The sequence below is a fragment of the Lycium barbarum genome, chromosome 1, assembly GCF_019175385.1.
Source record: "Lycium barbarum isolate Lr01 chromosome 1, ASM1917538v2, whole genome shotgun sequence".
NCBI classification, from domain to species: Eukaryota; Viridiplantae; Streptophyta; class Magnoliopsida; order Solanales; family Solanaceae; genus Lycium; species Lycium barbarum.
This window is the reverse complement of record NC_083337.1, coordinates 12,392,394-12,464,482: the sequence shown is the minus strand read 5'-3', so window position 1 is coordinate 12,464,482 and position 72,089 is coordinate 12,392,394. Positions and strand designations below refer to the sequence as shown.

At 33.9% G+C, this 72,089-nt stretch overlaps 4 protein-coding genes, 1 long non-coding RNA gene and 1 pseudogene across 7 annotated transcripts; 3 read left to right on the top strand and 3 right to left on the bottom strand.

The window, feature by feature from the left end:
• The first annotated feature begins 10,914 nt into the window (after positions 1-10,914).
• Positions 10,915-16,028, top strand: LOC132632027 (two-component response regulator-like APRR9). Of its 2 annotated transcripts, XM_060347820.1 has the most exons (8): positions 10,915-11,548; positions 12,585-12,643; positions 13,022-13,183; positions 13,268-13,398; positions 13,498-13,684; positions 13,769-14,147; positions 14,294-14,903; positions 15,548-16,028. In XM_060347820.1, exons 3-8 carry the CDS (start codon positions 13,057-13,059, stop codon positions 15,668-15,670), a joined length of 1,557 nt encoding a protein of 518 aa, XP_060203803.1. In that variant the 5' UTR covers positions 10,915-11,548; positions 12,585-12,643; positions 13,022-13,056; the 3' UTR covers positions 15,671-16,028. The 2 variants fall into 2 exon arrangements, with proteins under 2 accessions (XP_060203803.1, XP_060203797.1); XM_060347814.1 differs by lacking the exon at positions 12,585-12,643 and having other exon boundaries at positions 10,916-11,548.
• Positions 16,029-17,337: 1,309 nt separating this feature from the next.
• On the top strand, positions 17,338-20,057 carry LOC132632020 (NDR1/HIN1-like protein 1). The gene is made up of 4 exons (XM_060347805.1): positions 17,338-17,597; positions 17,684-17,771; positions 17,871-18,300; positions 19,619-20,057. The coding sequence occupies exons 3-4, from the start codon at positions 17,944-17,946 to the stop codon at positions 19,889-19,891; spliced, it is 630 nt and encodes a 209-aa protein (XP_060203788.1). The 5' UTR covers positions 17,338-17,597; positions 17,684-17,771; positions 17,871-17,943; the 3' UTR covers positions 19,892-20,057.
• Positions 20,058-43,045: 22,988 nt separating this feature from the next.
• LOC132632011 (protein CURVATURE THYLAKOID 1B, chloroplastic) lies at positions 43,046-46,270 on the top strand. Its single transcript, XM_060347793.1, has 6 exons — positions 43,046-43,277; positions 44,284-44,414; positions 44,686-44,772; positions 44,887-44,949; positions 45,655-45,692; positions 46,041-46,270. The coding sequence occupies exons 1-6, from the start codon at positions 43,121-43,123 to the stop codon at positions 46,096-46,098; spliced, it is 534 nt and encodes a 177-aa protein (XP_060203776.1). The 5' UTR covers positions 43,046-43,120; the 3' UTR covers positions 46,099-46,270.
• Positions 46,271-48,579: 2,309 nt separating this feature from the next.
• On the bottom strand, positions 48,580-52,257 carry LOC132632002 (cathecol O-methyltransferase 1-like). Its single transcript, XM_060347783.1, has 4 exons — positions 51,749-52,257; positions 50,628-50,938; positions 50,175-50,239; positions 48,580-49,101 (listed from the first exon to the last, which is right to left on the bottom strand). Exons 1-4 carry the CDS (start codon positions 52,165-52,167, stop codon positions 48,805-48,807), a joined length of 1,092 nt encoding a protein of 363 aa, XP_060203766.1. The 5' UTR covers positions 52,168-52,257; the 3' UTR covers positions 48,580-48,804.
• Positions 52,258-53,085: 828 nt separating this feature from the next.
• Positions 53,086-54,760, bottom strand: LOC132629157 (uncharacterized). 2 transcript variants are annotated; one of them, XR_009578150.1, is made up of 2 exons: positions 54,436-54,760; positions 53,086-54,183 (listed from the first exon to the last, which is right to left on the bottom strand). It is a non-coding gene; the product is annotated as an uncharacterized LOC132629157 (long non-coding RNA). The 2 variants fall into 2 exon arrangements; XR_009578136.1 differs by having other exon boundaries at positions 53,086-54,166.
• Positions 54,761-67,248: 12,488 nt separating this feature from the next.
• LOC132629016 (cathecol O-methyltransferase 1-like) lies at positions 67,249-69,319 on the bottom strand (annotated as a pseudogene).
• Positions 69,320-72,089: the final 2,770 nt, after the last annotated feature.

The following is a 72,089-nucleotide window of genomic DNA, read 5'->3' as shown; positions in this document are numbered from 1 at the left end:
TTGTGTTTTGTACATGCCTAATTATCTTTTATGACCTTGAGTCCTATTTTGGCCAGGCTGTATGTATCTTCATTGAAATCTTCGAATTATTTGCTAGCTTAGTATCATTTTGTTTGAAGTAGTTGTATCCAATACGATATAAAGCATGCCAAACTCTCCTGAATTCAGCAGATATTTGGTATATCATGAATCTGCCTCCTTTTTTATGTCATAAGCGTATGATGGCTGATTTGTGTATGCATGAGATATACATTAAATATACATATTATATACATAATCTATTGATCTGTTTTGAGCTTATATTTTATGTGTTTGACTTTATTCATCGATTATATACTAATTCTTTTTCTTCCGTTTTTTGCATGACCATCGCATACGAGTCCAAGGGACTCCTCATCCTCCGCATTCGATGTTGGGCTAAAAGCCCAACAAAATCCTCCTCTCGAGTCAGCCCACCCGCAGCAAAATTTAAAAGGGAATCCTGGGCCGAGGCCCATATCGCACAAAACAAAATTGCAGCCTCTTTGAAGCAGTGTTAAAATGACTGGGCCGAAGCCCGACAGCAGCTTGGTCCAGCAGTCCTAAATGGGCTGAGCCCATTTAACTTATTTGCCCCTTCTATTTTATTTTTGTGCATTTAATTTGTATTGCATGACTAACTCTTTATTTTATTTTATTTTCTTAATTTAGATGAACCTTAGATGAATTAGTAGGTTTAGTTTTAGTGATGGGTAGTTAGGAAGGCTAATAATTAATTCCATAAGTTATTCTCTTCTTTTCATATTAAAACTATTTGTAAGGTCTAATATTTATTTGGAATAATTGATTTGCAAAATGTCATGACTATATATTTTAAGTAAAAGGGATCATATCTTATTCTTACTATCTTAAAATTTCAAAACGGCACTAAATAGCAACTCTCAAGTATATTTTTAAAACTTTGTTTCCAAGATTCTTCTAATTATACATGTTTGTTAAGCCAAATGTAGTAAAATAGAGTTAGTATAAGAGAAAGAAAACTCAATCTACTTTACATCCTATTCAAAACAAGTCTAGATTTTCCATACTCACTATATTTATACAATATAATTCTATTCTAAGATTAAATTGGTTAAGTCTTATCTAAAGCTTCTATTTATATGCAAATCATTATATTTTGCAAGTTTCGTTTTTTAAAATAACGTTATTATTTAAAACTTAATAACATTTATAAGTTTATCTCAAGTGGACTACTATGTATTTCTACAAGTTAGTTTAAATAGCGTTATTATATTTTCCCTTAAAACCTTAATAGCATTTACAACCTATTTTCTTAAGATTTAATACATTATATTTAATCTAATTTTATTAACCTAAGTTTGGTCGGATAACCGTAAGTTAACGGATTCTAAAGGATGCCTACCCCTTCCCTTTAGGATAATATAGAGCCCTTACCTAGAATCACATTGGTTAAGCAGACTATTAACGGAGGTTTAGTTTTAACTTTACCTTAGTTAACATGTAGGTGTCCTAATTCACCATTAAATTAATTAGGTGGCGACTCCTTAAACAAAACATATAGGAATCTCCAATATGTTGCACTCTAATTTAACCCGATTAAAATGGGGTGTAACAAGTATCGCAACACTTTCTTTGCGGCTTTCCAATGATCCATTCCTGGATTACATTGATATCGACCACGCATCGCCACAGCAAAATTGATGTCTTGTCCTGTACATATCTGGGTATATATTAGGCTCCTAACTGTTGATGCGTAAGGGATATATTTCATTTGCTTACGTTTCAATTCATTCTTTGGACATTGATTGAGCTAAAATTAATCTCCTTTCTGAATTAGAACAGGACTTGATGAGCATTTTTCCATTCTAAATCTCTCTAACACTTTATTAATATAGGCTATTTGAGACAACCCCAACATCCTTGTGACCTATCCCAGATTATTTCTATCTCAATCACATAGGATGCCTCTCCCATATCTTTCATTTCAAAGTGGTTAGAGAGTAATTTCTTGGTGTCATGCAACAAACCAAGATCATTAGTAGCAAGCAAGATGTCATCAACATACAAGACTACCATAATAAACTTACTCCCACTGACCTTCAAATATATACACCGATCAACAGTGTTTTCCTTAAATCCAAAGGTGACTGGTGAAAATGTCTCTTTATATCAATGCCATCTTTCTGAGTGAAACCTTTGGCAACAAGTCTAGCCTTGTGACGTTCAATGTTTCCAATTGAGTCGTGTTTGGTCTTAAAGAGTCATTTACACCCAACTTTTTTACAACCTTCTAGTATTTTAACAAAGTCCCAGACTTCATTCTGTTCCATAGATTCAACTCATCTTTCATAGCACTAATCCATTTATCAGAATTATTGCTTTCAATGGCTTGTGAAAATGAAACTGGATCATTATCAATTCCCAAGTCAATTTCTGATTGGTGTAGATATACAAAAATAGCAGGTCTCTTTTATCTTTGACGTTTTTTTTAATGCTACTCCTTGTGATTCATTACTTACAGCTTCATTTGGAATAACAGGATTATTTATTTGTTGTTCTTGTTGATTGTTAAGCGGTACAACAACTTCAAGAACAACAATTTTAGAAGAAGTGTAGGGTAGATGAATTCGCACCCTAACTTCTTTGATGTGGTTCTTCACTCCTCCTAACTTCATCATTCTCAATGAACCTAGCATTTCCAGTTTCAACTATTCTCGTTGATTAGGACAGTAAAATTTATGTCCCTTTGTTTGTTTCGGATAACTAATGAAGTAACCACTGATTGTTCTTGAATTCGGTTTCTTTTCTTGTGAGTTATAAACTCTAAATTCTGCCAGGCAACCCCAAACATGCAGGTGCCTCAAACTAGGTTTCCTACCAGTCCACAGTTCAAAAGGTGTCTTTGAAAATGCTTTACTAGGAACCCTATTTAGCAAATAAACGGCAGTTCTTAAAGCATACATCCACAATGAAACAGGTAAAGATGAATTACTTAACATAATCCTAACCATATCCATTAATGTACGATTACACCTTTCTGCTACACCATTTTGTTGTGGTGTGCCAGACATTGTGTATTGCCACAGTTTTCAAGTTATTTAGCAAATGGACCAGGGTGTTGTCCAATTTCATCATATCTTCCAGAATACTCACCAACTCTATCCGACTTGATTATTTTCACCTTTCTATATAGTTGTCTTTCAACCTTATTAATAAATACCTCAACGACATTTACAACTTGAGATTTTTCATGCAACAAATAGACATACCCATAACGTGAAAAATCATCAATAAAGGTGATAAAGTATTTTTCCTTACTGAAAGATGCAACATCAAAAGGACCAAATATATCAGTGTGTATAATTTCAAAAAGCTGCGTGCTTCTTGTGGCTCCTTTCTTTGTGTGCTTGTTTGTTTTCCTTTAATTCAATCAACACAAATATTAAGGTCTTTAATTCAATCAACACAAATATTAAGGTCTGTAAAATCCAAATCTAGAAGGATTTCATTCTTAACTAATCTTTCCAGTCTTTCTTTGGATATGTGACCAAAATGTTTATGCCATAAGTAAGCAGATTGTTCATTCACCAAACTTCGTTTGGTTCCGACATTATGATGTAGAGTTAACAGTGTTTAGGCAAACAGATTATTAAGATTCAATTTGTATAAGCTATCACAAATAATACCAGTACCAATGAGACGATTATGCTTAAACAAACTAAAAAATCCATTACTGAAATGAAAAGAGTATCCAGTCTTATCCAACTTAGGTAAAGAAATTAAATTTCTCGAAAAAAAAAGGTACAAAACAAGTTTCAAATAAGACTAAGTGATGACCACTAACTAGGATCAAACGATGAATCCCGGTAGCTTCAACTGGAGCCTTCACTCTATTCCCTATGTACACATATCTTTCATTTTTGTTTATGATCTATGTTATAAGGAATCCCTGCATCGTATTAGAAACACGAACAGTGCAAGCAGAGTCAAGCCACCAAGTATTATAAGGAACTTCAGTTAAATTTGATTAGAGACTTGAAAAAGCACTTGGCTTACCTTTCTTCTCGACCATGCCTTACGTTTCTGACAATCTTTCTGAAAGTGTCCAGGTTTTCCATAGAAACGACACTTATCATTCTTGTGTTCCTTCTTACGTACTTGAGAGGAGGACTTATTAACATTATGTTGCCTTTGTTTTCCCTTATCATGTTTCTTTCTAGCTCCTTGATGACCTACAAGGCTAATTGAGTGGATTCCTTGATTCTTCAGCCTTGTTTCCTCATAAACTAGCATTCCGTGCAATTCATGCACGTTCTATTTGTCTTTCATGGTGTTGTAGTTCATTTGGAAAGGGCCATATTCAGACGATAATGAGTTAATAATGAATTGTACAAGGAAGTTTTCATCCACTTCCATTCCCTAAGTCGTAAGTCTTGCTACTATGTTTGTCATTTCAATGACATGCTCATGCATGGTACGTGAACCATCAAACTTCATGGTGGTCAAAGTACCCATTAGTGTCCCAGTAAGAGACTTATCAGTAATTTGGGAGCATTCTTCCACAATTTAAGAAGTTCTTTGGCATTTTCAGTTTTGGGAAGAGTAGTCTTAATGTTGCCTGCAATTTTCATTCGCATAAACTTTAGGCCTAATCTGTTAGACTGGTCCTAGTGCTTATAATAGGACCTTTCTTTAGCACTGCTAGTACTAGTAATAGCAGATGGCTTCTCAGTGTAAAGTGCAACATCAAGATTTAAAACCCCAAGATGGAATTTGATCTGTCCGCACCAATCTGAGAAGTTAAGTCCATTAAAAGTCGTAACAGAAGCAGAGTGCGAATGAAGAGCAAATGCTGCAAGTAGAACATGCTCGTTCAGTAATACTTTGAGTTATGAGTTTAATCATATTATCAAATTCAGAAACAATTTCTTGTAGACTTTAGTGTACTTTGATGCTCACCTTTGGGCAGAACATCAAAATACTAACTTAAAACATAATGATGCTTAAATATGAGTTTACCGTAATTCGATAATCTTTAATGTACCAATTAGTAATATTTATTATCTTTGGATAAATGAATAGAACTAATGGTACATCTGAATTATCGCCATAATATTCAGTGGTTATCAGAACAAATAATCAACCTTTGGACGATCCATAAATGTCTCTACCAAGAACTTTAATTTACCCATAAGAATTATGTCTTTCATATGCATCAAGGTTAATGGGTAATTGAATATAAGTTTAGTCGTCATTTTGGAATTGATCTGTTCATAAAGATTCGACCACTTTGGTGATTAATGAATCTCACATATATAATTTCAAATAAAATTTTAAATGAAAATTTTCGTTAGGTTCGGTCACTGTCAGCTACAACATAGGTAGAAATTCTTTTGAAACCTAGTAGACTAATTAATGAAACAGCTTCAATAGATTTTGTTATTTTCAGTTACTGCTAAAATTCTCTTGTTATCATTATTTTGATTCTTCAAATGAAAAACAAATAGTATAATTCAGTGAGTTGAACAATATTAATTGTTCCAAAAACTAAGAGGGGTTTACTGTGCATACTAAGCAATAAAAGCCACCCTTGATTTGTCTAACATACTATTTAATGAGACAACATTACACCATTTGTTTCTCAGCATATTTTGATACAGAATGATGCAAGGATTGGACAAAAATACTCGAATGCATAAACTTATTCCTAACAGTAGCACGAATTTAAACTATAATTTAATATCTTGCAAAGTGAAAGTAACAATTCCGTCTTTTCTAATATTTAGGAATAGCCATTACTATAAACAGTAATATTAATCCCTAATTATATCATTAGGGTTCATAAAATTGAAAGAAATCTTTAATCTTAATGGAAAATCATTAGTTCGAAAACCTGGCTCGGGTACTACGTGTAGGGATTTTCATAAATTCTAGATTGTACGCATAAACAATCTAACATGAAATCCTATCAATAATTTCAGGATTGTTGAACTACATGATTCTCACATGAAATAATTAACAGTAAATTTTAGTCAAGAAAAACATACCTGAATCAGCCATAATATTACTTGACTTTAGAGCGAAAGCGTTCTTCTTTCTTCTTCTTGTTTAGAAGTTATTTCTCTGTCTTTTCCTTCACTTTCAGAAAACGTCTAATGGAAACGTTATCAATAATTGGCATAGAGAGAGGACCCTTTTATAAGAGAGTTTCCCTTGAACGGTTCTTTTCACGTTCCATCAACGTGAAGTAGTGGGTAGTTTTAAAACCACTAGGTAACTTCCCATCTTTAATTAGGATTGAACATAAAAATTATTTTATTTATTAAACCAAATAAAAAGGCCATGTGGGTCATAACTTACACTGTGAACTAAATATTGTTGCTCAATTGGTCTGATACCATGTAATTACGAGAAATTTGATGGGTAAGAACTCTAAAATAAGAGGAAGAAAATGAAGGGTAGAAGGAGAATGAATCTGTAATGAATTTGATTCAAAGTGTAAATCTTTACTTTTTGTTGTATATGGGCTCCTAACTAATTACACTTACTTAATTAACTAACAAGCTTATGGAATTAATAAATTGTTAACTAATTGTAATAACTAATAGATGAAATAACACTAATGCTCCTCGGTATAAAAGTTGATATAATCTTTTATGATTTAACAAAACTCAATTTTTTAAATTACTTTTTCAATTTTCTCAGAAATACACACTTGAATATTTTTATAATATGTAAAATACAATGTGGCAAAAAGAAAGAGAATATTGCTCATTGTCAAATAGTGTAACCAAGATAAATATTACTATTTGCGTCAATGAGTTCTATCAATAACAAAATTAAACATCACTAGTAAAATGGCTATAACATCCGTAATGAAATTCAAATTACTTACGAATATTATCCATAAACAAATGTTGATTTATTTAATGTTTTCATGGATACGATAAAATGTGAATGCTAAAAATGCGACAACTTCAAACACAATGGATAGAGACACAATAGAGGGGTTGAGAAGCTTCAGAGTCTGATTTTCGGATGAAAATTTCAGTCTTATGTTTAAGAATCTAAGGGCCGGATTGGCCATAAAATTATTCACTTTTGTTTTTCACAAAATAATACTTTGTCTGAAAATTAATGTTTGTTCATGAAAATTTTAAATCCAGCTTGAAATTGTATTTCACTTGGAAAACATATTATAATCCGTTTTCCAACTCACTTTCACTTTTGAAGTTGTATTTCAACTTTGAAAAATACATTTAAGCATGAACATTGTTCCAAAATATTTATTGTAAAAATTATAACCAACACAACTTCATAAATTCCAAATAAGGGGAAAAAATCTTTAGAATCTATGGCTAAACGCCTACTTATTTTCTCTGTTAAATTAACTGGATTTTCCCCTATGTTGTTAAATTGGCGGGTTTAGGACCATCGCTGTCACTCCCTTCCTCCCTCCCAATTTATAGTTTTCTTTTTAGTCGGTAAAAAAAAAAAAAACACATTTCTATATTTAGTACTCCTTGTGTCTCAAAAAGATTGTCCTCCTTTCCTTTTTAGTCCGTCCCAAAAAGATTGTCCTCTTTTTATATTTAGAAACAATTTAACTTTATGAGATGGTTTACAGCCACACACATATCTAAGGCTTGTTTTGGACTACACATTTCAAAAGTCTTCCTTTATTTCTTAAACTTTGTGTCAAGTCAAAAGAGGACAATCTTTTTGGGACGAAGGGGGTACAATTCAATTTTAACTTTACTTTATTACCTTAATGAAATGATTTCTAACCATACAAATTTTTATGGTTTCTTTTAAAGCACAAGTTTCAAGAGTCTTCCTTTGTTTATTAAATTTTGTGCCCAGTCAAACACCCTCACTTACCATTGGAGGGAGAGAGTACATTTCTTATACATAAAAAACTATTCCTGTTAAGAAGCATACATCACAAACCAAATTAATCTAATCTCTAAACGTTAAGGACCATCTTGACCATTTCTCTTAAGGATGGAGTTAAGTGTTGAGGCAATATCTTCATAAGGGGCCACATCTGAAAGCATAAGGAGCCTTCAAGACCGCGATTTTAAAAGAGAAAATCAAAACTAGTGATGAGAAACTTGCCAACTCATCTTGGCCAATAGCAGGCCAACAATAGATCATTTAATACTCTACTATATAAATCATCATCATATTTACATTAGTTAAGATGCTATCTAATTTCCATGGCTAGAAAGCAAAGCCGTAGGATGTACTCATTTTGGAAATCTAGGCTTAATACGTAGATTTCTTGAATTCGTGAGGACATTTTATTTAGACATTTGAATTACAACTTATTTTAATTAAATACCTGTACACATGATAAAGTATTCATATTAGAAACTTTCGGTTCAAATTTTGATTTATTTTTTTTTGCGCATATTCTCAAGTCCCTTTACGTAAATAAAGTTAACAACTTAAAATGTGTCAGCTAATTTACTTATACGTATTAGCCCCACTAAGCGGTAAAACTTCAAACTTGCTCCAATTGAAGCTGATGAGTATAATTAAAGGAGAATACATATTTATAGTGGTTAACTTAACTACCTAATATATGCTTGATAATACGCGCAAAAAAAAATAAATTAAAATTTGAATCAAAAATGTATAATAGAAATACTTTATCTGTTCAAGTACTCAATTGAAACAGATCATAGTTTAAGTGTCTAAATGATTTTTTTTTGACAAGATTAAGAGGTTATGTATGTGTTTAGCCATTAGTCTAATCTCTATACATTATATAATAGATGCTTATATACATTACATATTTATTGTGGTTAACTTAACTACCTAATAGACGCTTGAGATTACGTGCAAAAAACAAAAATCAAAATTGAATCAAAAGTGTCTAATAGAAATATTTTATCATGTGTTCAGGTGCTCAATTGAAACAAATCATAGTTTGAGTGTCTAAATGAAAATTTTTGACAAGATTAAGGGGCTATGTATGTATTAAGCCATTAGTCTAATCTCTATACATTAAGGACCATTTTGATCATTTCTCTTCAAGGATGGAGCTAAGTGTTGGGGAAATATCTTCATAGGGGCCAACTTAAAAGCATATGGAGCCCTCAAGACCACGATTTTGAAAGTTGAAAATCAAAATTAGTGATGAGAAATTGCCAACTCATCTTGGCCAATAGCAGGCCAACAATAGATCACCTTTGAATACTATACTCTATAAATCATCATCATATTTACATGTGTTAAGATGCTACCTAATTTTCCATGGCTAGAAAGCAAAGCCGTAGGATGTGCTCATTTTGGAGAGATCACATATCATCCACTAATTTACTGCTTTCTCTTTAGATATTTTCTTCAATTAAACCATTAAAAATTGCACCCAACTTGTCTTTGTTATTCTTTTCACAAAGTCGTGGAGGCTACTTTGAGGTCAGTTTTGTGGGTCATCCATCTTGCGTGATTCAAGTTTAACCACTATTCACTCCGTTTAATTTACTCGAGTATATTTGACTACATATACTCCCTGCGTTTCAATTTATATGAATTTATTTAACTGAACACGATATTTAAAAAAAAAAGTTTTTTTTTAAAATTTATGATTCAAAATAAGTCTTGAAAATTTATGTGGCTGTAAATCATTCATAAAGTGAATTTGTTTTCAAATTAGGAAAGAGGTCATTCATTTTGGCACGGACTAAAAAGGAAATAGGTTCAAACAAATTGAAACAGAGGGAGTATATTTTAAAAGAAAAATAGAATTTTTTAAAATTTATAATCTTAAACAAGTTATGACATTTTTATAGCTATAACATTAAGGATAAAATAAAAGTTAAATTATTTTTACATAAAAGTAGTATTTCTTTTTAACAGACTAATAAGAAAATACTAAAGGCATTCTGGTGCACTATGCACGGAGTTCGAAGAAGGACCGGACTACAAGGGTCTAGTGTGTGTAACCTTACAATGCATTTTTGTAAGAGGTTGTTTACAACTCTAAACTGTAAACTTCGATCACATGACAACAACTTTACCAGTCACGCCATGGTCTCCTCTTCCTAATAAGAAGTATTACATAAAATTGAAAAGAGAAAATATTAAATACACATTAGGGAGTCATTCAACATGAACTTATTATCGGAGAATTATCACAAAATTTGTTAATTACAAATAATAATACAAGAATTATTACATATACTACTTCAACATTTTTGCTTCTTGATATTTTATATGGTCCCTATAATATAAGTATTTTATTTCAAATTTTATATTTATTAATAATAAAAATGTATATAGATTCATATTAGGTTATGCCTAGAGTTTAAAATACCAAAGAAAACAATACATTGTTCATGAGTAATTTTATTTGAAAATTAAATATCATACTATTAGTTATGTAGAAATTAAATTTATTAACGAAAAGTTTTTATGCTGTAAGTCAAACGTCATATTTGTAGTATACGAAATTTTATATCTAAATTCTTTTATGCACGCAATCAATCATAACAGTTATATTTTTTTAATATATGCAAATTGCAAATGTGAGATCTGTAATCTTGAATGTAAAATAAATTACTTGTTATTAAAGATAACTCTTCAACTTTTTTAGTGTACAAAGTTCCACCAGATAATGTATCAATTTCAGATAAACATGACAATAAAATAATTTAAAAAGATGTCAAATTTCAAAGTTAAAATCTTTTATTCCCTTATTCCTAGCCAAGTGATTTTTTTTATAGTGGTACCCACATAAACATGGCAATGCCCAACCAAATATCTCAATTAATAGGTCCCACCTTATGCCTGTGAAGCCTTCAACACCACGATTTTGATTTATTGAAGAAAAGAATCGAATACAAGATCAAATTTGTGGACGAAAATTAAGCCAACTCATCTACAAACCAATAACGACCCGTCTTTAGATTTTACCCAATTTCCATGGCCAGAAACCAAACCTGATTTTTAACAAATACCCCTCTTAAGATCTGTTTATTTTTTTTATTTTTTTATCAGACATTCAAATATTGTCCATTAATTTTATTGAGCCGCCTTGATATTTTCTTGAAGAAAACTCCGAAAAAGATAACCAATTAGCTTTTACATTTTACCCACTCTGTTTTGATCGGACATCTAAAGTATTCACCGTTAATTTTATTGAGCCGCCCTATATATTTTTCTTCGGGAATACTTGAAAGAAAAGAAAACCCATTAGTCCTTTTTGTATTTTAAGTGAAAACTTGTTGGCTAGAAATACCATTTCCATCTAACTGCAGATTCTCCATTAAGATCTGTTTTAAATCTGACATCCAAATATTGTCCATTAGTTTTATTGAGCCACCATAAATATTGGATATTGTGTAAGTGACAGAGTGGCCTTGCAGTTACGATCCACTGAGATTTTATTGCTCCGAGTAGTAAGAAAAAAGTGAAGCAGTGATGATGAGTGAAGGAGGAGGAGATTTGCCAAAAATGGTGCTAAGGGTATTATTGGTAGAAGCAGATGATTGTACACGTCAGATTATTGCTGCTCTGCTCCGTAAATGTAGTCATAGAGGTGAACCATCTTAACTTTTGTGTGTTTTAAAAAATACTATTTTTTTTTTGCTTTATTTGAGTTGTTGATTTGATTTGCTTTATTCTTCAAGTTTTGAGTAGATCTTAAGTATTTGAAATGAAAATTTCCCTTTTGTGCAAAATACTTGGTGTATATTTGACTAAATGAGGCAGATACTGTCATTTTTCTATTGTCAAACTGGAAGTTGATGTTCAAGAATTATGGGGGTGCGTAAGGAGCAGCTTTGGACAACGTTTGTGAAATGAAATTAAAAAAAAAAAAAAAAATGAAGAGCAAAACTTTTTGCATGCTAAGCGGAGTTCGATTTCTCAAATGGTCACTCAACTAATCGGTAGTTATTATCTAAGAAAGTCACTTTCTTTGAAGGAAATTGAAATCAAGAAGAAAAATGACTTATGAGATAATAACTACTAGTTGAGTGACCATCTGTAAAATCAACCCATGTTGATAGTTGCAGGTCTTTTGAAACTTTGCTAGTGTTATGTAGGTGGATGAGCTCTTCTTTTGAAGAAGACCCTAAATTATTTCTTCAAAAAGAACAGTTTATGTTTGCAAAAACTTCTTGAAAATAGTTGAACAAACTTAAAAAAGTTTCAAACAAACGGCGCCTTCGGTCTTAATTACATTAAGATTTTGATTGATACTAAGATTCCGGATTATGTTAAGGATGGTGATGGACACCTTCATATAATGAGGAGTTCAAAAAATATTTACATAAGTCAGCAATTGAAAAAAAGTTCTAAGTCTCAGATCGGACCTAGTACCTTAAAGTTTCGGATTGGATTATCTGATCTTCTCCGCATGTTTTTGCCGGACGAACCAGCAAAAACAAGGGCAATGATGCTGTGTCTTTCAAATTAATCAGAAACAAATAGAATTGTTTCTTAGGATTTCTTTTAGGCATTTAGCCTGCCCGTGTCTTCTATAGTTGGCGTCTGTAGAACCGTTTTCAGCATGGGCCTTTCAGTTACTGAGAATACAATCCTTTCTTTTACTTGTCTCCTCTTTTCTCCAGGTAATAATAGCATGGAGGATATAATATCACGCTCATCCTGCAACTGGAGATTTCTGGTGGTATTATAACTCCATGTATTCCTCCTAGTCTGCTTCTGCATCCACTGATGTTTCCACCCCTTAAAAGAAGGGCTTTTTCATTTTTGGCCCGTCAGCCGAAATTAATCTAGCCAAAATATACAGAACATATACCCTTATTATGTATATAATATGCATATTAGTGTATACGATATGTATATTATATGTATATTTGTACTTAGTATACATTACATATACATTTGCCAGCTATTATTTCTTAGAGCGGTACAAAAAGGTAATTATCTTATGTGTGTCAGCACACTGGCATTCTTGTGGTGTGACTGTGGACATAGCATCTGTAGATTTCGAACCCTTGGATTTGTTGGAACCGAAGATATAATAATTTCTTTGTCAAAACAGTTGCTGCAGTTGCTGATGGTTTGAAGGCATGGGAGATGCTAAAGGAAAGGCCTCATGACATAGACCTTGTATTGACTGAGGTTGACCTGCCGTCAATATCCGGATATGCACTGCTTACTTTAATTGTGGAGCATGACAAGTGCAAAAACATACCTGTTATAAGTATGTTTTCTTGATCTCATCTCTTATTTTAGTCTTTCATTTCACAGGGACTGTGAATGCTTAATATGCCTATTTATTTTGCAGTGATGTCCTCCAAAGATTCCATTAGCACAGTCTTGAAATGCATGGTTAAAGGAGCTTCCGACTTTCTTATTAAGCCTATAAGGAAAAATGAGCTGAGGAACCTGTGGCAGCATGTTTGGAGAAGAAAAACCGTATGTATAGTTCATTTCAACTCCCACATTTATGAATGGTTATCAAAATTAATCAATTGAATTAACACAAGCTGTTTTATTTCACTTGAATGATATCAGCAAAATGCTAGGAGCCGTCCTCAGAATAAAGTTGCTGAAGATCAGAAAATTGTAGAAGTGTCTGAGAATGACACAGCAAGTAATTATTCTAGACATAGAGAAGCTTCAAATATGTGCAATGATGAAAGGCATGAAGAATGTGTTGAAATGGTTGAAAGATCATTTATGCCAAAAAATAAAGCACTAGGTATGCCAAGCTATCCCCTTTTATCTTTTCTCTAATTACGGAGGTATATGCCCAAGCTTTGAACTGACAAACTATCATCTGTAGCAAACATGACCAGCTCTGGAATGGGAAATTCTTCCGGCACTGCACCTGACAGCTCAGTTGCTATTGGTTCAGAAGAAGGCACTCATTGTGTTGAACCAAGGGTTATGGCCAATGAAGTGCAGCAGGGATGTTATAGTGAAAATGCGTGTACTGTTAATGAAGTTGATTACCAGTTGAATGAAGCCGTTGACTTGATGGGGAATTTTGAAAATTACTTGGCTAATAGTGACGGACATTGTCATGACAGTAGAGAGAAATCAAATCTCGCTTCCAGGTTGGATCTTTCTTTGACAACCTTTAATCCCAGTTGCTCAAACGATGAAGCGTCCTGGGAGGAGCAGAACTTGATAAGCCATTCAAAAGCATCCGCCTTTTCCAAGTGAGTTTTGCCTTTCTCTTCTTTGACATTCTGGTGTTGAATTGTACTCTTTGCTTAGCAGATTCCTCAAATATGAAGGAACTTCACTGCTTAAATTAGTTTCCAGATGCTGTCTGAAAATTCACAAAAGGTTTTTTCTATGTCAGCTATGAAAATGCGAAGACATTGCAACCTCTTTTCTCTGAATTGACTGGCTGTTCAGCTCCATTGAAGGAAGGCTCTAGTGCCTCTACTTGGGAGTGTGATGCTACATTGACCGAGAGTCAGGAAAACGAAACAGCTCTGGTTATGCGCCAACCAGGAAACTGTAAAGCTGCAATATCAGTGTCCAATACACAATCAGATTCTCAACAAGTACAGAGCCAAACAAGTTCTTTGACTTATTCAACTTCCGAAGTACAACATTTGGAGCATGACAAGCAACCATTTGATGATAATGCGGAAGAAGCAGATAACAGAAACTTAGTAACAGTTGAAAAGGCTGTATGCGGTTCTGCTACTTGTGGATCTAGTGATTTGGGAAGTGGCGTGACAAATAAGCATAGTAGCTCTCATTGTGGAAGTGTTTCTGATGAAGCTACAGAAAGTTCCTTCGCAGTTGCAAGTCCCGAGAGAGCTCCTGCTTCCGAGACTCTGAATTACAATGACGTCCTTTGTCATGATAGGACAAAATCAGAGAGTCATAGCACCAGTCAAAGGGAAGCTGCACTCATTAAGTTCCGGTTAAAACGGAAAGATAGGTGCTTTGACAAAAAGGTATATATAACCTTAGTGCTTGTGTCATTATTCAACTTAGATATATTGCATTATTTTTAAACTAGTGCAGAGGGAACTAATCTTTTCTGGGTAGTTTGGCGGAAATCTTTGCTAGCTAAGATTTTGTCCTTAAGAGAGTTATAGCTTGTATGGCCAAAGCTTCTGGACGCCAAAAGTGTGTATTTTCTTTAAAAAATGTTTATTTTAGAAAGTTGAGGTGTTCGGCTAAACTTTTAAGAAAAAAGTAAGTCTTTTTGAGTAGTGGCGTAAGCTGTTTTTCAGAATTTGAAAAAAGTAGCTTTTCCCCATAAGCATTTTTGGGAATTTGGCCAAACACTAATTACTGCTCTAATATTGACCAAAGTGCTTTTCAAATTGATTAGCCAGACACAACTACTCTCCAAACTTCTACTTCGAAAAACAGATTGGAAAGGTATTAGCTAAAGTTTATAAGAAATATATCGTGGACATGTTATAAAGCTCCGTCCTCTATAAGAAACAACACACCTTACTATTAGCTTTTGATCTTCCATACACTTGAATGATCAAATTGTAGACATACATCAATATTGTTCAGAAGTGGCCTACATTTAGTTAAGCATCTTCTTTTTGTCTTTCAGTATACTGATATCATCTTTGCACAGGTTCGATACGAAAGCAGGAAAAGACTTGCAGAGCAGCGACCCCGAGTAAAAGGGCAATTTGTTCGTCAGCCGCAAAATGGAACTCAGCCTTTGAAGGACGACATGCAAATAGTCCATCAATGAGAAAATTAGTTACTCTCACTAACGTTTGTAGGCAAATGTAGTATAGCCATGAACGTAGATACAGGTTTGTAGTTTGTGTGTGTGTCTTGTAAGCTTGGGAATTAGGGGATTGATGATAGTTGCAACTCAAGATGTTTCAACTTTTATTTATTTCTTTGTTTATACACTTAGTAGGTGAAATTTGTCTTGCATTTGGTAGCAAGTTTGAAACGTTTGAAGGTGAAATCTGGAAGAATTAGTTGTTTGTTATTCACCATTGATTGAGCACGGAACTTGAGACTTCATTGATTTTGTGTTATGTAAATAGTCGCAGAAGAATATTGAAGGAAAATTATTCTTACTGTTGTTTTTAATACAATCTTTACTATCTCAGAAGAAACAATTAAAGGAGAATTGTTCATTATGATACTTGGATTTGCAACTTAGTAATTTCCTTATGGTATTAAATGTCATACAAGCTTCTTTTTTTCTTTTTTGGTTCATCTTTTATGAAATAAAACTATATTGAAACAAATTGATATATTCGCTCCTTAGGCTCTACTCTTTTTCCTTATTTACTCAATCCTTTTTTTTAATTATTTGATAAACTTGCACAAGTTGATATAGAGCCTGTTTGGATGGGCTTAAAAAAAGTAATTTATAAGCTGAAAATAACTTATAAGGTGCTTTTTTTAAGTTAAGCTAAACGGGCCAACTTATTTTTTTTGGCTTATTTTAAACACAAAATGACTTATAAGCTGGCCAACCAAACACTCAAAAAAGTTAAAAACAACAACTTATAAGCTAAGCCAAACGGGCTCATACTCGGTACTTGAGAAATGCATGTCAGAATCAAACTTCAAACTTCGGGCCTGAAGTTTGAAGTTTGAATGCAGTTTAAATCTGAAAGTAGAAGTCAGTAGAACCTAAATTTGATTTTGGAAGCCCAAACATCAGACCTTAGGGTCTAAAGTCAGGCATAGGTCAAAACTTCAAAGCAGGCGATCTGAAGAAGAAAGAGGGGCTTGAAATTTGCCAAGCTTTATTAAATTAAATAGTTTTTACAAATTAAATATTTTTTAAACACATACGAGCTAACTTCAAGTATACAATTAGTTCTCAAGTAATTTCTTCGAATTTTAGGTGCAACCTTATGGAGCTTGTTTCAGTAGTTACTCTCTTATAACGCTACTAGAAAAAAATAAAATTGTGATAGAATATTTATGATAGACAAGTCTGTCATAAAATTAAAACGGATTTTTGACAGAATAAACGCATCCTAACACTACTTCAAGCTCCTACTTCCAAGTAAGCTTATGGTTTGATTCGAAGCTCAATAATAAAGCGTAGTTGCGTGTTAAAGTGAGTACATGGATTTAGGCTACTAAATAGACCATTCAACTTGGCATTTGCATTTTCTAAGGTGCGATAATAGAAAGCTCTATTAGCGAATGTAATTCTCGCTCGATGAGACTAATCATGCCCTGCTGCTTGGTTTGAAATCAAACTAGCAGGCCAAAATTGGCGTCATTTCTACAGTTTTGTGTACTTGCAAGTAGGTGTCATCACATCATAAGATTCCACCGTTACACATAACACAAAATTACACTTTAGTCGGTAGCTAGCCAAGAATCTTCCTAATGAAATAGTCGTAAGCTTTAAGTTGAAAACAACAGAATTTGCATTTAAAACAACTAGCTAGCTAGTTTCTCTTTCTCTTATCACATCACTAAGCAAAGAGAGAACCTAATTCTCTTCTTTTTCTTCCATAGATTCTCTCTTTTAATTCCACTTTTTCTTTTTTTTCTTTTTTGTTCTCTCACCACCATCACTCACTTAACAATTCAAGTTCAACACTGCCTAACTCCCCTTTACTTAAGCTACTTGGTTTTAATAATTAGACTAGCCACTTTTCATACATCAAGAACTTGCTTATGTAAAATTAGAGGTGAGTCTCTTGTAAGATTTTGTTCTATTTTATTAGTGTTTTGCATTAATGGGGTCCTTTTTTGTCAATATCTAATTTATATACAGGTCAACATCCACTTTAAAGCACGAAATGCTGAAGTTTAAGATTAGCTAGAAGAAATTTCGTTCAAGAAATTGCTTATGCAAAGTTGAGGTAAGTCTCTTATAAAATCTTCTTAATTTTCTTCTTTTTCCTTCTATAACTAGTGCTTACATTAATTGGGACTTTCTTTTACATCTAACTTATATACAGGTCAACATCGATTTAAGAAGTAAGCTACTTCTAAGGCGAAATTCGGAGCAAGACCAAAGAAAATTAAGCCAAAATGAATGATCACGGCCAACAAAAGACTCCCCCTGATCCAAAGAAGTATCCATCACATAAAAATCCAGTCAAAACTTTGTGCACTTTCTTGCTAATTTTACTCATATTAGCTGGTCTTGTTGTGCTCATTGGATGGTTAATTTATAGACCCCATGAGCCCAATTTTAGTCTAGTAGGTGCTGCCATATATGAATTAAATGTCACATCCCCTCCTTATATGTCAAGCATCATGCAATTCACAGTGTTAGCAAGAAATCCAAACAGGAGAGTTCGTTTGGATTATGACCAATTTTCAGCTCTTGTTTACTACAAAGGTCAAGCAATTACACCTCCAGCTATGCTGCCACCTTTAGTTCAGGTAAATTTCACAAAATGTCACTTTTCAGCTTCTGAATTGAAAATTAGTTACTATATTCACTCTGTTTCAATTTGTTTGTCTTAGTTTCCTTTTTTGTCAGTAAGAATGTCTCTTTCCTTTTTTGACAACTCTATAATTCAAACTTTCCACACGACATCTTTAAGAGCACATAATTAAAGGGCATTTTGATACCTTCTACATATCTTTCATTTAAGACTACAAGATTCAAAAGTCATTCTTTACTTTCTTAAATTTCGTATCAAGTTAAAACCAGACAACCAAATTGAAACTGAGGAAGTAGTTTTTATACAGGTAACATTTCAAGATATATGAAAGATAAAACTCTTTGATAGTGGTTATTTTCACAGACAGGACTAAAAAGTACTCCCTCCGTTTACTTTTACTTGTCCAGTATTGCAAAAATAGATTTTCACTTTTACTTGTCACTTTTAGCATATCAATCAAGATAAGACAATTTATTTTGTCTTGTTTTACCCATAGTATTAAATACTTACTTCAAATCATTTTTGAAATCCAATAAAAATATGCACCAATTAATATGGGTACATTGGTAAATTATGCATTTCATTTATTATTTCTTAAACATCGTGAAAAGTCTAAAGTGGATAAGTAAAAGTGAACGGAGGGAGTAGCTATTTTTACTTGTATTAATAAATGAATTGGGTCATAATCCGTACAAATTTTGCTTTAATAAAAAGGGACAGGTAAATTTAGACTAAATTATGGATCATAGCACAATCGGTCCAATTGAAAATCATTTTTCTTAGTGTATTTGTTCTCTTATAGTTTTCTTGATTACCAAATTATATTAACAAAAAGTTTTTCTTGTATATATCATGCGTATATCTAACCAGCAAAACCCCAAAAAAGAAAATTATTTTTACGCATATCTCAATTTGAGCAACAAGAATGTTCAAATTGACCGGAACTTTTAGATGGGATTAACTTGATGTACGCCTAAGTTGATGTGCTAATCCATAAAGAGAATTATATGCTATATAGTAGTCATACAAAGTCCAGAACAAAAAATAATCATAATCTTTATAATTTACAAATGGAAGCTAGTATAATCACGATATAATTTGTGTATAATCATTGTATACTGTAATAATATACACTAATTATACACTTATTATATAATTGTTGTACATTGAGTATACAGTGCAATGTCTACAAACTATTAAAGCTAGGCAAATATAAAAAAGCTTAGTCTCCTGACTAGTCCAACTCAACAAGACTTGGACATAATAGGTGAGTTATATTTTTATGAGCTAAATTTCGACACCCTTAATTTCAGGAAACAAAAAGCACGGTGGTATTATCTCCAGTGATAAGAAGTGCATTGGTACCTGTGTCGGTGGAAGCAGCAAATGGATTACTGATAGATGAAGTTTATGGAGTTGTGGCTTTGAGACTGGTGTTTTTGGGGAGAATGAGATATAAAGCTGCATTTGTAAGGACTAAACACTATGGAGTTCATGTCAATTGTGACATGCTGGTGGGCTACAAGAAGGGGTTTGTGGGTCAAGTTCCTTTGCTTGGTACTCCAGATTGTCAAGTTGATTTGTGAAGTTTATTTGTACTTTGAGAATAAAGACTAAGTGTATTTAAAGATTATGAACTGAATGATTAGAAGATGAACTAGGAGACTACATGTCTCTTCAAATCTTAGATGTATCTCAATAGTTTTTCTATTCCAGCTTTTCAATTTGTAAACAGAATTACGTACAGTTATATATAGTGCTTTTTTTCCTTTTACAGATTAAAGGATGTAGTTAACTGTATTTCTTCAATATATGCGTTTTTTCGTTTGAAATGCTGGAACAATTTGTCATAGTCTATTTCTTTTCGGCATAGATAAAGATCCCATAAGTTTGACACGTTTTATTCAGATCCTTCTTAAATATACATGATCCTAATTAGTACTTGCTAAGTGATTTTCTTATTTATTTTATCGTGTTTCGTTAGAACCACAAAATTTTCCAACCAAGCAATATCGTGTCTAAGGTGGTTCCGCCTTTGATTTTTACAGTGCAAATTCAAATTAATCTGGCCAGGAAATTTTGAACACCATATATAATTATAAAAAATAGCATAGAATATACCTTATGTGAAAGCATATCTTCCTGCAAAAGAGAAGAGGGGCTACTAATTAAACAAGTTTTCAATAAAGGAAGGATCAAAATTGGTCACACTGCAGAAGAAACACATACTCATAGGCATGGAATCTCAATTACTTAAGCAGTGCTTGTTTCAATGTTAGTGTACTCTCACTTTGGTCACGGGGAGTCCATAAACTCCCTAATTTCTACTATATCAAACCACTTTATTACTTTGCATGTTTCCAAGTCTCTGTATGTTTGTTTCACCAATAAGGTGAAAAGATTTTAGGCCCTACTTTTTCTTTTCATGTTTTGAAATTGTGTATGTGATAGTTTTTGCAATAAAAGTTATGCATTCTTTTTTAATAAATTGATTTTAAGGGTGCCCTTATTGTAGTATAGCCTCAACCAAGCAGTTGAAAGAGATTTTCTAAAAATGTTTTACCTATATATATTATCTGAAGTTGGAACCTAAACTCCACAGCTCTTAAGAACTAAAACATGGCAGGAAGAGAAGAGTTTGTAGGTAAAAGTGTTACTATGCTAAATGGGAATTGCAAACTAATTGATAGGCATGGATTATACAACGGTACATATTCAGGCTTAAAGGCAAAAATAATTGAGCAATCTGATATTATTTGATCCAATGGAATTGCCTATTTCCAGAGCTCTTGAAGAGGATGGGTGGAGGGGACCAAAGCAATTTCCCTTGACGGAGAAGAATCCATTGCTCTAAAATAGAAGATGCAGACAGATTCCTTCCGGTAAAGCAAAGTGAAAGCATATAGGAATATAGAGAAACTCCCAAATAGAAAGAACAGAATAAAATGTTAGAGCTGAAATAATCACAAAATAAGATTTATTTTCTTCTCAAGTAATACAACTAGTTTCAATGTTTTATCAACACCCATTCAAGGCTCTTTTCTATCTTCTTCACCTAAATTTTTTTCCATTGGTAATTTCATGTAAATTCAACTAATTTGGCCTTTTAATTCATCATCCTTCATATTTCTGGTTCGTCTCCTTACATTTTGGTATTTGGGTTGGGGGGAGGGAGGGGGGAGGGGGGTGGGTGCGCCTCCGTCCCAATTTATTTGACATCTTTCGCTTTTCGAAAGTCAATTTTTTTAATTTTGACCGTGTGTTTGAACATAGAATCTTTAAATTTTTCGAAATAAAATTTACATAGTTGGAACCTACGTAAAAAGTACTATAGGTTACCATAACAAATAATTTAAAAGACATCTGAAAAAATTTCGGTCAAAGAACAACTTATTTAACTCTCGAAAAGTGAAAAGTATCAAATAAATTAGGACAGAGGGATTATATTTTTATCATGTGGCAAGTGTATTTATCTTGTTCTCAAATTTGCAAGATGGTTGAGTGTTTATGAATTGAGTGTATAAATTGAGGGGGTGGGGGGGGGGGGGTGAGGGGAATATTTAGAAAGAGTGCAAATTTTGGATTGAATACATGAAATTCATCTCGACTATGGGCCCGTTTGGCTTAGCTTAAAAAAAAAAACAGCTTATAAGCCAAAAAGAATAAGTTGGGCTATCCCAACTTATTTTTTTGAGCTTATTTTAAGCACAAAATGACTTATAAGCTGACCAGCCAAACATTCAAAAAAACTGAGTTGTTTTCAGCAACTTATAACCTAAGCCAAACGGGCTCTATATATCACTCGCATAAATGTTGGTGTCCATTTTTGATATTAAAAAGAAAGGCATCAAATTAAAAACACAATCAATTTAATATAAATTCAGCTCGCTCACTTTTTTTTTTTTTTTAACAAAGTGCCACTAAAACAATGGCTTATTCATAGCATAAACAAACAGAATAGTTTTACAAATGGGGGAGGAACAAAAAAAAAACTAGAAAGTCTGCTGATCAAAAGACCAACATAAGAAAAAACAGAAGAAGCAGTTAACTTGATCAACTGATCAAATTAACAGGAAGCAAAACAACAGACATGGAAGCATTAGCAGAAAATTGTGTAGTAGACTTGATGCCTTCGGTTGATGCCATGTTTGAACACCTCAAAGCTCTCACCAGGTGCAATGAAATCAAAACCAAATGAATATTCTTCAGGCTATCAAGACTTTTCTACATTGTTTCAACTTCAGCTTTTGAAATTTGAGCAATAGAGTCCTATGAATCAGTAAACTAGTTCACTGTATGGCCAACTTGTACATCAAAAGTTCCAACCTAATGGAATGAACATCATAGATGTCAATACCACCATTCAGGTCAGTTCTGTAGATAGTACAATTTGCCTTAACTATGAACACTAAGCTAAATTGACTCCACTACATCACTGCTATAACATTCAAGCAGCACTAGCTAGGAGCCTTTCTTGTTATAGTCATTGTTCTGACTCTAGGAGTATGATATTTATCCAGATTAAGTAATATTTTCCCTGCAGATGCAATATCTTGAAAAGTATTGAACTGAATAGTACCAGCAAAATAAAAAACTAAGTTAGTAAAAAAAATCTGCTAGTGTGTTCCCTTCTCTGAGCACATGTGTACTTTGCACTTCCACTCCTTCTCTCATTATATTGATTGTTTTGATCTCCATTGCCACACTCCAAGGCACCTCCCAACTACCATCCAACATATTCTTCATTGTCAATGAATCAATCTCCAAAATCACTAGTGTTAACTGCCTGCTGATGCAAAACTCTAGCCCCTCTTTAGTGGCCACAACCTCAGCAACTATATTTGTAGAATCAGGTAATCTTCTCCTTTTAGCACATATCAAATCTCCTTCATGGTTTCTGACACAAAAAGCAGCTGAACTAGGGCCTGGATTTCCTCTAGATGCACCATCCGTATTACATTTATACCATCCAAAAGTAGGTCTATTCAATTGAACCAGTTTCAATCCTATAGATGGCCTGCATTCTTCTAGGCACTGCACCAAATAAGGCCATGATACAAGTAGATTCTGTAACCATGGGTATCTATATCTAGTCAACATATGTAGAGTATTATTGATATCATGTAACACCCTATTATATGAGTAAGAGCCTCCATAGAGCACAGTATTCCTTCTCTTCCAAATAAACCAAAGAATGACAGCAGGAACAACCTGAAAAATGGCTTTAGTCTTCTCATTTCCCTTAACCTCCCACCATTTAAACAATTGTTTAACTTGAATGAAAGGTCCTTGAATTCCTATAATATTTCCACAACCTTGTAGCAAATATACATGTAAGAAATAGATGATCCATTGATTCTAGCTGCGGAGAAGGGCAACATAGACATCTAGAGACCACATAAATGCCACTTTTAGCTAGAACTTCATCAATAGGCAGTTTTGCTTTCCATAATCTCTATAAGAAAAAGGAGATCTTAAAAGGTAGTCCTTTCACCCATATATTTCTAAACTAATGTGCATCATTTTGTCCACTTCTTAACAATTCCCATGCACTACTTACTGAAAATTTTCCAGAAGTTGTCACCAACAACCATGGATGATCACATTCATCTGTGATTGTATAATCAGTGATTGTATAATTGGAGAAGTATTGCTTTACATGTTCCACTACGTAACCAGGCATCAGAGATTGCATCAAGTTAAAATTCCATCTTCCTCCTTCTAATATGTCTTTTACTTCAGCATCAGGATTATTGATGTGAACACCATCTTGCAGGTGCAGTGGCCCTAACCTACACCAATTATCATACCACAGACTTGCTGCTCCATTTCCAGGTTCCCACCACATCTGTTTCTCAATCACTTCTCTATTCTCCAACATCATCTTCCAGACTTGGGATCCTCATTTCCATTGAACTAATGAGGGAATATGTTTTTTACAGTATTTGTTCCACATGAAGTTGACCCAAACAGATCTACCTGTCCTAAATTTCCACCATAATTTAGCAAAAATGGCTTTTGAAACATGAAACATAGACCTAAAGCCCAAACCACCTTCATCCTTTGGTAAGCAAACATAAGGCCAGGATGACCAATGTCTGCTTTTACCTTTTTCCTTATTGCTCTAGAAGAACTTTGCAAAAATCTTATGAATCTCAAGAATGACACATTTGGGAGGAACAATTGCAGACAAAAATGTATAGGGATGCTCTGAAGAACACTAGCTATTAACACTGCTTTCCCACCATATGATAGTATTCTGCCCTTCCAAGCTTGCATTCTATCTTTCACTTTTTTGATAACATCAGCATAATACAACCTTCTCTTCCTAGCATGAGTAATTGTATGACCTAGGTATATGAAAGGAAATTGCCCTCTAGTCATGCCTATGCACTGTTGTACTTGATCCACCAAAGCATTTGCCACATTTCTATGCATATAAAATGCATTCTTCTGTTTATTGAGCTTTTGGCCAGATTGATTCTCATATTCATGCAAAGTATGCGTTATCATATCTAGAGATATTTTATGTGCAGCAGTAAACATGATGGTATCATCTGCATAAGCAAGATGATTCAAGTTTGCACTCCATTTTGGCATCCCAAAGCCTTTATATAGATCATTTTATCAACAAAGCATTTAAGGCTCTTGTTAGCACCTCTGCTGATAATATAAAGAGAGCTAGAGAAAGTGGATCTCCTTGCTTCACATCCCTGGCAGAATAAAAAAAAACCATGAGACTACCCATTAATCAATATAGAATACCAGTTGTTGGCCAATAATCTCCACACCATATCCACAAAACCATTGGCTAATCCCATTTTCACCAAGACTCTTATGAGAAATAACCATGATACTCTATCATAGGCTTTTGTCATGTCAAGTTTGATGATAACATTTGCTGGCTTGCCCTTTTTTCTTATATCGGTAACTATCTCCCGTGTCAATAGTACATTCTCTATGATGTTCCTTCCCTTAACAAAACCAGATTGGTTAGCAGATATAAGAGATGGCAGGACTTTCTCCAATCTATTATGTACTACCCTTGACAACACCTTGTTAATGAAATTACTCAAACTTATGGGCCTCATGTCAGAAAAGGTGATCACTTCATTCTTCTTTGGTAGCAAGACTAGATTAGTGTGGGTTATGGATTTTGGTAGTGTATAACCAGAAAAGAAAGCCTGTGTAATATTCAGCACATCAAAACTCACTATCTCCCAACATGTTTAAAAGAAACATCCCGTGAATCCATCAGGACCACTAGCACTATCACCATTCAACTCAAACACTGCCTTCTTAACCTCTACAAGAGTGGGAAGTAAACAAAGGGCAGAATTGTCTTTTGCAGAAATCAGCTCAGGAATGTGTTGAAGCAAAGAGAACTCAATATTATCACCTTCTTGAGTAAATTGGTTCTGGAAGAACCTGATAGCTTCATGGGCAATTGTTTCCTCCTCCTCAAAAACATCTCCATGCTCATTTTGAATTTTTTTAAGATGTAATCTCCTCATTCTTCTTCTTCTTCTTCTTCTTCTTCTTCTTCTTCCATTTACCAGATTATGAAAAAATATAGTATTTCATCCCCCCTCCTCAAACCAATTATAACTAGCTTTCTGTCTCTAGAATTATTCTTCAAAGTGTAAGTATCTCTTGAATTCAGCCTGAGCCTTATGAAGTACCATTCTATTTAATTTAACTCAGTTGGAGCTTCTTCAAATAGTTGTTATTTGATCTTCACTATGTCCTCTCTAATTGTCAACTGCTTAAATATGTCTCCAAAAGTCTCCTTACTCCACTGCTTTAATGCCAAATTCACATTCTTCAATTTCTGCTTAAAATCAATAAAAGGATTTTCAGTGGCCTCAGATATTGATGGATATAAACTATTCATGTAATTTTGTATATAAAAAATAAGATTTATAAATAAAACATGAATAATACTATCATATTCCCGCATATCTTCTAACAAATCTTGTAGGAAAAAGAATACAAGAGAAATAAAGAGAAGGAACAAATTGCCAAAGAAAAGAAGAGAACCACTTATGCATCTACAACTCCGTAGACACATCCGTGAGAATTTACAATCGCATCTATGGCATCTACAGACACGTCCGTCACCACAGTCGCATCTATGGCATCCACAGATACGTCTATGGAGAAAAAGTCAGGCATCCATTTCTATAAGTAGCAAGCTACTCTGAAGACAAAGGACATCCAATTTTTAGGAAGATAAAAGAATTAGTCTTGGTCCATTTCTCTTCTTTTTGTCTTTGTAGGATAACATTTTCTCTTTTTTTAGTTTTTCTTACTCCATAATGGAGTAATTTCTTTCTGTTGGGATAGTTGAGGAAGCTTGATATATTCATAATACTATCTCAGTTTTTATATGTTCTTGGCTTGAAACTTTTTATTTATATTTCAAACTGTGCTGGAATGATAATTTCAATTCATTATTATCAATGAGTAAAATAGCAGAGTGAGAGTAATTTTTAGTATTATTATTCCAAATCTTTATCTTATTTCTTCCTGTCCTAATTCTCACGGAGGGATTGACTCAAATAAGTTTATTAATTTAAATGGTCTTTATTTTATTTCTTTCAGTCCTAATTCTCACGGAAGGATTGACTCGAATAACTTTATTGATTTAAATGGTCTTTATTTTATTTCTTTCAGTCCTAATTCTCACGGAGGTATTGACTCAAATAACTTTATTGATTTAAAGGCTAACCGCAAGAGGTCTTTACTCCTGTAGCACAATTCAAGCAAGAAAATATTTCAGTTTAATCGTCACTAGTTTTAAACCAAATAATTGACATAACCTCACAGAGTGTTAATTAATTATTTATTTCTTAGTGTGAAAATATAATTGTATTAGAAATAAACAATTATTTCTTTTTACATATAACTTTTCCGGAAGTGATTTATTTTTAATTTAAGTAATTTTAATTTCAAAAACTCACCTTTCATCAATTTGATTCTCTCAAATAGTAACAAAGATAATACAAATCTGTAGCATAGGTGGTTTCAATCTCTGTGGGACGATATCTTAAAATTTACTATAATTTGACAAAGCACGAGTGGACAAATCTATACACATGGGCCTCGTCAGATATACAGTGTTGTTGTACCACATCCTTGAAAGTTTCATTTTCTACCCAAAATTTCAAGAACCTGAATGGCCTGGAAATGTGTTGAACCTACTCACCACAAGTAATCAAAAGTGGTGCATGATCTGATCCTGTTCTTGAAAGATGTTCAACCTCTAAATTACCAAACCAATTCTGCAATTCTTGATTCACTAGAAGCCTGTCCAATCTTTCAAAAATACAATCATCACCAGCCCTCCCATTCCATCAGGTAAAAGGACTACCTCTATAGCCAACTTCAAATAATTCACAAGCTTCAATGCAACAAGCAAAATCTTCATAGTCTGGTTGAATGACAGACAGTCCTCTAATCTTCTCCTCTTCATTCAAAACCACATTGAAATCCCCCCCCCCCCCAAATGAGCCACAAAAAATTCATGTTGTTTGATAACTGGTAAATATCATCCCACAATTCTAATCTCTCATGTGCATCACACTTAGCATAGACTAGAGTAACTATCATGAATCTATCCTTCTCCAATAAGTGTAGCTTAAGAGTGACTTGTGGTGCAATATCCATTGACACCTGCACATCTACAACATCACTTGTAAAATACCATAACTTACCATTACAATTTGCAGCGGCCAATGGCATATTTAATCTCCTTCTGTACTTATGTATATGCCTAGCATTTTGAAATGGTTCCAGTAATGCAATGAACATAAACTTGTGGTGTCTATCTAACATTTTCAGCCTATGAAAAGCCTTTTGAGTCTTCACTAATCTTATATTCCAAATAAAGGATTTGATCATCATTTAACTGAATTCTTGAATGCAATTCTCCTTGTGGTCACCCTGGTGAACTGACTTAGTTCACTTGTACCTTGTTTTTTCCCTTTTCTTGTAACTTTACTGGTAGATTTAGGAGTTATCTATGATTGTCTTGCAGCATTATCAACAGACTGATTACTGCTTTATTCCCCTCCCTCCTCTTTTGAGCTGCTTTTTTATTCTCTTTCCTGAAAATTACTCTCCTTCATCTCTAGAATGCAATGGGAAACTATCTCATGTAACACTTTGTTTGGAGACTTTTTCCTTACAGGTTTCACAGGCCTCTCCACCTGAGTATCCCCAAAATTTGAAATACTCTCCATTTGATTCTCATTCTCCTTCCCTGACTCTACATGCTGAATTTGTGCACCTATAACCTGCTTTTCTATTGTTAAATCCTTCTGAACCTGAGACTGTTCTGTGCCATCTTTATTTACATGAGTCTGCTCTACCTCTACAATATCTTCTTGTATTTTCACAAGTTGATTGGCAAATTTTGTTTCTTCTTGAGTCACCACCTCTTGTTGATTAGAAAAATCAGCATTTGTCTCAATAATTCCATTCTCTATAGTTTCCCCATTAGTTTGACCTGTCCCCTCTACATCAAACACTTTTTTGGAACTACCCACATTATCTACAACTTCCTCCCTTGAACATGTATTATAACTTTTCCCAACTGCATCATTGTGTGTTTCTTCATGTGACAACTGTTGTTGATTACCCTTGATAGCACTTGAAGGATCTTCACTTTGTCCCATCAAACTCTCCTTATCAGAGAGATTTAATCCTTCTTCCTTGCCTTTCCCCTACTGAGATTCTAATGTTTCTTCTGAACTGACTGCCTTCTCCAATTCTACTGTCTTGCCAGTGTTTGCTTTAATATCTTGCTTCTTGATCATATGAACCTCCACCCTTGTGTTTGTTTCCTTTTCTAGCTCTCTAGTCTGATCAGTGTTTCCTTCTTGCTCTTGGATAGTGTCTTCACTACTTAGAGCCTCAAATTTGTTCTACACAACAATCTGATTTTGTTCTTGTTTATTTTGTGTTATTTGCTTATCAACCCCTCCACTTTGCTCTGTAGCATTATTGATTAATCTATTATCCTTGACTACTTTGTAATTCCCCGGATTACCAACAAATCTCCCACTTAAGAGCATTCTTGCTAAATTATGATAATTCCTGTATCTATTGTTCTCCATCATTTTTTGCTCCTGAGTTTTCACAACCTCATCTATCTGTTGTTGTTGCTGCTTGCCATGGGCCTGCAATTTTCCTTTCTCCTTATTCTCAACTTGTTCCTTGATGTCCACGTTGTTAGATTCCAATGTAATAGGAGTATCCTGTTGCCTATCATCTTTGACGGGAATTAACTCTGGATTCAAAACTCTACATTCCATTTCATTATGCCCTTGAACCCTGCATTCTTCACAATACTTAGGCAAATAATCATACCTAATCTTCACTGAAATAGATCTCATCGTTTTTGTTTTCTCATCTAAGATATCCATCCATACGGTATTTGGTAAATCCGATAATAAGTCCAGCAATACCTTAACCTTTGCACAACTAGGCCTGATTTTATTGATTGTTGCCATATCCAACTACACTGGAGTACCCACTGCAGATGCTAATGAAAATAAGGATTCCTTAACATAAAAGGTAGGGAGTAGGTCAGGAAAAGAAATCCAGGCCATGACTTTGGACGTTTCTTCATCAATCTTAAAACGAGAGTCATAAATCAATGGCCTCATTTGATACGAATAACCATCCTTATCCATGATGCAGTACACTCCACGAGAGGTTAAGTTAATGAAATCCTCAAAAAGTGATAATCTAATCAATACATGTCGATGTCGGAAAAGGCCAACTGTGCAATTACCTTTAATCCCACATTGAGCAGGGATGGCCATCCTAAGATAATCCAATTCGGGCGATCCATATGAAAACTTGCCTACCACGGCATATTGCAAATTTTCCAATATATTCATACGTTTAACTTCTGCTTCCATCCATGACACTCTTGATTCACCATTGATCACAGTGATCTTCTTCACTGGAATTGGTTCTACGTTCATAGTCTGCATGCTTGACGAAGGTTTGAGTATATTTGCATAGTCTGAGGATAAAGCGGCATGATTGGGTGCTGAAGGAAAATTATGGTCCGAAGAAGGGTTCAATAAAGGGAAATCCTCCTCTTGGATGATAGAAGAAGGCAGGCGGAGGTTGGCCGCCGACCATATTGACCATGAAAGATAAGGGTTTCGTGATAGGGTTACTTTGATCGCATGCAAAATTTTCGGAGCTCAAAGGTGGGATAAACTCATCTCAAATTTAATCCCAAGATTATTTTTCCTTATCCCTCGTTAAGGTCAGCTCGCTCACTAGCTCCTCAGTCTATCGTCTTTAAATTTTAAGCCCGGGAGAAAGCTTTATTTGCTTTTTTTTTTTTTTGTTTTGTAAAAAAAAAAATTATGTTGAGGGAAAGAGCATATTAATAAATTTGTTTCACGGTACATGTGTTGCAAGTGTATGTCAACTCATGTAGGACATATATTCTTAAAAGAGAAGAAGGAGAAGAAATTGTGAGAGATGAAAAAAAAAAAAAGGGAAAATCAACACACAAGATCAATATGCAGACATCTTCACAAAGGCACTTGGCTCATCTCTTTTTATTCATTTCCGCGACAAGCTCAATGTTTGTACAGTAACGTTGAGCTTGACGAGGGATATTAATTAAGGATAAACAATTGTAACCTTGTCACTATATTTTGAATTATCTTTTGAATATTAATTAGCTAGTGTTTAGGAGATCTATTCTCATGTAATTCAAACTTGATGTAAGTACTATATATATGTAAATGGCAAGTACTCTCAGTTCAACGAGAGTCATTATAAAAGTCACCTTTTTAAGTAGTTACAATCTCGTCTTTATATTACTTAAATTTTTAGTTTGTCATCAATTCTAATCTCTGGATATTTGTACCTCTGTAATGTCATTATTGTTATAACTATAAAATAACAATTGAATGGTAGTTGGTTCAAAATGTCTTTGTAAAGATTTTACAAAACTATAGAAAATACTTAAACCAACTTAATAAGTTTAGCTTTCCTTAAAGTTAAACAAAATGAGCAGAAAACATCAAACCATTGGTTAATTAAAATTAAAAAAAAAAAGGGTCGGCTCATATATAGGGTGTGATTGCTCTCATAAAATGTCTTTTTTGAAGAATAAGTGATTTTCTTACTTGCTTTCTCGTGTTTGGTTAGAACCACAAAATTTTCAACCAAGCGATATCGCGCCTAAGGTGGTTTCGCCTTTGATTTTACGTAGTGCAAATTCAAATTAGTCCAGCCAGTAAATTTTAAATACCATATATAGTTACAAAAAATAAAAAGTATCATAGGATACCCTGTGTGAAAGTATATCATTCTACAAAAGAGGGGTATAAATTAAACTGGTCTTCAATAAAGGAAGTATCAAAGTTTGTCACACTACGCAGAAACACATACTTATAAGTATGGAATCTAAATTACTAAAGCAGTACCTATTTTCATGTCTATGTCCTCTCATTTTGGTCACAGGGAGTCCATAATCCACCTTATAACTTTGCATGTGACCAAAGTAATTTCCCTTGAGGGAGAAGAATCCATTGCTCTAAAAATAGAAGATGCAGACAAATTCCTTCATGTAAGTGGTAAAAGAAAAGTGAAAGACTTTATCACTTATAGGTAGGAATCCTATGCTTTCTCCTGGACAGTGAATAACTTAGCTTTTGAATATTTGTACTCAGAAGATCAGGACTTCCTTCAATCGATTCTTACAACGGATCAAAGTAAGTGTTTTTATTATTCTATTAGATTTATATCTTTGTCTAATGATTTACTTGCGATCCCATGTGGATTATATAAAAAATTTCAACAAGTGGTATCAGAGTCAGGTTTTGTTAGATCATTAGACATGATTTTAAGTATTTTAGAATCAAAATTGTGCAGATTTTTCTGCAGTTTTTTGGAAAAGTTCTCTGCACACAAAGAAACCTATTGTTTTTCTGCAGATTTTTGTTGTTGATTTTACTGTAGTTTTTGTGAAAATGTTTTCTGCAGTTTTGTGCAAGCAAATTTTTTATGTTGTTTTCTGCACATTTCTGCCCTTTTTAGTCCTTTTAGATGATTTGGTTGGGTGTCAACAGAGAGTTTAAACTGGAAAACTCCACTATTTTGCTTTGCAACACCTTTTGGTATAATTAATAATTTTAGTTTTTGAGGACCAAGAATTAGATTATTGGCCTATTTGAAAATTTTCGGGCCTTTCAAAATTTTTGGTTAGGATTTTAAGAAAATTATATCATCCTTAATGCATTGCTTGTACAATTAAATTATAATTTTTGTAATTTGATTCATATACTATGCAATATATGCAGTTTGATCCTCATTTGTGTATATCCAGTTCTGCATAATTGTTTTAAGTTTATGCAATTTTAAAGTGTTATTTTGGTTCAAGTTTTTAATATTTATTTGATTGTTTCTTTGAGATTAATATTTTAAAGGGAAAACCAAAAATATATTAGAGGATAATTTAGTGCAAAAATTTCTCCAGATCTAATGAGGTTTCCGGAGTGACCAAAGCATTTTAAGACCGTAAAGTACTAAGTTCAGAAGATTTCATATGGAATATGACATTAAAACTTAATGTGTCAATGTCAAGGAATTGTTCATTAAATCTAAGGTTTAGATATTTCCCAACGGATTCCAAAATCATAAGATATTAGGTTGTGATGAATTTCATTTGGAATGACATTGAATTAAAGGGCTAATGTCGTGAAATTTTCTTAAGTTTAAGATTTTAGGATTGCTAACACATTCTAAAATTATAAGGTATTAGATTTTGAAAATTTCATATGGAATATGACACTAAACAACATCATTAATACCAAATGTTACATATCTACAAATTTGAGATTAGCCAAAGCATCTTAAGTTAAGAAGTATCATTATAAAGGTATGGTATTAATATTGCAATCAATTCATTAGATAATTAGCCGGTCTCCCAAAGGAACGATCAATATGAGGGAATTTATTGGGGTAGAATGAAGCATTTAAATATTAAAAATAAACTTTTCGGTCGCCCAAAGGTACGATAATGTTCGAAGGGTTCTTGTATTTAGATTGTTTCAGTTCTATAATTAGTAAATTCTGTGCAGCTTGCAAACTTCTGCCAAAGGTGATGTTGGAAATATATATGATGTTAGCTCTATAAAGTGTGTTTACTTGATTTATGTCGATTGTTTTGACGCGTATATTATTGTGTCTTTATAAATTATAAGTACTTGTGGATTAGTGGGAGTTCCTCATACAATTTTTTGGAGGAATAAGAATGTGAACCATTATAATTGCTTGACATTTTTTTTTGTTGCTATTTTTCGCTGCGCATAAAAAGAAATAGCTATTTGTACAGGAAATGGAATTATACCATGTGTGCTTCTTGTTTCAAATGGAAAAGATTAGTCTAATATGCTGTCAAAGCAATCTCTACTAGATAAAATTTATTTACTTTGGACATGTGAGCATGTTTTATCTACGCAAAATAATCATTCAAAAGAAAGATAATTTTTGCCAGAGAATGGATATTAATGAATGTGATATATTTAGTAAGGTCATGCTAGTAATTTGCCGGTCAAAAGAAAGACATAATGCTAGGTCGTTTTATTGAGTAATGTTCATGAACTATGTCTAAGAGTACCACTTACAAATTATTATTTATGTCCAAAGACTAAATAATAATGTAGTGTTAGGTATCTTGGGACGAGGCCTTTTTGGATATATATGTGTTTGGAATATGTATATCCGAAGTTCATCGAAATTAAAGCTTATACACATTAAATTTCTAATTGTGTGAAGGAAAGAGTTCATAGTCTTCTTGTGTCAATAGAGCATTTTAGTAAAAACCCAATGATTGCGGATTTGCTCACGAAAGGTTTGCCACCTCAAGTATTTCGTGAGCATGTGGCTCATATGAGTGACTCTATGATGAGTCACTTCAGTAGGAGTTTATGCTTTTGACATGTTTAAGTATATTTTCTGTACAGATTAAAGTTATATGAAATTTATGTATTTTGTGTGTTTATTGAGAACACTGAAAATAAAGCTATTGACTTTCAACTGCGTTTTTGCATAAAGTGTAAGCAAAGCAATTTTGGACTATTGAAAGTCATAAAGTAGGACTAGTTGAAAATAGGCATGACCGAGATAAAATTTACATGCAATTTTCATGAGCATCCATACTTGATCTATGTCATTGATTTTGCTGATAGTGACCATTGATGGTTTAGTGACAAATTTATGTTAGTGAAACCGCTTTGATCCCATAGTAGTACGATTAATGGACCAGATTGCTTAGCGATAGCAAATTGTGCGCACAATAAGGTTTAGCTATGTACAATTTTCAAAAACATGTGGTCCAAGTGGAGATTGTTGGAAATTTTCTATTTTGTGGACTCACATATTTAATATAATTGTACCTATATTGCTATCAATTAAAGAAGCCCATTTTACTGATCTAATAAAGTGTTATTTTTATGAGTTATGTAAATATTATTTTATAAGGTATGAATTTTGCAAGTTGTTTGGAAGTCAAAGAGGTGCGAGAAGTTGGAAAGGTTGAGTTAACAGTTACAATTGCAATTAGTAAACGATTTAGAGGGGAAAAAATGATTTTTAAGATGTCAAGAATATGAGAAAATCTCCCAAACATCTGAGAAAATTGATAAATAGGTTTCTTGGGTCGTGAGGCCTGCTACATCAGCGAGCCTATGCCCGACGTTATATAGATTATCCCCTCAAGCAATAATTGGTCCTACTTACTCTCTTGTACTTCACTTTTCTATAATCCAAGTGATCTCAAATGACGTTTGGCGAGTGAGAATGAAAAATAACAGCCACATCATATTAATCTAATGTGTAAAAAAAAATAATTCAAAATACCAGTTTCTTTTATAATTAGTTAATGCAACTGCTATTTCCTTATCTCCTTCCATATATCTTCTCTATTCCTCCACTAAAATACAACTATCAATTTTTCTTTGAGAGGGTAACGATTATTAAAAAGGTCAAATACCAAGGGATAATTAGGACTAGTTTTTTTTTTTCTTTTGGGAGGGGTTTTTAATGTTTATAGAAAAACCAAGTACTGAAAGATAATTAAGACCAAATTAAAGAGGAATTTGAATAAAATGAGCCAAATTTATTTAGGTATTCTGCCAATTCTTTTCCAGCAATTAAATAATTTAGAGTTCTTGTTTTGCCAGGTAGATGCTAACCTTTCTTTATTTTCTCGTTATTAAATAATTATTTTATATTAATTTGTACATAAATTACGAGTCATAATATCTAAATGAGAAATAGTCATAGAGAAAATTTACGAGCATTCATTTTTCAGTTCTCTTTCATACATGAATAATCTTTAATGGACATTAGATATTTATATTTGTGTCTTGAAGTCTAGTGTTTTATTTAACAAGAGGTATCATTCATCTTGTAACATCAAGAAGAGATATCATGAAAAAATTACTGTTAATATCTGTAACATTATATACCATCTAAACGTAATTTCTCTGTAGGAAAGCTTCGAGGGGACCAATTCTAGTTTTTTAAATTTATCCAATGTAATAGCTTTAATGACATTCATCTAACCTTTATTGATGTTGTAACTCATGGCTTTTGAATTTTTAATAGCCTGCCATGCTTAATAAATACAAGTCCAATCTTAATTTAATTTGCCTCAATTTTCAAATTTTCAATTTAGTTTTACACTTTTGGTTTCTAAAATTTTGACAAATTTTGATTTTGATCCTACTTATATTTGATTGAACACATCTAACCATCATCTAATTGCAATATGCACATCTAATATTATGTTAAAATTATAATATTACTCTATATTTAAGGGTAATATATTTCTACTAATAATCTAAATAAAACATCTTTCATATGTAAAGGGAGCAAAGATGCTAATTAATTTTAGTTAATTAAGGTTAAATATGCTTAATGAAATATTGTAAGAATCAAAATTAAAATTTATCGATAACTAAGGAATCAAAAGTACAATTATCCTCTTTTTTTACCTACTCAAAGCATGACTAACACTGAACCCAATTTCGTTATTTCAAATGCAATAGACATATCGCATATCATCTATGCTTCAATTTCTATAGATTCTAGTCTATTTGGAATCATATTCCTTCATATAAGAAATTAATTTTAGTTAATTAAGTTTAAATATGCTTAATAAAATATTATAAGAATCAAAACTAGAATTTATCGATAACTAAGGAATCAAAAGTACAATTATCCTCTTTTCTTACCTACTCAAAGCATGACTAACACTGAACCCAATTTCGTTATTTCAAATGCAATAGACATATCGCATATCATCTATGCTTCAATTTCTATAGATTCTAGTCTATTTGGAATCATATTCCTTCATATAAGAAATTAATTTTAGTTAATTAAGTTTAAATATGCTTAATAAAATATTATAAGAATCAAAACTAGAATTTATCGATAACTAAGGAATCAAAAGTGCAATTATCCTCTTCTTTTACCTACTCAAAGCAAGACTAACATCGAACCCAATTTCGTTATTTCAAACACAATAGACATATCGAATATCGTCTATGCTTCAATTTCTATAGATTCTAGTCTATTTGGAATCATATTCCTTCATATAAGAAATTAATTTTCGTAATTTCCTTTTTACATTAAAGATATTATATTACTTTACTTGAAACTGGTTTCCCACGTTTTTTATATTGTTAATCATTTGCTTCATCCCTTTACCTTTTCTGTTTCACCTTTAAGTTTTCAATTTGTCTAACGTACTTTTTTTTTTTTTTTGACCAATCTTACTTTTGCTTTGGTATCTTTCGTTTACACTAATATTCTTATTACGCGTTCATCGTATTCTTAGTAATTCGTTATTCTTTATTCTGTTCTCTTTTGCATTGATTCCGTTCTTTATATCCCAGTAACATTTTCATTTTCATATCATATATATTTATCTCATCTAAAGTTATTTCTATTTTTATTCCTTTCTCAGTATGTTGCAGTCTGCGGTTTAGGTATGTTCCCATCCACATTTACGTCGTATGTTGATTTGATTTCTAGTTTTTCTAAAAGTTTTACCAAAAATTATAATTTGAAATTATCTTTGGAAAGAAAAGAATGAACAATGCATATGGGGTGAAGAGAGAGATCGAGATTTTGTTTTGGGAAAAAACATTTGGAGACTAAAAGAATATTAAGGATAAAATAGTAAAAACTTAGTCAAACAAAAAGTGCTTATAAGCTGAAAAGTTATAAATCGGGAATGACCAACTTATGACTCTTTGTTGATTTTGGCTTATAAGTACTTAAGTCATAAGCAAATTGGGTATACCAATTAAACGTGTACATAATTAAGCCAAAAAATGTATATAAGTTAGCTAGTTTAACTGTTTACCCCTAAATCAGTTATTCAACATAACAATTGAATTTATATTCAAGGATCAAGAGTACACAGATTATCAAGACCAAATATTATATTCTAGATGCTAATGACTTGCTAATTTATAAGAATAATTGGAACAATAAATAAGAATAGCAAATTGTAAAACAGTAAGCAAAAGAGATTAAGAAGATCTTATTGAGTTATCTCCGACAGAATTGTCATGCAGCATCATTAGGGAAGAAAGCTTGTGTTACAACTGTGAGTCCAGTTTAGTGCTTGTGATGAAAATCAGATGGGTCACAAGTGTGTGAACGGAATGTATTTATAGTCTGAATCCTAATTATTATCACCTCGCTTGTTTTAAGCCCTTCGTGATGATCATTAACTACGCGTTTGAGCCATTACGTACGCGATTGAAAATTACTGGAGTGAATCTCGAATTCTTGGGGAACGTATAGTTACCGAAGTAGCTTATCTTGACCGGTCACTAATGTACTCTGGTAGGGGCGGACCCACATTGACCCGAGGGGTGTCAAGCGACACCGCTTCCTCAAAAAATTTTATTTTATATACACACACATATATTAATGTTGTGCATAAACGACATAAACAAAGAAAGTGACACCCCTTAATATTGAGATGTGCTTGCCTAATATGACTACGATCTCTTGTAGCTTAGAACAAAAAATAACCAGTGGGTCAAGGCTATCTCTTACTTGCAAATGTGATACTAATATTTTTGTTCTATCTTCTATAAATATCGACACCGCTTACAACAAATCATGTGTGTGCCACTGTTTCTGTATCCCGCCATTTCGGAGCTAGACTAAAACTTGCATTGTTGTTCCGTATCGCAAGTGAATAAGAATCGGTATTTGGATATGTCCTGATGTTATGTCCGGTGTCATTCTTTTTGAGCTGGATTTGATTGGCCTTAGACTACCACGTGCCATTCTCTGATGCGTCCAACTGTCAAACATATTTTGATCCATTAATCAACTTATAAATTTAGCCAAGTTCCCTCGTCGGAGAGTAATACTGTCGTTACAAAATTAGTGAACAAATTTGTACTTGGTGGACTCATTTAGGACAAAAAAGAAATAATGCGAGAAGAGATAAGATCCCTTGCAAAGTAGTGTTAGGGACATCAGGAGTGTATTCATTCAAGGAAGAGAGTACGAAAATAGAATGGATAAAACAAAAAGGAGTAAACGTGGCAGGTTCAGGGGCTAGATGAGGCAACATATAAAAGATAAGATATAACGAATGGCCATTTCTGCCTTCTTTTTCCAAAAAATACTAATAAAATTATCTATTTGCCACATTTTACTTTCATCCAGAAAAAAAAAAAAAAGATTTCAGACTTCGCCAAGAGGCGTCCTTCTCAGTTGTCGCAATAGCATACCATAAATGCATAACTCAGCAAAAGCCTTTTTTCAAAAAAATCCTATTACATGAGCGGGCGCAATAAGTAGGCGTTTGGACATGCGATATGAAATTATGTTTCATATTTTAATTTTAAATCAGTATTTTTTTATGTAATTTGCACAAAAATTCAACTTCATATCATGATTTTAAATCCCAAATTCTCCAAAAAGGTATGATTTGGGATTCCATATTTTAAAAAAATTAAAACTTGACTCATAAATTTATTTTTTGTAAAAAAAGACCCATGTTGGTAGATATATTTACCAACCATGTTTATCAACCATTTGCATCAAATATTAAATGATCTGCAAGTTGGTAATAAACTTATAACAAATATACTCTTATCAACAATGTGGGAGGATTATATTAAAAAGTAGTTACACTGCAACTCATGTTCAATTTTTCTTTTCATTGAACTAAAGTTTGATCAATTGATGTGGAGTAGTATTTTTTTAGAAAGACCTTCTAGTTGCGTATTAATTTTGTTATGAACTATGATTTGCTCAGTTGGTAAGATTGTATAAGAATTGAGAAAGTTTTGATGGTTTTCACAACTTGTGAGGTTTTTATGTTTATTGGAAAAAGTACAACTTAAAAAATTTAACTTGCATGTCCAAACAAAACTTGAATTTCAAATCATCATGATTTCAAAGCACTGATTTCATATGATGATTTCAAATCACTGATTTCATATAATGATTTCAAATCACATCCAAATGACTCTAAATATTGAACCAACTACATAAAAAGCTGATAATGATATTACTAAACTATAACTTTGTTCGCGCTATGAGCATAAACATTTGGTTTAAGTGCACAAGAGTTACTTTAATTTTTGTGAATTTTTTAAATATATTTAAAAAAAAATCAAATGTGTTGACATATTGAAAATTACAAGTTCTAAAAGTCTTATAGTCATACAAATATTATGACATATTTAATAGTACAAGCTACAAAAGTCATAATCTTTTTTTTTTTTTTAAATTGGAAAAAGGGTCAAAAATGTCCCTAACATATTGAAAATGACTTAAATTTGTCCTCCTTCTACCTAGTGGTATTGGACCCCAATTGCCTTTAAATTTTCAGGTTAGAAATGCCCCACCTATTTAATTTAATAAAATCTCACATGTGCTATCTCATAATTTCATTATAAGGACGAGAAATTTTTACCTAAAAATTAGCATTAACGGCAATTGAGGTCCAATAAATGGAGGGGGTACTTTAAATTAAACTCGAAAATTAACATTAAGAGAAATTTGGATCCTATAGGTGGAGGGACAGCAAATTAAATTTATTTTTGATATGTTAAGAGCATTTTTCATCTTTTTCTTAAATCAAGATTTTGGGTATTGGGGGTGTATTAATTTTGAGGATGTTAGGGGGGCGATTCGCAAGTTGAGAGAGGAAAGAGGGAAGAGCGACCGGGCCATACGTGATTCATGAGGAATTTTGAAAGAGCGCGGGCAAAGTGTGTTTGTAATGGCTAACTAGGTTGTTTAATGTCATTTTCAGGACGACTAGAATGCCCGAAGAATGGGGGTGGAACATCATGATCCCGGTGTACAAGAACAAGGGCGATATCCAAAACTACAACAACTATAGGGTTATCAAACTATTAAGCCACATTATAAAAGTTTGGAAGAGGGTGATCGAGATGAGATGAGAAGGTCTATGTCTATTTTCGAGAACTGATTCAGATTCATGTTGGGGCGATCGACAACATAAGCCATTCACCTTTTAAGGAGACTGTTAGAGCAGTATAAGGAGAGGATTTTTTTTTTTACATATGGTGTTCCTCGACCTAGAAAAGGCATATCAGTTCTCAGCTATTCTTATTTGCCTTAGTAATGGATGAATTGACACGAAATATTCAAGAGGACGCACCATGGTGTATGTTATTCGCAGACGACATATTATTGATCGACTAGACACACGACAGAATTAACAATAGATTGGAGATTCGAAGACTGACCTTAGACTCTAAAGGCTTTAGGCTAAGCAGTACTAAAACAGAGTATATGAAGTGCAAATTCAGTACCGCACCATAGGAGGTGGATGGGGAAGTGAGAATTAATGCACAAGTCATCCCCAAGAAAGAAGCTTCAAATATCTTGGGTCAATAATCTAAAGATATTGAGGAGATTGATGAGGATGTCGCACATCGTATTAGAGTAAGGTGGATGGAATGCAGGCTCGCATCTGGTGTCCTATGTGATAAGAATGTTTCACTGAGACTTGAAGGTAAGTTCTATAAAGTGGTTGTTAAATTAACTATGTTGTATGAGGCAGAGTGTTGACCAGTCAGGAACTCGCATGTTTAAGAGATGAAGGTAACATAAATGAGGATGTTTGATAAATGCGTGGGGATATTATTAGAGACAAGATTAGAAACGAAAATATATAGGGTAAGGTGGGAGTAGCCATCGTGGTGGACAAGATGGGGGAAACGAGACTGAGATGATTCGAGGATGTGAAGAATAGGGGCCTGATGTCCCAGTGAGGAGGTGTGAGAGGTTGGCGGTGATAGGTTTGAGGAGAGGTCAAGGTGGACCGAGAAAGAAATGGGGAGAGTTGATTAGACAAGACATGACTTATCTTCATCTCACCGAGGACATGACCCAGATAGGAGAGCACAAAGGTTGAGGATAAAGGTAGTAGGCTAGTATGTAGTGCAGTGTTTTCTCTATTCACAGTGGTAGAGCACGGTTCTAGTCTGGAGTATCTATCTATTCCCTCAATAATATTATTACTATTATGCTAGCAGTATCGTATGCTTCGATTTTATTACTACTGTTGTTTCTTCTACCTTGGTTATCTTTAATATTTGTACTTGCAATACTTTTCTTTCTTCAAAATTTTCATCATAATTTCTTCAAATTTTTCATCATAACTTTTATCCTTGCATTTCTTTCAAATCATTTTTTGAGAAACGATTTTCTTGAGCCGATGATCTATAAAACAACATCTCTACCCTAAAGACAGGAATAAAGTATGCGTACACTCACCCTTTCTAGAGGTCACTTGTGAAAATACACTGCATATATTGTTGTATTTCCAGTCGAACAATATCATATAAAGTAGGATAACAAAAGTACTTAACAAAACCCAAATGTCCAATGAGATAGCACCATAAATTCCCTTATCCCAAAGAGCCATGTCACCGCTTTCTTAACGTCCAGACGGATGATAAACGAGGCAGATGATGATAGGGTTCATCCCATAAATGGGTGGTTCTCAAGCTTCTTAACACTTTCGGGAGGTCCAAGAAATCTTACATTTCACTGTTGACAATCCCCACCCCTTTTCAGACAAAAAATATCCCAAACTTTAATTCCCACAAAAAAAAAAAAAAAAAAAAACATCCACAAAATAATTCAAATAAATACTTCTTCCTAAAAAAATTTAGTTTCGTCCATTTATTTGGTTTCTTTAGCATAAATTTATGTGAAAAAATGATTAAAAATTACAATAAATAGTAGATACTAATTAATAAAAGTATAATAAGTTCAATGATAAAAATTTATAAAATTGAACCCATAAAGTTTAAATTCTAAATCTTGCTCTGACTCACATTTTAATGAAAAAATACGCTCAGTGTCTATTTTTGAAAATATTTACGCCACATAGTCCATACTTTGTGTATAAACACCCGATATATGTCATAGTTGTGTATAAACACTTTTATACACTATTATACACTTTATACAAGGTTAATCCATTATATATAATGCTTTTTCCCCTAGGTATAATATCGTATAATATCTTATATTGGGTTACGTGGTGTAAATATTTGCAAAAACTGTATTTTTTGTTGAAAAAATCCCGGGAAAAAACTATCAACAGAATAATTCAAATAAAATATTTTCCTCCTAGAAATTCTAAACTCTTAATTTTGGCCATTTATTTGGTTTCTTTAGGGGTCAAAATCTAACTCAGCTTATTTTTTTATTCACAAGAAGTTTGAAAGGGGAGTTTTTCATCAATGGCTTCAACCACTTCCCCTTCACTTTCTATATCATCTTCATCTACCCTCATCGACGGCAAGACAATTCGTCAGTCAGCAGCCCAATGTGTGACACTACCTACCCTTCCTCCACCACCTGCTGTCCAAAGCCGGGCTGCAAAAACCACTGCCTTCTGTAAGTTACATGTTTTATTTTTATTTTTTATAATTGTGTTATTCGGGCCAGCTTAAGCGCAAGAGTCTAATTCTACTACTGCTACTTTCTACCCATAGAGGTTCGGTAATTCTATCCACCTAGGCTTACACAGATGAAAGAAATTACGTAGTGTTTTTTTTCTTTACTAAAATTTGAACGTGAGACCTCATGATGCCTGTTCATCTTGATGTTTGCTAAGGTCTTGAACTAGTGTTTAGGACATTTGGTTGGAGTTTGGCCATGATAACCAAATATTTTTCACTTTATTTGGAACTTTGAAGTTGGAGTTGTGTTTCGTTATAGTTTTTGCGAAGAATATTTGACTGTTAGAATGTACTGAAAATGAAAATAGGTTTTTAGTTGTTTCCCAAATTTCAAATACAGTTTCATAGCCAAACGCTGATTTTCAAATAGAGTGATAAATTTTTCCGGAAAAAAGTGAAAAGATCCTTGGTTTGAAGTTGAATTGTGTTTGGACGTGAAAATTCACTTGGATAAAAGGTTAACGTTTTGTGAGTTACAACCATTTTTTCATTTGAAATACTCTTTAAACAAGTTTTCCAACTACACTCTAGTTCAAGTTGAATATGGACAAAACTATAAAATAAACATTAATCTGCAAATAATATTTCAATATTCACTGGCCAAGGCATGACATAGATAATAGACAAACTATCTTGCAACTAGTTAATCTGATTGACCAAGGAAGAGAGTGCTAGCCTGATTGAAAACATAGTTTATAATGTTCAAAAAATAGTAAAACATATAGCTTGAACTTGTAAAAGTTGTAAAGAAACATACTGGATCAAACATTCAGAAAAAGTGTATAAACTAAAATGGAGGAAGTAATTCATATAATACTATATACAAAAAAGTTGCCTGTGCCTTTTGTTGGAGAATGTTGGATGCCTTCAGGTTTTGCGTTGGATGTTCAAATTCATTCATATCTTTGTAATTTCTTTGACGCGGATGTGCTCTGATGCAGGTAGAAAGATTTCAAGGAATGTGGTCTCAATGGCAACATCAACTGGAGAGGTTGCCACAGTAGAGGCCACAACAGCTGAAACGGCAACCACTGAGCTACCATCAGAGCTTGTCCAAAAAATTCAAGAAGCTGTAAGGACATAATACGTACTACAGTCAAACCTCTCTATAATAACTCTATTTGTTCGGATATTTTTTGGCTGCTATAGCGAAATACTCTTGTAGAGAACATATAATATAACATAATATGAAAGTCGTTTCCAAATAAAATTTGGCCGTTATAGTGATATGTTGTTATAGAGGATGGTTGTTATAGAGAGATCCGACTGTACTAGGTTATTCAACTTCACTTGTTTCTTGGTTTGCTCCTCCTGAATAATACCTATCTAATTTCTTCTTTCAGTGGGACAAAGTTGAAGATAAGTATGCAGTCAGTTCACTAGGTGTGGCTGCATTTGTTCTTCTATGGAGCTCCACGGGAGTGGTCTCGGTACTGCTACTTACTAGCTACTAATTGCTAACTTAGGACCTTTTTTGTTCCCATTTTACTTCAACTATTGGAAACTATTACAAACTTGATAAGTGACTTGCTTAATTGTGGCAGGCAATTGACAGGCTTCCTCTGATTCCTGGTGTTCTTGAGCTTGTAGGAATTGGTTACACCGGTGTAAGTTGAAATATTGTCACTTTTAGTCACTATGCTGTATGTGTTTTCTCCAAAAGTTGAAAGATATCCCGAACTTATAGCCTGTTTCGCCAAGCTTCTAGGAAGTCAAAAGTTGTTTTGTTTCTTTCAAAAAGTGCTTATTTTAGAAAATTGAGGTGTTTAACCAAACTTTTGGGAAACAAACAAGTGATTTTAGGTAGTAACATAAGTTGTTTTTCAGAAGCTAAAAAAAAAAAAAAAAACTTTTCCCCATAATCACTTTTGGAAAATTATCCAGGCAAAAAGTACTACTCTAATATTCACAAAAGTGGTTTTCAAATTTATTAGTCTAACTTACACAACTACTGGTCAAAAGTAATTTTTTCGAAAGAACTTTCCAAATAAGCAGATTTTGAAAGCTTGGCCAAACAAGCTACTATTAGTTTTTCTAAGATATTGAGATTTGACTTATATACACTAGCAACATAGATATTTTTCACATTATCAAGTACCCTATTTTAAAAGCCAGTATAATTGTCTGTTATGTGTTTTGTGACCTTGATAATTAGTGTAAGTAACTTGCTACTATAATTGAACCAAAATGCATATGGATTAGTATCAGCTTTCATAAATCCTTATCTGGTTTAGCTTTGAACTACATAATGAACCACTTAGTTTTTCTTAAACTCATTCACACTTTTTATTTGTTCTACCCTTCCTCTGCAGTGGTTTGCCTACAAGAACTTGATCTTCAAACCCGATAGGTAAGTCCCTTTTCTTTGAATATGAACTAGTGGAAGTAAAATACACCCCGTTTGAATTTGTTTGTATCACTTTCTTTTTTAGTCTATTTCAAAAAGAATGTCTCTTTCTTAATTTGACAGCTTTTTAATTCCAACATTCTACATGTCATGTTTAAGACCACAAGATTAAAGAGCATTTTCATACATATCTTTAGTTTAAGACCACAAGTTTCAAAAAATTTCTTTACTTTCTTAAATTCCGTGCCCAGTCAAACTAAGACAAACAAACTAACAGAGGGAGTATATTATTCATAAAATTGTGTTCATCCCGACTTAAATGTATTCTTAATTACATTTTGCTGCTAACAGAGAAGCTTTGATATCAAAGATCAAGGACCTGTACAAGGACATTATTGGAAGCAGCTAAAAGGAAACAGAGTCTTGGTGCTGCTGCAGAGACATGGTCAAAATAGATTTCAGTTGAGCAAATTTGCAGCTTTGCTCTTCAAACTGTAAACTCTGCTTTGTTCTTTTGCTATCTTTTTATTCTAACACAATAAAACTCAACTGAACTATGTCTATATATGTGCTCATTTGTACATTGTCTTTTCATTTTCTCACCTAGTCATTTTTTCTTTAGCAGTTGGAAGTTAATGTATATCAATGCTTTCAAGTAGATCCATGTCTTTGGAAATTAATGGCTTAAAAGAAATTGTAGAAGAAAACATGTTTATGGTTATTGTAGTCCAATAGCTATACATCCAAATAGTGAAGAGGCAATGCCTCTTCCTAGCAAGGGCGGCGGGAGAGTGTTGGCTACGGGTTTGGTTGAACCCAATAGCTTTGATTCAAACTCTGTATTTGTCTTAAAAATTCATTGAATATGTACAAATTATTTATTTAGAACTTAGTAACTTGAAAAGATTGGAATCTAGATCCCATAAGCTTCAAATCCTGGTTTCGTATCTGCTTCCTAAAGGCTGTTAAATTGGCAATGGTCTACTCTGCCCTTTGAAAGAGAAGACCATTATACATAATCATAGTAAATCTTTCTAACAATTTGTGAACCAAACAGAAAAACGAACTTGTAAATCCAAATGGTGTTTCTGCATGTTCTCTCCTAAATGGGCAAAGCAGTACTATATAGCTAAATGCAAAATTCTACAGCAAACATGTATTGCTGTTTCCATACTTAAGTCAATTGTTCGGATCTTTGCATTGTGAATGCATAAGTATATTCGAACTAGCTGGTGTGTCCGCCACAGAATTATGAACAGGTAACATCATTAACTCGTATATACTTCTCTCCTTCCCCACGAGTGAGGAACAAGTTATTGTTGAGACATAATATCATTAAGTAATTAAAAGTGTGCTCTCTTTAACAACTTAAACTTATAGATGAGATGGTCACACAACTCAACATAGTGTTAGAGCAAGCAGCTTAAGCTTTTAGGAGTAAATGAGATGGTCACATAGTTCAGCAATTATCACATGTAGTTCAGCAATTATCACATGAAGATGATATTCTAAGGGTCTATTTGTTGAATTTCAGCTTTTATTTCTAATGCCATAAGACCCTTCTTGGTTCTTTTTTTCAACTTTCAATGATAAGTTTCTAAAAGGGAGTGAAATCAACATTATCCTACTAGTACAAGAACTATACAAAACCTATTAAACTTAGGTTCATATGGACCTTCACTAATGAGGCTTCCAGAGACAACGTATCTGTTTATCCAATCCAGCATTCATGATGACATTTTTCAGGAGATCAGTGAAATAAAGAATTTAGATTTAGTTTTCTTCAACCAGAGATTATGTGACAGCTTCAGGAAATGAGTAGTACTGATAAAAAAAATTCTTCAATTCAGACATTAATACTGTTGATCTTCGTGGAAGCGTCTCCTTAATTATTACCTTGCAGTAGATAAGAACTATCAAGCTGTAAGCCTTGTCCATGGATTCCCTCTAACATTATGCTTCAAATGAACACTACTCTGCAAAGCTTCATTTTGGCATAACCAGCCATAGTTGGATAAGTCTGCCATAAATAGATCTTAGCTATCCTTGTCAATTTTGTTTAATTGTGTACCCAAATTCATCTTAAAACTTGAACGTTAGAGAGAACACACTTGTATTTACTAAAATATGTCTTCCATACCACTCCTCCCCACATGGCCTTTTCTTCTTCATGCAGCACATGAAATTCTTTTTGATTATTGGTGGCGGTGAGGCACAAACTTAGGACCCCTGTCTGCTCTGTTATCATTTTGAATTGTATGATCATCTCATCTAAAAGATTAACTGTTAGGATAAAACACTTTTATTTACTAAATTATGTCTACAACAAATCTCTCTATGATGGTTGGCAGATATAAGAAAAGCTCTTCTTTGACCATGCTTCCTCTGTTCTTATACTGACTCTCCAGTATAATCCAAATATTTACAAATTAGAGCACACTATATGGACGACTACATTTGACAGGTCCGGTTTAGACGTGGTCATTCGAGAAATAGCCATTACAGGAACTAATCATAGTAGAGAAGGCAAAGAGATTACAAACGGAGTTTGTTAGGGAGCGATTTATTCTCAAAGTGGGGTTTTCCCACGCAAATTCAATTTTAGTGAATTAAGTTGCCATTTGAGTCGCAACTGTCGGTATGTGGATGTGGAGACTCTTTTTATACCGATACTCCATCCGTTCATTTTAAGTGAAGGTGCGTGTTTGATTAAGGAAGAAAAACTTCTAAAGCTCCTGGTCTTAAACATGTCATGACATTTCTATATCTATAAAATTATGTCATTAAGGGTAAAATGAAATGTTTAATTGTTTCCAAATACGAAAAGCGGTCATTCTTTTTAAACGGACTAAAAAAGAAAGAGTTACATCAAATGGAACAGAGGAGTATATAAATGGAACGGAGGAGTATATAAATCTTATTAGGAATACTGGAATATCAAAGTAATTTAGACAAAAGTTACAATGACATCCTCTCATACAAGAGAAATAAACAAGTACTAATAAAAATATTATCAGGAATCAATCTCAAACGTTTTCAATCTGGGAGTAATTGGCAATTCCAGTCCCAGATGACAGCCATACAAATGGATATATATTCATAAGGTTGTGGAAATCTACTTGTAGAATTCCATGACCATAAAATTACAGACACAACATATTAAGTTAACGCCTTTGAATCCGGCTTCACATGCCAATGCCTGAAACTCCTCTTCAGAACGCTCTTTGCCTCCCTGATATTGAGCCATCATGATCAGATCACATTGCGAAACACCGGCAACTTTGGCATCAGTATCAGGTTTCGCTGGTAGATTGGCCTCCACAACGATCACCTTTCCGTTGTCTGGTAGAGCTTTGTGGCAGTTCTTTAGCAACTTGAGGCAGTGACTATCACTCCAGTCATGAAGAATCCACTAAGAAACACAGAATGTCTCTGTTAATCACAGCTTATGGATACCATTTGGGAAGGAGAGGAAGCATATGGAACTAATTTATCTAAAAAAAAAATAAAAAATTTGACGTTTTAGAAAAACAAGAAGAATTAGTTAATTTCCCTCCAAATGCACCCTTACTTGATCTTATAATTAAACTATTAAATCTCTTTTTAACGGGGTGTGCAAACACCTTATAAACATATAATATGGACTAGAGGTAGTAATTGGTTATGCAACTTTCATAAACATATAAAGTCAAACCTCTCTATAACAGCATCATTGGGTCCGAAATTTTTTGGCTGTTATAGAGAATGACTGTTATACACATATAACAACATTAACATTGAAATAATATTTCGCTGTTATAGGCAAAAAAAGATACATAAAATCTAATTTGTCATTTTTAATTGTCAAATTCTAAGCTTAATCACACTTTATATAGCAAAGAAAATATTTAAATGATGAAAATTATATATTCATATAATATTCTTTGTCATAAATAGTGTACTAAAAGATCAAATATTTGGTCAAAATGTCTTCACTTATTATTGGTAATCATAGATATTCTAATTTTATAAAGATAGTTAATTATTATGTTACCAAAAAAATAAAGATACCTGTTATATGGGGGTAATTTTTCAAAGAATGTGCTGTTATAAAGTTGGCTCTTGCTGTTATAAGCAAAATGTTATTATAGAGAAGTAAAATATAACATAAAAAATCGATTCCAAAATAACTTGACAATTTTAGAGAGGTGTTGTTATATGCAGATGCTATTATAGAGAGATCTGACTGTAATATGACAGATGCAAGTTGGTAAGGGAAACATGTTAGATGATCTTGGGTCATTTCCCAGGATGGGATCTTCAACTCCTTTTTTATTAATTTTATTTTTTATTTTCATCCGTAAAATCCCACTTGAGAGTGTGGTACATTTTCTTATTCATCACATTGCTTGTATTTTTTTTGCAAAATTAATTTGTAAATAAATAAAGTAAGATCCTTTTGGCTTTTGATAAACCTATGCAACTCCTTCAAAGTTTTGGACATACCTTCATAAAAATTGCATCTCCTTCTGGAACACTTTCAAACATATCTCCCACAACGTGTTCTACCCCTGCAATATTTATGATTACCAATTTAGTTCATGTGAGGAATTGATTGTGCATGTATAAGCAAATCTTTTATCATAATTGACAAAGTTATACCATTTTAGTTTAGATGAGGTTAAGTTTGATATAGTTGAATAAACCATTGACAGAGCACTACCATTTTAAAAAAAGTATATCGATTAAATAATCTCGTTATTATTTAAACCTCGTACTATAATCCCCTTATTATAATCTCAATATTACTTGCTTGCACACAAAACGACCCCTCAGCATATATATAATGTAAATCTCAAACATTGTAAGTGAGGTAAATTGAGTAAATTTAAGGAGTGTTGGACCAAACTAACAAAGTAATTTAGTAATAGTAAAACAAGAACGACAGAATAAAGGTACCAGGATAGGAAGGTGCATCCTGAATAACATGGGGCAAATCAAAATTAATGCCCTTAATTGTGGGGTATTTAGATGTAATCATCTTCAGGTTAACTCCAAGACCACCTCCAACATCAACCAAACTTTTAAGGCCTTCAAAACCTTTGTAATTTTCAAGTATTTTTTTCATGACTACAGTTGTGTGGTTGAGCATTGCCTTGGTGTAAACATCATTGAACTTTGGGTCCAATCTTGGATATTCAAATATATGTACCCCATGAACCCTGTCAAATGGAACTCCTCCTTCAAGTACTGCATCTTTTAGTTCAAACCTGTAATTTCAAATCAGACAAGAGAGTCAGACTGATCCAATATTTTTGCCTGCCTCTTTAATTTGCATAACAAAAATTAATGGCTTCTGCTTCAATTATATGAAAATTTTGTTTTGGAAAAAAAAAAACAATTTTGACCTTATATACATAATCTTTTTATTTTTTATAAATAGTGTTATTTTCAGAGAAGAAAGTTTACATCAAGCCAATGAATATAAGACATATGTCTTGCATATACACTTCTTTCGCACATAACCATGGTTAAGTGATATGCAACTTCAGTTAGATTTGTTAATTCTTAAGGTTAAAATTATTCGTTAGGTATAAACAACAGGCGCGGCTAAGTATTTACGAAATTTAGAGTAAGCCCCTTCTGTCCCCGGCCTCAATTCTCTAATTTGGTTCATTTTTGTATCATAAAGTAGTTATACATGCATGGTGAGAAAACAAGTCTGGTAGGATGACTTAGATCTCTCCGCTTTATCAAAGATCTCTCCTTCGAACCAGGAAATGAAAAAAAATACAGATTTGTATTTTCCGCTAATTAAATGAGTAACCACTTTTCCTTTTTCAATAACAGACATGACTTCAAAGATAAATGAAGTATACAAAGCCTGAATACTTTCTTGTAAGTAATGTATACTCCATTATAAGTCGGGTTATACTAAAATAGACCACATACATAAAATTGGCATGATCCTAAAATGGTTAAACTTTAAGAATCTTGTGATGAAAAGATGACAATATTGCTGCTGGGGGGGGGGGGGGGGTTTAAAAAGGGAATAAATACTGTAAAAGGACAAAACTCACCAGCTATTAATGAATACTTTATGTTGAAGCAAAGCCAACAATGGCCCCATGGACGCACCATCTTCATCACGGACAAAGAATTTACCCACACCAGACAAACCATAGCACCTTTTAGCCACCCCATTTTCCTCCTCATCAACGTCGCAATCGAGCAACGAATAACTAGCCAACACGTAAAGCATCCGGTCCAGCATAATGGCCGCGTCAGGGTTCTTACAGTTAGGGATGTGAGAAACAATTTCTACAGCAGATAGTTTAGTGGCCTTAGCTTCTTTTGCAAGTATTTGGAATACTTCTAATTGGATTGACGAATGCAACACGAAGGGGAGAACTGAGGATAACAGTAGCTGCATGGCATACGTACAATCGCGCTCTTCTTGTGATTGTGTTGGCAATTTGATAACTGTTGCGGATTCCATAGCTAAAATTTAGAGATCAACAAGATTTAGCTGTGTCTTTTTTTTAAGAGTGTTTTTTTTGTTAGGCCTCAATGATCAAGTACAATAGGGGTTAGTGCCTTTTATAAGTATCAAAAAAATTGTCGCTTGTCAAGAATTGTCATCATTGATTTTCTTAGTGGAATATTGATTGAAGTCTCTGTCCGATTGTGATCATTGTATTCTTTTTCTATTGCCAGCCATATATGCAGTGTATTTACGTGTTCACGTGAATTGAGTCGCTTTCGTTCAAATTTTAATTACGTATTAAGAAATGTAGTAAATATCACTACTAAAAAAATAAGGATTTTTGATCAAAAATTTCGACCACACGAGGTCGAAAAAGCCTTTATTTCGACCAATTTTTCGACCACACGCGTAGGTCAATAACAGCTTGGTCGAAAAAAAAAATCGACCACGTGTGGTCGAAATCACATTCTACCGAAATTAATGGAAAAATTGTTTTCGACCACATGTGGTCGAAAAAATTATTTTTATATTAAATTATATTTAACTTTTTCGACTACGTGTGATCGAAAACATTATTTATATTTAAATATAAAAAGAAAATAAAAATTCAATTTCGACCACATGCGGTCGAAATTGTAAATTGGGCCCAGAATTTCGATCACATGTGGTCGAAATCTGAAAAGAATCTTGCTAAATTTCAACCACATGTGGTCGAAATTGAATTTTTCTGGATACAATTTCGACCTCATGTGGTCGAAATTGTGAAATATCTAGGCTGGTTTTCGACCACCTGTGGTCGAAAATCTGGAATATGTTTTCCAGCATTTGCCTGCTTTTTGCAGCCCACCTGCCAATTTCCAAATAGTCAAATTCATCAACCAAACAGCCATCCAATTCATCAACAATGCAACACAACAACCATAAATAATGTTTAAACACTTGAACACTTAAATATTGTCCATTCAAACACTTATAAACAATCAAACTCAACCTCAAAGTACTTAAAATTAAAACTACATTCAAACACTTAAACATCATAAACTACATTCAAACACTTAAACATCATTCAAACACTTAAACATTATAAACTTAAAAGTACTTCTAATTCGAACTAAAACTACATTCAAACCCTTAAAGATAATATACATATCCATTTAAACATATCCATCATAAACTATTAATTTGGGCTTGCATACCCAACATCTACATGTAATACTTGGATACATAATTTTAGATAGAAATAAATAAGGTTTAAGACTTGAGCCTTATTTGCGCCTTTTCTAGTTCTTAGGCCAAACATGCCGTGCTTCCAAATTTCTTCGCTTCAACTTTTGGTACATCTTTGTTCTACTGCCTCGCGTTATTTGTACCTTGCAAAAATATGAAAGGAAAATGTTAGAAAAAATGATACGCCACCCCGTAGGGTGACGTTTAGGAACATAACTAATATCCCGCGGACTCGTATCAAACTTTGAGAGCTTTGATTACGGAGGCTCAGACTCACGGTTCCGAATATGGCAAAGGAACCTGAATCATGTCGCGGCTACAAACTAGTGGCTTTTCTAGTTGCCTTGCCAAGCGCATGTTGGTTCCTACCTCGTGAAGTCAATGTGAGATCATCCTTGCCCACCGAGGGATAAAACCTTTCCGGACTGGGCATCCTCAAGTTAAGTATCTATTCAAATTAGTAAATTTTCATCATGTATAGAAATCTGTTCTTTTAAAAATGTGGCCTCAAGTTAAATACCCTTAATCGGCCCAAGTGTAGTAAGAAGCCAATTCATTTCAAAAATGTGGTCCAAGAACCCACAGCAAGAAGCAGATACAGTTTTGTCAAGATTCAGTAACTCAAGTGTAATGTCACCTCTTATCAAAGTAACACACCATAGCAAAGAAACAATGGAAGGACTTCTTGACCAAGGCAGCAAAATGAAACAACTAAAATAAGAGACTACTTACCTCAATTTCATCCATTCGAATTCAACAGTACATTGTCCCTTATTCCTTTTCCCTATCAACATGAAGTGTCTAAATAAAGAATCAAAATAGTCCCAAAAAAAGGGATCAAAACAGCCCAAAAAATAACATTCAATTTCAATTCAAAATCCAAAAATAAAATAAAAAAATAACATAAAATAAACCCTAAAACAAATATTGAACGCTAAATAAAGTTATCAAATCTAGTAAATTTAGAAGGTAATGTAGCTAATAACATGAGATTATTATGCATTGGTAAGTGTTCGTGACATTGGAAAAAAAAAAAAAAAACCAAAAACGAACCTGCGCCGCCGACGGTGGACTGGCGGTGGTCGGAGGCGGTTGGTTGAGGTCTGGGCTGGTGGGGCGGTGGGCTGGTGGTGTGGGTAGAGAGAAGAGAGGGAGAGAGGAAAGAGAGAGAAAGAAAAAATAAAAAAGTGGTCAAGTGTGGTGCTGAACAGATTTGCAAAGAAGTGTGTATATACAAATGTGGTCCAATTTTCGACCACATGTGGTCGAATTTTTTTTTTTTTTAATTTAAACGTTTCCCATTTATTATTTATACAAAAATTAATTTCGACCACACGTGGTCGAAATTTTATTTTCATTTTAAAAAATCGACCCCGTGTGGTCGAAATCCTACTGAAAATAAAATAATTTTTTTTTCGGATAATTTCAACCGCGCGTGGTCGATTTTTTTTCGACAAAAAATGTGGTCGAAATTTTTTGGTCGAAAATGCATTTTTTTTAGTAGTGTTATATGTGTGTCTATATATATATATATATAAATTGTCGCTTGTCGATGTTGTCATCATTGATTGATTTTCTTAGTGGAATATTGATTGAAGTCTCTATCTGGTTGTGATCACTGTTTTCTTTTTCTATCGCCAAGGGGCATTCTATATGTAGCCATATATGCAGAGGGAAAGTGTATTTACATATTCACGTGAATTCAGTCGCTTTCGTACAAATTTTGATTAAATATTAAGAAATGCAGTAAATATATGTGTGTGTCTATATATATATATATATATATATATATATATATATATATATATATATATATTTTTTTTTTTTTTTTTTACTGTGAACACAATTATTATTATATATTAACTTAAAGTAGTTGTGGAAAATCATAAACTTTAAATCTTTATTATGCATCTGGCAATATGTAGGTTGGTTAATTGGTTGAAGTCTGTTTAGTTATCTTTTTCTCTTTTAATTTGGAGCTAGCATAGAGTTGTTTTACACTATAGAAGATATATGGTCTTATTTCTTAGGTCACTAGTGAGTTTCACATTTTATGAACTTATATATGTCGTTTTTGTTGAAAAAATAGATTTTATTAAACCTTGCTCAATTCCAAAAATTAACTTCTTAGGTGAAAATCACTATGCAAGACCATATAAAAAGATAACAATTAGGAGTACACATTTTCACTACTACAATATGAGGCGCTTAATTAACATCCATTCTCCTCGCATCGAACACTAATTTCCCGGAAAATATAACATGAGATTGATAATACGTCTACGAACAAAGTATTAAGTACTTAATCGGGCAGGGGCCATTTGGTTCCACTTGAAAGAAGAACTCCAAGAAAGTAAGGTAGTTAATCCAGAGCAAGTAACAAGTTCGTCAGTCCTTTTTTCAATGTCTTATATATGTTCATCTTTTTCATTTCATCGATCATATTTTATTGTGTTGTTCTATTCATAGGTCTTCCGTAAGTTTCTCTCTACAGGGCGAGATAGTAAGCGTATGCGAGAATACTTATGAGTACCTCACCATATTTATTTTATGTTATTGTTATAGTCAAGAAAATTATATATAATTAAGAAATAAAGTTTGTTTTTTAACATAGAAAAATCTAAAAGGTTAGTAGTGGTACCTTTTATCAAAAAACTGTACTATCATATATTATGTTCTCCAGTCTTGACATGTGTATTAGTATGCCTCTAATTCTCGTGCACATGGAAGAACTTTCTTGGCGCAACAGACATTGCCTTTGCCAAATTGCCGATGAAAGAAAAATTAGAATGCATAATATTCATATATTATAAATACTCATTGCAATTTGACTAAATGACACCAAATCAATATTTATACATCAATCAAGCATGATACAATAAAAAATTGCGATAAAAAGATTCAAAAGAAAAAACTCTTTAAACGACACCACTTCAAAGAACAAGAGGGAGGATTGTATTTTTACTATTATAACATACAAGAAATACCTCAATACAATGCTCCTAAAAGAAAGAGCAGAAATATTACACTAATAGAAGCTCACACGTCTTGATAAAACTCTGGATGGAAAATCTGCAGAGAGGCATAGCATCTTAATATAGCCTAACCTGCAGAAAATGAAATATTTCCTACTCATTAGTTCCATTTTAATATCAATTATTGCGTTTCCTACAACTTCTCTTCTGCTAGTTCGTGCAAATACGTGGTTTGGCTAATTAATTGCACTTTGGTGCAGTTTCAAATTACCCATGCGAAAGACATAAATTTACTTCCGGTATGGATAAATGCAATTAGACGTGGGTAACCTTTTGAAGAACCAAAAGTTTTAGTTCATTATTAATTGAATAATTGCATAAAATGAGGAGAAAATTCCAATAAATGCCAAAAAAAGGAGAAAAAGGAAAAATACCAATAGAGACTATAGAGAGGTGTCACACAAGATTGTCTATGCCTAACTTTATATTATATATAGATTAGTTGATTGACTGTTGTTAGGTGTGAAATTGGCCAAACAAGTCAATTCTTTTGTTCACATAGTCGTGATGTAAGCGCTTACCTCATAATAGTCGTGATGTAAGCGCTTACCTCATCATAGGAAATTCATTCCTATAAATAGGTAGCTTATGGTTCATTTGTAAGATATCATTAAGATCATTTGCTAAACACATCCCAAAGAGAAAAAAAAATCTAAGAGAAATACTCTTAGTGAAAGGCCTAAGTAAGAGAAAGTCTTTGAGAGAATTTTCTGTGGTAAAATTCTTGAGTGTAATTGGGATTGGGGTTGTGAGGTTGAGTGTTGTAAACACTTGTAATATTTCTTCTTTAATAAGATCTGCAGCAGCAACGTGGACGTAGCTCTCACATTGAGGGTGAACCACTATAAATCTCTGTGTGTTATTTATTTATTCTTCGCTTACATCACGGCGTAAGTAGGTTCTGTCTAAGGAGGTTGGTATTTAAGTGGTCCAGTTGTGACCCTCCAATCTTTCCTGGGAACCTGCTACAAAGGTCGGATTTGGGATTCAAATCCTAACAACTGGTATCAGAGCAACAGGTTGTGTTGTGATTTAGAAACGATGGGAGGCGAAGATGGTACGACGCACGGCAACGGTAAATTCGATGGTACAGACTTTGCGTTCTGGAGAATGCAACTTGAAGATTATTTATATGGCAGAAAGCTTCATGAACCTCTGAGTCCGAAACCAGAAGAGATGAAGCAAGCAGATTGGAATCTCCTCGACAGACAAGTTCTGGGAGTCATTCGGCTAACGCTGTCGAAGAACGTTGCTCACAACGTGGCAAAGGAGAAGACCACCGCAGATATGATGAAGGTATTGTCTGACATGTATGAGAAACCTTCGGTAAATAATAAGGTATTTCTCATGAAGAAACTATTTTCATTTAAAGATGATGGAAAGTGCTCATGTTGCTGCACACGTAAATGAATTCAATACCATTGTAAATCAATTGTCATCGGTAAAAATTGATTTCGATGATGAAGTGCAAGCTCTAATTTTGTTGGCATCCCTACCAAATAGCTGGGAGCCAATGAGAGCAACGGTTAGTAATTCTGTCGGTAGTGACAACCTAAAGTTCAACGATGTTAGGGATCGTATCCTTGCTGAGGAAGTGCGCAGGACAGATTCTGGAGAGGCATCGACGAGTTCTGCTTTTAATGTTGAAAACAGAAGCAGAAATTATGACAGAAACTACAACCGAAATAGGGGCAGATCGAAGTCAAGGAATGGAAGGGGTCAATCCAGACCAGGACGAACATTTGATTGTTGGAACTGTGGAAAACCAGGTCACTTCAAGAAGAACTGCAGGGCGCCAAAGAAGGAGGACAACAAGGGGGCTGGAATCAACGCTGCTACGGAAGACATTGGCGATGCGTTGTTGCTATCGGTTGACAGCCCGATAGACTCTTGGGTGCTTGACTCAGGAGCGTCCTTTCATACCACCCCACATCATGATATAATGACAAACTACGTGGCTGGGAATCTCGGCAAAGTTTATTTAGCCGATGGAGAGCCGCTAGATGTTGTTGGGACGGGAGACATTAATTTGAAGATGTCAAATGGATCCTCGTGGAAGATTACAAAAGTTAGACATGTTCCAAAGCTGATGCGCAACCTGATCTCAGTAGGTCAGCTTGATGATGAGGGATATGATCTCAATTTTGGTAATGGGTCTTGGAAGGTGGCGAAAGGTGCTATGGTAGTTGGCCGAGGAAAGAAGATTGGCACTCTCTACATGACGACTAGCTGTCGTGATACTGTTGCTGTGGTTGACAACACAAAGAAGACAGATTTGTGGCATTGTCGGCTGGGGCATATCAGCCAGAAGGGGATGAAGCTGTTGGTGACAAATGGCTTAATTCCGGAGCTGAAGACGGTGGACCTTCATACGTGTGAGAGCTGCATTCTCGGAAAACAAAAGCGAGTAAGCTTCTCAAATGCAGGCAGGGAGTTGAAGGTCGAGAAGCTGGAATTGGTGCACACAGACGTGTGGGGACCTACCACTGTCCCCTTTCTTGGAGGATCACACTACTACGTGACCTTCATTGATGATTCAACCAGGAAGGTATGGGTTTATTTTATGAAAAATAAATCCGATGTGTTTAGTGTATTCAAAAGATGGAAAGCCATGGTCGAGAATGAAACAAACCTCAAGTTGAAGTGTTTGAGGTCCGACAACGGCGGAGAATACACTGATGGTGATTTCAAACGGTACTGTGCCGATAATGGGATCAAGATGATGAAGACTATTCTTGGAACGCCGCAACAGAATGGAGTAGCCGAAAGAATGAACCGAACGTTGAACGAGCGTGTTCGGAGTATGAGAATACACTCTGGACTGCCCAAGACATTCTGGGCAGATGCAGTCAATACCGCGACCTTCTTAATTAACCGAGGACCGTCAGTTCCCTTGGATTTCAGAATTCCAGAAGAAGTCTGGAGTGGCAAGAAGGTAAATCTTTCATTTCTGAAAGTGTTCGGTTGCTTATCATATGTTCATAATGATGATACGGCTAGAAGCAAGCTTGATCCAAAATCAAAGAAGTGTTACTTTATTGGCTATGGTGACACCGAGCTTGGGTACCGATTTTGGGATGAACAAAATCGGAAGATCATCCGAAGCAGGAATGTTGTCTTTAACGAAGAGGTACTGTACAAAGACAAGCTGCAAAAGAATTCAGAATGTCAGGACAAGGAATCGGAAATAGTCGATTTGAGGGACTTTCCGGCACCTGAGCCGCAGCCAGGTACAACCGAGGCAGAGGAACAAACAATTCGAGAAGGTGCTGATGAAAGTGCTGATTCTGAAACAAATGAACAGACGCCAATCACAGAGCTGCGTAGATCATCCAGGATCAGGAAGCCGCTTCACAGGTACTCTCCATCCCTCAACTACATTCTACTCACTGATAGAGGGGAGCCGGAATGTTATGAAGAAGCAATGCAAGTCGATGAATCGACTAAGTGGGAGCTGGCAATGAAGGATGAAATGGATTCACTATCGGCAAATCATACATGGGAATTATCCGAGTTGCCAAAGGATAAAAAGGCATTGCAAAACAAATGGGTTTATCGGATAAAGGAAGAACCCAATGGAAGCAAGCGTTATAAAGCAAGGCTGGTTGCAAAGGGATTTCAACAGAAAGAAGGCATTGACTATACGGAGATCTTCTCTCCCGTAGTCAAGATGGTGACTATCAGAACTGTTCTTGGGCTGGTAGCAAAGGAAAATCTACATCTGCAACAGATGGACGTGAAAATTGCATTTTTTCACGGTGATCTAGACGAGGAAATCTACATGCGACAGCCGGAGGGATTCAAAATAAAAGGAAAGGAGAATCTGGTGTGCAAACTTCAAAAGAGTCTGTACGGACTAAAACAGGCTCCAAGACAGTGGTATTTAAAGTTTGACAGCTTTATGAAGAAAGCTGATTTTTCAAGGTGCGAGGCAGATCACTGCTGTTACTTCAAAAAATTTGAAGACTCGTACATGATACTGCTACTCTATGTCGACGACATGCTAATCGTAGGAGGAAACCTACAGGAGATTGATCGGTTGAAAAAAGGGTTATCGGAAGAGTTTGCAATGAAGGATTTGGGAGCTGCAAAACAAATCCTTGGGATGAGAATCGACCGAAGCAAGGAGGGCATCAAACTCTCACAAGAATAATATGTGAGGAAAGTTATCAAAAGGTTTAACATGCATGATGCCAAGCCAGTCAGCACTCCCTTGGCTGGACACTTTCGGTTGTCAAAGGATCAGTCGCCGACAACCGAGGATGAGAAGAAGCAGATGGACAAGATACCTTATGCATCTGCAATCGGTAGTCTTATGTATGCAATGATATGTACAAGGCCAGACATTGCACATGCAGTGGGAGTTTTCAGCCGATTTATGAGCAATCCGGGAAAGCAACACTGGGAGGTTGTGAAGTGGATATTCAGATATCTGAAAGGCAGCTCGAGTTCAGCTCTGTATTTCCGAAAATCAAAAACAGGATTGCAAGGGTATGTTGATGCTGACAACGGTGGTGATATTGATAGCAGAAAGAGCACATCCGGGTATGTTTACACCTTCGGAGGTACTGCAATCTCTTGGGTTTCCAAGTTGCAAAAGATAGCAGCTCTCTCTAGTTGTGAGGCTGAGTACGTTGCTGTGACGGAGGCCACAAAGGAAATGATGTGGCTACAATCTTTTCTGCGGGAATTGGATCAGGACCACGAGGAAAGTGTGCTATATTGTGATAGCCAAAGCGCCATTCATTTGGCAAAGAACCCGGTTTACCATGCTCGAACGAAGCACATACAACTCCGGTACCATTTCATTAGATCAGCTTTGGAAGATGGAGCGCTGGTGCTTGAGAAGATCGCAGGGAGTCAGAATCCAGCAGACATGCTGACAAAGGCAGTGACGATAGACAAACTGAAGCTATGCTCAACTTCAGTTGGCCTGCACGAAGTATGAAAGTAGGAAAGAGCTGCTGCATCGATCAAAGTGTGAAGACAAATTAAAATTAGTCTTCAAGTGGGAGATTTGTTAGGTGTGGAATTGGCCAAACAAGTCAATTCTTTTGTTCACATAGTCGTGATGTAAGCGCTTACCTCATAATAGTCGTGATGTAAGCGCTTACCTCATCATAGGAAATTCATTCCTATAAATAGGTAGCTTATGGTTCATTTGTAAGATATCATTAAGATCATTTGCTAAACACATCCCAAAGAGAAAAAAAAATCTAAGAGAAATACTCTTAGTGAAAGGCCTAAGTAAGAGAAGGTCTTTGAGAGAATTTTCTGTGGTAAAATTCTTGAGTGTAATTGGGATTGGGGTTGTGAGGTTGAGTGTTGTAAACACTTGTAATATTTCTTCTTTAATAAGATCTGCAGCAGCAACGTGGACGTAGCTCTCACATTGAGGGTGAACCACTATAAATCTCTGTGTGTTATTTATTTATTCTTCGCTTACATCACGGCGTAAGTAGGTTCTGTCTAAGGAGGTTGGTATTTAAGTGGTCCAGTTGTGACCCTCCAATCTTTCCTGGGAACCTGCTACAAAGGTCGGATTTGGAATTCAAATCCTAACAACTGTAAGATTAAATACAAAAAGTTCGTTTTCTCTTGATGTGGGAAAACGAAAGTGACGGACTAAAATAGTTGACTCCATACTGGATAGAAATTTATTAGCACCATTAATTACGTAGTTAAGCGATAATTCGATATGAAAATGTTAGTTAAAACTTTTATTTAGTAATCACAACATATCACGTATTTATTGAATTATTATTAACACTGGTTCTTATTTTTCCCCAAAAGTACTTTTTTTTTCAATAAATACTTATTTTAAAAAAAGTGAGGTGTTTAGTCAAGCTTTTGATGGAAAATAAGTGTTTCTGGGAGTAGCAGAAACAGTTTTTCAAAAGCTAAAAAATTTAACTGTTGCCAAAAGCACTTTTTAGAAAAATATACTTATAAATACTTTTTATAAGCTTGGTCGAACACTAATCGCTGCTTAAAAGTGCTTTTTTAAAATTAATTGGCCGAACATAAACAACTTTTTCGCCAAAAGTATTTTTGAAAAAAAAAACACTTTTCAAAATAAGCTAATTTTAGAATCTTATTTGTACCCAACTGAACTATATCTATATATGTGCTTATTTGTACATTGTCTTTTCATTTTCTCACCTACACATGTTTTCTTTAGCAGTTGGAAGTTAATGTATATCAATGCTTTCAAGTAGATCCATGTCTTTGGTAATTAATGGCTTAAAAGAAATTGTAGAAGAAAACATGTTTATGGTTATTGTAGTCCTATAGCTATACATCCAAATAGTGAAGAGGTAATGCCTCTTCCTAGCAAGGGCGGAGGGAGAGTGTTGGCTACGGGTTTGGCTGAACCCAATTGCTTTGATTCAAACTCTGTATTTGTCTTAAAAATTCATTGAATATGTACAAATTATTTATTTAGAACTGAGTAACTTGAAAAGATTGGAATCTAGATCCCATAAGCTTCAAATCCTGGTTCGTCTCTGCTTCCTAAAGGCTGTAAATTGGCAATGGTCTACTCTGCCCTTCGAAAGAGAAGACCATTATACATAATCATAGTAAATCTTTCTAACAATTTGTGAACCAAACAGAAAAACGAACTTGTAAATTCAAATGGTGTTTCTGCATGTTCTCTCCTAAATGGGCAGCAAAGCAGTACTATATAGCTAAATGCAAAATTCTACAGCAAAAACATATTGCTGTTTCCATACTTAAGTCAATTGTTCGGATCTTTGCATTGTGAATGCATAAGTATATTCGAACTAGCTGGAGTGTCCGCCACAAAATTATGAACTAGGTAACATCATTAACTCGTATATACTTCTCTCCTTCCCCACGAGTGATGAACAAGTTATTGTTGAGACATAATATCATTAAATAATTAAAAGTGTGCTCTCTGTAACAACTTAAGCTTATAGATGAGATGGTCAAATAACTCAACATAGTGTCAGAGCAAGAAACTTAAGCTTTTAGGAGTAAATGATATGGTCACATAGTTCAGCAGTTATCACATGAAGATGATATTCTAAGGGTCTATTTGTTGAATTTCAGCTTTTATTTCTAATGCCATAAGACCCTTCTTGGTTCTTTTTTTCAACTTTCAATGATAAGTTTCTAAAAGTGAGTGAAATAAAAATTATCCCACCAGTACAAGAACAATACAAAACCTATTAAACTTAGGTTCATATGGACCTTCACTAATGAGGCTCCCAGAGACAACATATCTGTTTATCCAATCCAGCATTCATGATGACATTTTTCAGGAGATCAGTGAAATAAAGAATTTAGCTTTAGTTTTCTTCAACCAGAGATTATGTGATAGCTTCAGGAAATGAGTAATACTGATAAAAAAAATTCTTCAATTCAGACATTAATACTGTCGATCTTCACGGAGACGTGGCAGCGTCTCCTTAATTATTACCTTGCAGTAGATAAGAACTATCAAGCTATAAGCCTTGTCCATGGTTTCCCTCTACCATTATGCTCCGAATGAACACTACTCTGCAAAGCTTCATTTTGGCATAACCAGCCATAGTTGTATAAGTCTGCCACAAATAGATCTTAGCTATCCTTGTCACTTTGTTTAATTGTGTAACTGACTCATCTTAAAACTTAAACGTTAGAGAGAACACACTTTTATTTACTAAATTATGTCTTCCATACCACTCCCCTAATGTGGCCTTATCTTCTTCATGCAACACATGAAAATTCTTTTTGATTATTGGTGGCGAAGAGGCACAAACTTAGGACCCCTACCGGCCTGCTCTGCTACCATTTTCAATTGTATGACCATCTCATCTAAAATGTTAACCATTAGGAATAACACTCTTCTATTTACTAAATTATGTCTACAACAAATCTCTCTAAGATGGTTGGCAGATGTAAGAAAATCTTTTCTTTAATCATGTTTCCTGTGTTCTTATAATGATTTTCCAGTATAAACCAAATCTCGACTACATTTGACAGGTCCGGTTTGGACGTGGTCAGTCTAGACATAGCCGCTACAGGTAGGGGTGTACAAAGAAAACCGACAGACCGCACAAAATCGACAATTCGAATCAAATAGAGAAAAAAACCGACTAGTGATTTGGTTTAACATGGTTTGGTGTTGAGAAAAAAAACCCAAGCATAATTGGTTTGATTTGGTTTTAACTTAGAAAAAAGTCAAAGCGAACCGAACCAAACCGACCAGACATACATGTATAGAGTTTTAAAATATATTTTATACATAAAAATATTTATTTGTAATGTAATTTATAAATATTTTTCAAGTTTTTTCATAATTTTTGTCTTTTAACATATTATTTCAAGCTTGGTCGAATAAGTTTTAGGTAAAGTCACACAAATACAACTTTTTTAAATGGTAATTAAAAAGATTACAACTGTTTTCAAAAAATTACATAAATACAACTTATTCAAAATTTTAACTTTTTAATTTACAAAAATACAACATTTTACATTTCTAAAATATCAATAATACTTAATTTTAGGAGTTACTACGGTTAATGCAAATCCAATTTTTACTTTCTCTTTCTTTCAAAATCATCCCCCATCCCCCCCCCCCCCCCCCCCAACCCCCCAACACCGAAAAAAAAAAAACTATGAAAAGGGCATGAGAGATAATGTAATTTTCCAAATAAACAAAACAAAATCAATTTCAAATCCCATATTTCATCTACCATTTTAAAAAAAGATTTTTTTTCTTTCATTTCCTCCTCTTTATTCTTCTTTTTTATATTTACTTGATGGCTGATGTAATTATTTTTTTGTGACAAAAAAATTATTTGAATATATCAATATTAATATTAAGAAAAGAGCATGAAAATATACCTAAAAAGGTATATGGTATATTCAAATTGGTAAATTTAACTGAAAAGATTATAATAAAATATCTGTGGATATAACAGTAGAAATCAGTATATCTAAGTTTGTATACTATATATAGTATATAATATTATAATATACCTAATATATGAATATATTACTTTACGTGCCAGCCAATTGTACTCCACAATAACATATATAGTAACAATATACAATATATAGATAGAATTATATATATAACATATACTACAATAATATACTTGTTCATGAGTTAGCTTGCTAAAGATTGTGCTGGAGCTTTTTAGGTAAGTACTTTATTGTGTTTTTATATGCATTTAATTAGTTATCACTAATATAGGGAATCTCCTTATTTTTAGATTTTTATTCATAGCAATAATCTCCTTTGTTGTTAGCTTTAAGTTGCAGAATTTGTAATATCTAAATTAGTTGTAGATTATATAATTTACTCTTATATATCTTTTTTTATGAAAGTTCCCCTAAGTTTTATAGTCCATAGATGTTAGTAACTCAAATAAAGTCCAAACCAAATCAATGATCATGTTAACAAAAGAAATTCAATTCTAACGCTAGGAATGACAATAATGTTTAATATCTATTCTTTAATTTTGCATTGGTTTAGACAGTTAAAATACATAACGTAATATTATTTTTTCCTTTGTCATGTGATTAATACTTATTAGCCGTATTTATTTTAGCATAACTTTGTAGTTTTAGATTATGGATCATTTTCATTAAGGCTTATTAATTAGCAATATTTATTATGTGCGATTTTGCAACTACTAAGGGATACTTAGTGAAGGGATATTACTAAAATAATAAATAGTTCAACAAAATAAAAAATAAAAAAAGCTAAAATATTGCGTGTGATTTCATTTTTTTTGTTGAATATTTTATTACAATTCTATCACTTATCTCACATTTTGTGTTATTTTATGAAGAAACACCTTAGTTATATAATTATATCTTACTGAAGTAAAAGCTAGAGTATATGTATTGTATGAAGAGTTTTCCGGAAAAAAAAAACCCCGAAAAAATCCGAGATTGAAAACCCCGATTTTTATTGGTTTAGTTTGGTTTATAGATTTAAAAACCCGAAACAACTGATTTGGTTTGATATTTGAAAAAGCCGCGCCAACTCGATCACTGTACACCTCTAGTTACGGGGACTAATCATAGTAGAGAAGGCAAATAAATTACAAAAAAAAAAGTTTGTTGGGGAGTGATTTACTCTCTGTGGGATTTTCCCACGCAAATTCAAATTTAGTGGACTAAGTTGCCATTTTATTCTCGGTATGTGGATGTGCAAACTCTTTCTATACCACTGTTCTATCCATTTCATTTTAAATGAAGGTATATGTTTGATTAGGCACAAAGTTTATGAAGAAAGAAAGACTTTTAAAAGTTATGGTTTTAAACACGACATGACAATTCTACGTCTATAAAAATTTATCATTAAGGGTAATGGAATGTTCAAAGTTATAATTGTTTCCAAATACAAAAAGTGATCATTCTTTTTCAAACATACTAAAAAGAAAAATGTCAAGCCAAATGGAAAAGAGGAATATATAAATCTTATTACGAATACTGGAATATCAACGTAATTTGGACATAAGTTACAATGACATCCTCTCATACAAGAGAAACAAACAAGTAGTAATATAAACATAATCAGGAATCAATCTCAAACGTTCAATCAGGGACAAAGTTGCAATTCCAGTCCCAGACTGCCATAAAATTAAATAGTTAGTTAGAGGTTGTGGAAATCTACTTGTAGAATTCCATGACCGTAAAATATTTACGCGCTTAGCAGTAACCCTTTCAGCTTGCGCAAGTGTATATTCAATGCATAACAAGTGTATAATCAGTATATATATAATATACAATGGTTGTACAGTGATTATACTGGTTAAATTTTATAAGAAATTAAAAACAGGTTAATTTTGGGCTGTTCCGTAGTTAAATTACCTTAATTAAATCATTAAATTATGATAAAGTGATATAATTTTGGTATGAATATCCTGCAAGTAAATTCCTCGAACCAAACTATCAAAGTAAACAATAAAACAAGAATGAGAAAAGATACCAGGATAGGAAGGTGCATCTCGAACAACATGGGGCAAATCAAAATTAATTCCCTTAATTGTGGGGTATTTAGATACAATCATCTTGAGGTTAACTCCAAGACCACCTCCAACATCAACCAAACTTTTAAGGCCCTCAAAACCTTTGTAATTTTCAAGTATTTTTTTCATGACCACAGTTGTGTGGTTGAGCATTGCCTTGTGAAAGAATCATTGAACTTTGGGTCTAATTTTGGATATTCAAATGTATGTACACCATGTACCCTGTCAAATGGAACTCCTCCTTCAAGTACTGCATTTTTTAGTTCAAACCTGTAATTTCAAATCAGACAGAGAGTCAGTTTTTAATTTGCATGCAAGAATGGCTTCTGCTTCAATTATATGAAAAACTTGTTCTGGAAAAAATAAATCAATTTTGACCTTGTATACTTAGTATAATTTTTTACTTTTTACACATAGTGTTATTTTTCAGCTAAAGGAGTTTACAGCAAGCCAGTGAACATAAGACATATGTCTTGCAGTTCAAATTGTTGATTCTTAAGGTTAATTATTTAGTTAGGTATAAGCACACGGTAGGGATAAATATTTAATAAGTTTAGAGTAAGCCCCTTCCGCCCCAACCACACTTCTCTAATTTGGTTCGTTTTTGTGCCATAAAGTACTTATATATGGTGAAAAAACAAGTGTGGTAGGATCAATTAGATCTCTCCACCTTTAATCAAAGGTCTCTCCTTCGAACCAGGAAATGAAAAAACTCTTAGTTGGAAGCGTTTCACTCTGTATTTTCTGCTAAATGAGTAACCACTTATCCCTTTTTTTTTTTCCTTCCAAATAGACATGACTTCACAAAAAAAAAATAAGGTATGCAAACCCTGAATGTTCCAAGATGTTTTCTTGTAAGTAATATATACTCCTTTAGTTAGGTTACTCTAGAATAGACCACGCACATACAAAATGGCATGATCCCGAAATGGTTAAAATTTAAGAATCTTGTGATAAAAAAGCTAACAATATTGCTAGTAGGTTTAAAAAAGAATAATAATACTGTAAAAGACAAAACTCACAAGCTGTTAATGAATGCTTAATCTTGAAGCAAAGCCAACAATGGCCCCATGGACGCACCATCTTCATCACGGACAAAGAATTTCCCCACACCAGATAAACCATAGCACCTTTTAGCCACCCCATTTTCCTCCTCAACAACGTCGCAATCGAGCAACGAATAACTAGCCAACACGTAAAGCATCCGGTCCAGCATAACGGCTGCGCTAGGATTCTTACAGTTAGGCATGTGAGAAACAATTTCTAAAGCAGATAGTTTAGTGGCCTTAGCTTCTTTTGCAAGTATTTCGAATACTTCTAATTGGATTGACGAATGCAACCCGAAAGGGAGAGCTGATGAGAACAGTAGCTGCATGGCATACATACAATCGCGCTCTTATTGTGATTGTGTTGGCAATTTGATATCTGCTGAGGATCCCATAGCTAAAAATTCTAGATATCAACAATAATTAGATAAGTCTTTCTTTTTAGATTTTTTTTTTTTTTTTTTTTTGGTTAGGTCTCAATGATCATGTACAGTAGTGGTTAGTGCCTTTTATAAGTATCAAAAATTGTCGCTTGTCAACAATTGTCATCATTGATTGATTTTCTTACTGGAGTATTGGTTGAAGTCTGTCTGAATGTGTGATCATTGTTTCTTTTTCTATCTCAGAGTGGCATTCTATACGTGGCCTATATATGCAGAGGGAAACCGTAATCTAGAGTTTCACTTGAATTCAATATCTTTTATTTAAACTTTGTATATATGTATTAAAAGTTTACTAAATATATGTATAAATATTTGATTGTGAACACGAATATTATTGTATATTAACTTGAAGTTGTTATAGAAAATCATAAACTTCAAATCTTCAAGCATCTGGCAATATACAGGTTGGTTGGTTGAAGTCTGTCTTATTATCTCTCTCTTTTGGAGCTAGCTAGCACAAAGTTGGTTTATGCTATAACAAGATAATTAGTCTTATTTTTTAGATTAGTTCTAGCGTACGCGCTTTGCGCGTGACTAAAGCATGTACCTCAATTGATAACAAACACCACAGAAAAAGTTGGACTTTGCGATGGATTTCATCGTTAATCCGTCGTTAAATTGCTCGTAGCTAACAAAACTTTTTGATATTTCGTCGCTAATTCATCGGTGTCACACCCCAATCCTGGTAGGGCATGATGGGCACCCGACCCTTACTTAGAGTCGAGCGAACCCGCTGCTTCTCGTTATACTTATAATTCTCACAGGACTCTTAAGTCATGAAATGAAATGCACAATGGGAGCTTTTCGAAAACATTTTTTTCATCTTTCTCGAATCAAATAAAATTTGTAATCATATGAATCTGTAAAGTAATGCATAATGATACATCGGCTTAAATAGCTGCTTGCAAGAATGACATACTATATACGTGACTCTGTCTGCAAAGTCTCTAACATAAATCAATATACCATGACATAGATACTCTGACTCGGCAACACTCCAGAAGAAAATGGAGCTCGCCAATCCAGCTGGAACATCTTCTAGCCATATCCTCTACTCATCTGTATACACCTGCGTGGCATGAAACGCAGCGCCCACAAGAAGGGGCGTCAGTACGAATAATGTACTGAGTATGTAAGGCATGAGTAACAACATAACATAGATATGAAAAGTAACAAGGAATAAGAGAGATAACCTGTACATCTGAATGCCTCGTAGGGCGGATGTCATGCATGCTTAACCTTTTAAAAAAAACATTTCTATACATATACATAGTAACATGCCCGGCCATTAAGGCGCGGTGTCATATATATAATGTCATGCCCGACCATTAAGGCGCGGTGTCATATATATAATGTCATGCCCGGCCATCAAGGCTCGGTGTTATCATCATTAGCCTGCGTCCAGGCCTCCCGCGTCCGGGGCAATATCATAACATGCCCACTGCAGTGGTGTGCACATCTACGTGCCTGCCCGGCCGACTATAGCGCGGCGCAGTGTGAGAAAATACATACATAAATATATAAAGCATGCATGAGAGCCAAATAAAAGCTATGAGGACATCGGAGTGACGTAAGGTCGGTAACCTCCGATTATATTATGGAATAATCATCGTCGCTTTGTCTCACCTTGAAGGAAAAATTATTATAAGGTGAGACCAACAACAATGAATAAAATTAAGAAAGGTCAAAAGATAGCTCAATATTCTCATATCTTCATTGAAATCATAAACTTGGAACCTTTGAACATAAAATCGTTCTCATCATAGTCATCATAATAATGTAAAGCTCATGTACATGGAAATCTCTATGAATAAAATCATCTCATAAAAGCATTGATCTCATAACTTGAGACTTTTAGCCATAAAATCATCATCATTGAAAATATCCTCATTTTTGACATCATCATTATCATCATAAAAACATGCTCATCGTTGTTATCATAAGAGCTCACAGAATCATAAATCTCTGATTTGGAAAATACGGCATTTTGGGAAAATAGCTATGAATTATTAGGAAAGAAATTATGCCTTGGAGTCGTAAACATTTAACTTTTGAAAACGAGGAAGATATGGAAACATTTATGAAGCCATAGTATCGGAATCATGCCTTTAGAAGCTCAATAAGATTATAAGGATCACGAAATTCGTGGACTTCTAGCATTTGCGGAACCAATGATATTATGAGTACGATACAAAGATTTATAACGAAAGGATCATGCCTTTAGGAAGAAGGGGACTAGCCTTAACATACCTGGAAGATAATTTCTCGACTTCCAACTTACTTCCTGTCTCGCAATTCACTTAAGACCATTCGTAGCCTCGTAATCTACATATAGAACCATTCATAATATTGTTAGGCTCGTCATCAGGCACTTGTCTCAAGACTTTAATTAAAATCTTTTTAGATTCTGTCGAAATTCGGGCAGCACTTCCCCTGTTTATATGCCTAGCCCGAAATCATTATATCAACAACCAATCAACAACAACAATACCAATATCAGCAAAACCATTATCCATACCAATATACTTCCTAAAACATCCCACACGATGTCTTCTAAATTTCTCAACTAACCAACTTGTGATACGACTATTTGAATACTTTATTTCCGTAAAGAAGCCGAAATTAATACTAACAACATCAATAACAACATCCTCAACATCCTACAAGATAATTATATATATTTTCATCCAAAATTATCTTCAAACCGCAATCCATAAGCCAACAATAACAACACAACAACTACAACTTTTATTTCTTGCAAATATTCCTAAATCAAGGTTGATAAGGAGAAAGATTCATGATTCATACCTTATTTTTATGAAGGTAGCAAAATCTTCATCATTTTCTTGTCCCCAAGCTAACTCCAACACCAAACGAAATTATAATCGCCTCTACGCATTGCCCGGACCGCGATTGATATTCCGTAGCTTGAAATTTTGCTTAAAATCTTCACTTTTGTGGTGTATTTTTGCTCCCCCATGTTACTGAATTTTCTGGAAATTTTGAGAGCTTTTTATGAAAAAAAAAAAAAAGAGGGATTTTGACCCTTTTATAAGTGGCAAAGTCGGCAGTACTGTAGCGACACTGTAGTACCCTGTTTCTGCGTTGACAGTTCAGTTTGTAACGTCTATAATTCTCTACTCCGATGTCCTATCGACGAGCGGTTTGTTGCATTAGAAATTAGACTCGACA

Bases quoted from the DNA above. Each gene is read 5' to 3' on its own strand.
- LOC132632027 (XM_060347814.1), top strand. From the start codon at position 11,431: ATGATGAGTGAAGGAGGAGGAGATTTGCCAAAAATGGTGCTAAGGGTA. The intron at 11,549-13,021 runs GTGAACCATCTT...TTGTCAAAACAG, and splicing joins CCGTAAATGTAGTCATAGAG to TTGCTGCAGTTGCTGATGGT. The intron at 13,184-13,267 runs GTATGTTTTCTT...TTTATTTTGCAG, and splicing joins CAAAAACATACCTGTTATAA to TGATGTCCTCCAAAGATTCC.
- LOC132632020 (XM_060347805.1), top strand. From the start codon at position 17,944: ATGAATGATCACGGCCAACAAAAGACTCCCCCTGATCCAAAGAAGTAT. The intron at 18,301-19,618 runs GTAAATTTCACA...CCTTAATTTCAG, and splicing joins TGCTGCCACCTTTAGTTCAG to GAAACAAAAAGCACGGTGGT.
- LOC132632011 (XM_060347793.1), top strand. From the start codon at position 43,121: ATGGCTTCAACCACTTCCCCTTCACTTTCTATATCATCTTCATCTACC. The intron at 44,415-44,685 runs GTAAGGACATAA...TTCTTCTTTCAG, and splicing joins TCCAAAAAATTCAAGAAGCT to TGGGACAAAGTTGAAGATAA. The intron at 45,693-46,040 runs GTAAGTCCCTTT...TGCTGCTAACAG, and splicing joins TTGATCTTCAAACCCGATAG to AGAAGCTTTGATATCAAAGA.
- LOC132632002 (XM_060347783.1), bottom strand. From the start codon at position 52,167: ATGGAATCCGCAACAGTTATCAAATTGCCAACACAATCACAAGAAGAG. The intron at 50,939-51,748 runs GTGAGTTTTGTC...TTGAAATTACAG, and splicing joins AAAGTATTCATTAATAGCTG to GTTTGAACTAAAAGATGCAG. The intron at 50,240-50,627 runs GTACCTTTATTC...TAAATATTGCAG, and splicing joins GGATGCACCTTCCTATCCTG to GGGTAGAACACGTTGTGGGA.